Raw genomic sequence first — 63,159 nt, 5'->3', positions numbered from 1 at the left:
ATACAAACTGTTTGGCCTATAGTTCAGGCTTATTACTAACTAGCTCTTGTGTAGTAAGGAAGGCTGCTTGTTTCCCGATTGCTCAGTCCCAAAATAATCACACAGAAACTACATTATTTAAATCACTTCTTGGCCCATTACCTCTAGCTTCTTATTGGCTAACTCTTATATTTTAATTTAACCCATTTCTATTAATCTGTGTATCACCATGAGGCTGTGGCTTACCGGGCAAAGTTTCCAGCATCTGTTCTCTGGGGCGCTTTCTGGCTTCTCTCTGAGTCTGCCTCCTTTCTCCCAGCATTCAGTTTAGTTCCCCCCCACGCCTACCTAAATTCTGCCCTATCAACAGGTCAAGGTAGTTTCTTTATTCACCAATGGTATTCACAGCATACAGAGGGGAATCCCACATCACTCTTGCATTAAAATTAGCCCATTTCTATTCATCTATGTATTGCCACTTGGCCTTGGCTTTTACCTATCTGCTGGCATCTTGTGTCTATGGTAGCTGGTTTGAGTCTCTTCTGACCCCACACTCTCTCTCCCCCCAATTCAGTTTGGCTTTCCCGCCTTGCTATATTCTGCCTTGCTATAGGTCAAAGCAGCGTTTATTATCAACCAATAAGAGCAACATATACTTACAGCATAAAGAAGGGTTATCCCACACCAGGGAACAATCAGATCATATACCTAAAACCTCCCAACTATGCCAAGGGGGTGAGTACTGCACCAAGTCTTTACCAGAAAGATCAGTTTATCAATTACAGTCCAAAGGAAATCACAGTTGTCCCCACCTGCACTAAGGGCCTCCTTCCATACCAGCCATGCATGTGGGGTGTGACTTTTTCCTCATATTCTTTCCTTCCCACCTGATAATTCTGGTTCTCTTATCTGCTCATGTGATTGCCAAACACAGATACTTGGCAAATGTTCATGCATAAATAGTGCAACAGCAGTAAGAGGAGGAGTAAAATACATAGTAAAATGCATGCATCTGTTTGCATATCTTAAAACATTACTATAAGAATATACATGAAAGGGCTGGAGAAATGGTTAAGAGCATTGCCTGCTCTTCCAAAGGTCCTGAGTTCAATTCCCAGCAACCTCACGATGGCTCACAACCATCTGTAATGAGGTCTGGTGCCCTCTTCTTGCCTGCAGGCATACACACAGACAGAATATTGTATACATAATAAATAAATATTAAAAAAAAGAATATACATGAAAGCAATCAGTTTGGGGCGAGAAGGAAACTGAATGCCTAGTGGACTAGGCTAAGAGAAAACATTTCACCATATACCTTTTTCCCCCCTTTGGTTTTTCAGAACAGGGTTTCTCTGCATAGCCCTGGTTGTCCTGGAACTCAATATGTAAAACCAGGCTGGCCTTTGACTCATAGAAATCCACCTGCCTCTTCCTTTCAAGTGCTGGGATTAAAGGAGTGCGCCACCACCACCCAGCTACCATATACCTTTTTATACCTTAAAGCTGGTGTGTATGTGTATTCATGTATGTTATGCATATGTGGGGGGAATATGGAGGGTATATGTGAGTATGTGTATACATGCATGTGGAGGCGAAAAGTTGACATAAGTGTTGTCCTCAGCCATTCTCCACCTTATCTTTTGAAACAGGGTCTCTCATTGAATGTGGAGCTCATGGATTTCACTATGTTGCCTGGTCAGTAAGCTCCAGTGATCTGCCTACATGCGCTGGCTCAGCACCAGGTTTGCAGATAGGAACCACTGCACCTGACTTTTACAGGTACCAGAAGTCCAAACTCAGGTATCCATGCTTACACAGCAGGTTCTTCTAAACCGAGCCATCTCTCAGGCCTCATCAATGTTTCTTGAATATATGTCAGTACACAACTATAAAAAGAAAAGCAGGAGAAAGCCCATGTTTTGTTATTGCATTTGGTGCATGCTATACTCCGAACCTGGCCATTGTTTCCTATAGTTGCCAGCTCTCAATGTGTGTGTTGCCTGGCTATGGTCATTTCCTCCACTAGATGCCCTGCTTTGGCATTGGAAAACATCCAGTATGATGTCTTTCTGAAAGGAAAGGCTTAGAACATGCTTGTTGGAGATTACTGGCAGATGAAAAGAAGAAGGACTGTTGATGGTAGTAGTACCCAGTGCTAGAAAAGCTTTGGTGAAATTGGCACACCCATGCTTAATGTAACTAAGGGAAATCTAAATTTGCAGAGCCATTTTGCAAAGCAACATTGCAATATATAATGAGACAAACAGAATATTTCTACTGTTCAGCCTAGTGGTTTACCTTTTGTAGATTTTAGTCTAAGAAAATAGTTTCAAGGAAGAAAGATGCCACTAATGCCTATAAACACCATTCAAGGTAAAAAAAAAAAAATAATGACCAGTTCAGTTGTGGTACTCTAACCTAGCAGAAAGCCGTAGTAGAATTCAAAACTAGCAACACTGAAGGTGTTTATGACTTGTTAAAAAATTTAATGCTATTAACGTTGTACAGAGGCAAGATACTGGAAAGTAACTTTTGGTTTATTTTTCTTCCTGTACAACTGTGATGCTTAGCTTTACTGTCCACTTGACACAATTGAGAATCACTGGGAAAGGGAGTCTCAATGCAGAATTTTCTAGATTGTGTTAGACTGTGGGTGATAGCTGTGGGGATTTTCCTGACTGGGTTAACTGTGGTGGGAAGCCCCACCCTGAACTCGGGCAGCACCATCGTGGGCTGGGTCCTGGACAGTGTGAAGAGGACAGGACCAGCTGAGCGTGACGCAGGCGTCCATTCCCTCTCTGCTCTTGACTTGGCTGGGAAGGGACAGGCTGCTTCCAGTTCCTGACTTTGCTACTACAGTGGCTGCCGCCTAGAATTGGAGCTGAGACAAACCCTTTGTCTCCTAAGTAGCCTTTGTCAGAATATTTATCACAGCGGGAAAGGAAACTAGAACAGGAGTGCGTGTTCCTTGCAGTTTGGAGATCTAGTAGGAGGCAGCCATTGCTCTCTTGGAGTCGTAATGGTGGACCCGAGGGCAGAGATGCCAAATTCTCCTTTTGCTGAATTCAACTTCACATGTAAGACAAACTATCTGGAAGGGCAAAACAGCTCAGGAGTAAGCACGTTGATCCACAGAGAACAGAGTCAGAGAGGCCAGCCCATCCCCAGACAAGGAACTGAGAGAATCTTGTTAGGCTCTGAAATGGGAAGGGGAAACCCTGCTTCCTGAGTCAGCTTCTCAGGGAACTCAAGTAGCAGGTGACGATTTACCAATATAATGTACATGACCTAGGGTTCACCTATGATTGACCAAATTTATGCTTTCTGCTGCTACATGAGTGAGTCACGTAAATCCAGGTTGAGTTATAGAAAAACTAAGAAAATTAAATACACGTGGCTTGAAAATGTTCCTCTGCCCGCATATAAAATGTAAATACGAAACAAAAGGTAGATTAACAGGGCTATTGATATGTCTTTTAATTATGTCTGGAAGTTGTGTTTAGATTTTAGTCAAACTGAGAGACTGTTGTTATTGGTTGTTTTTTTTACTCCTTTTACTCTTTGCTCTTTTGGCACTTTTGGGGGACCCCACCACCCAGCTCCCAAATAAATCACACACAGAGTCTTATTCTTTCTTATAAATGCCCGCTTTAACTTGCTTTTTTCTAGCCATTTTTTTTTTTGTTTGTTTTTTTTTGGTTTTTGGTTTTCGGTTTTTCGAGACAGGGTTTCTCTATGGTTTTGGAGCCTGTCCTGGAACTAGCTCTTGTAGACCAGGCTGCTAGCCATTTTTCTTTATCTTAACCAACTACTTTTTGCCTTTGGGCTTTTTCCTTTTCTTCTGTCTCTTCCTTTCACTCTTCCTCCTCCTCTTCTTGCTGTCTCTCTCCTTCCTCCCATATGTTTCCTCCTATTTATTCTCTCCGCCTGCCAGCCCCACGTATCCTTTCTCCTGCTTTGCTTTTGGTCGTTCAGTTCCTTATTAGATCATCAGGGGTTCTAGACAGGAAAAGTAACACAGCTTTACAGAGTTAAAAAAAAATGCAAAATAAAAGAATGCAACATATCTTTGCATCACTAAAACAAGTGCTCCAGAGCATAAACAAATGTAATACACCTTAAGATAATATTCTACAACGGGAGACTGATACTTGATGTTGGACAGATTGCCTGCTGACCTATTAGCAAACCTCTCGGTTCCCAAGGTTTTATTTTTGCATTGGCCTTGGTCAAGTTCTGTATCTAGGAAAAAAATCAGTATAGTATGTGTGTGTTCACGTGACTGTGTATGCAACATGTGTGTTTAGTGTGCATGCACATGTATATGTATGCATGCATGTGAAAGCCAGAGGTAGATATTGGGCATCTTCCACGGTTGTTCTCCACCAAATGAATTAATGAACTAGTTAATTAATTTTGCAACGGAATCTCCCAGTGAGCCTGAAGCTTGCTGATTCAGCTACCCTGTCTGGTGAGGGAGCCCAAGGGATCCTCCTATCTCTGTTTCACCAGTGCTGGGACTAAATGTGTGCTGCCCAAGATTGGTTATTAGGGGTCAAACTCAGGTCACCAGGCTTGCATGGCACCCACTTTACCAACTAACTTAACTCCCCAGCTCATGAGATCATTGCACCTTGTAGATTAATTTTGGGAGTTCTACCTGAAAATTACCAATAAGTGGGTTTCTGACTTTAGGTAGATCACTCTCCTTCTCTGGGAAATAAAGAAGTAAGTGCAGGGGCTGGAGGTATGGCTTGATGGAAGTATGCTTGTCAGGCAAGTGTGAAGCCTCTCATTCAATCCCCAAAGCCAAACCAAACCAAACCAAAAGAGAAAACAAGAAGTAAGTAGAATAATCTCTTAAATCACTTCTAATTCCTTGGTTCTGTGAGTCTGGGTTTTAGATAGATAATAAATCAATAAACAATAATCAGATAAATAGATGATAAACAGATTGTTCAAAGGTATATGATAGATAGTAGGTAGGTAGGCAAATGAATGATAGAAGATGAACGGGTAGAATAGATATTGATTTTATATATATGTATATATGTGTATACATATAGGTATATATACATATAGGTATTTATGTATACCTATATATGTATATACCTATATGTATACACACATATATATGTATATACCTATATGTATATACACACACACATATATATATTAGAAGATAGATGAGTGTATGCACACACACGAACAAGATCCAGAAGGGTTCAGGCCCCAAGACTGGCTCTGTGCTTTCCCTGTCTGAGAGGAAAGGCTTGTCCTGTATCACATCACTCGCATTAATAAATCAGAAGACACATAGAATGCCTATTGTGCACAAGCATTTCTAATTCTCTCAGTGTATTATTTCACTCAGTGATGGCCATCTGAGCGGTGGCACTGTTCTCGTTTTACAGTTGAGGGAGAGAAAATTGAGAAAGGGTCGACATCACTGTTACAGGGAGAAGAACCTGGATGTGAAGCCAGGTCTGCCTCACTACAGGAGTCTGGTTCCTTACTCTTGGTCTCTGGTAGAGGCCCAGAATAAAAGGTTGTCAGAGTCTAGACTATAGACCCAGTATGTCAAACAGGCACTGGCTCCAGGATGTAGCACAGATCCCACAGGAACGCTCTCAATTCTGACCGTTTACACTTTCCCTCTAGGTGGTGGTTTACCTCCATCTGCCAGGAGTGGACCAGTACCGGTCCTGTTCTGCTATCTTTAAAGACTTTTTAGAAGATTTGTTTATTTTTATTTTGTGTATATGAGTTTATCTGTGTGTATGTCTATGCACTAGGTGAGTCTCTGGTGCCCACAGAGGCCAGAAGAGGTCATCAGAGTCCCTGGAACTGGAGTTACATGAGCCATCGTGTGGGTTCTGGGAACCCAACCCAGGTCCTCTGCAAAAGCATCAAGTGTTGGTAACTGCTGAGCTATCTCTTCTGCCTCCATTCCCTGCTGTGTTCATCCATGCTCCATGCTCTAGAGAACTTGACTTTTCCTGCTCAGTGCCAAAGTTTCAGGGCAGCATAAAGCCAGATAAGCTTTGTCAACACATCTAGCAAGACTTGGCAAGGCCAGACCTTCTTGGCCAATAGACATGCAATGAGATACTTTCAGATCCGGCCTCTCACTCACATGTTCAGACGTGTTCAGATGAAGGGCGCACAAAGGTTTTTTTTTTTTGTTGTTGTTGTTGTTGTTGTTGTTCTTTTTTTTGTGGGGGGGTTGTTTGTTTTTTGTTTTTTGAGACAGGGTTTCTCTGTGTAGTCCTGGGTGTCCTGGAACTCACTCTGTAGACCAGGCTGGCCTCACCTAGATCCTCCTGTCTCTGCCTCCTGAGTACTGGTACTACAGGTGTGGGCCACCATACCTGGTACTTCTCAGGGTTCTTCTTCTTTTTTTTTTTTTAGATTTTATTTATTTATTATGTATACAACATTCTGCCTCCATGTATGCCTGCAGGCCAGAAATGGGCACCAAATCTCATTACAGATGGTTGTGAGCCACCATGTGGTTGCTGGGAATTGAACTCCGGTCTTCTGGAAGAACAGTCAATGCTCTTAACCACTGAGCCATCTCTCCAGCCCACTTCTCAGGGTTCTTGACCTGTGCAGTGAAAAAGACAACGCTGAAACAAAAGGGAGGCGTGGCTATGGGACCCCTCCCCTGAACAGCCAATTCTAGACTGCACAAAAGGGAGGCGTGGCTATGGGACCCCTCCCCTGAACAGCCAATTCTAGACTGCACAAAAGGGAGGCGTGGCTATGGGACCCCTCCCCTGAACAGCCAGTTCTAGACTGCACAAGACATTTTTATATTTTTGGCAAGTGGGCGAAAGCCACACAGGCCATAGGAAACTGCAGGGAGAAGTCTCCTGTGAGCGGTTTCCCAGGGGAAACTGCCAAGACCGCCTCCCGAACCTCCTACCCTCTCTTCTAAGATCCAGATAAGTTCTGGCAAGGCCCTTTGCTCTGTAGCTGTGTGGGTGCCAGCGATGTTGCCAAGATGTTGTACTAAAGACAATGCCCTACAGCTTCATCAGAATTGGAGGTGTGTTTACATGCCTAAGAGGAAGAGGAGCTTGAGACAGGGTCTCCCTCTGCAGCAGGCTTTTCTGGTCTAGCACTCACGGTATAAACCAGGCCAGCCTCCATCTCAGGTCAGTCCTCCCGCCTAGTTTCACAAGTGATGAGCTACAGGTGCAAGCCACCACACCCTGATGCTAAACACACCCTCTACCACTGAGCTACATTCCTAGCCAACTGAGGGTTTTCTTGTTCCTCTTAACCAGGGTCTAGAAGAGAGAAAATAAATTGAAAACTAAAAACTCAGAGTTAACTCTTCCTTACTAAGTCGCCCAGACAGTCTTGAACTTACACTCCTCCTGCCTCGACTTCCTGAGCACTGGGATTGCAGCCTGTTTTACCAGGCCTGTCTTCTAATTCATTGAGGATGCAAACTGCACAAAAGTCGGGAACTTTGTCCTTTCCCCCCACTCTTTGTGGGCCCACATTTTAGAATAGTGTCAGCACATAGGAGAGAGTCCATGAGTGTAAAGCAAACACAAGCTTGCTCACAGTATTTCCGTAATGAATTGGGTGTGTGATTGATGTCTTAACACCTGCTCTCAGGTCAGAAGCTTCCTAAGGCATTCGTAGAGAAAAACCACTGTCCTTTCTTTCAGGAAACTCAATGTCAAAAACTCGAGTGGAGACTCATTTAACCTTACAATGTGCATGACATGGTGCCTGTGGATCATTGGTGCCATTACAGTAATCCCAGTGCCACACAACTCCCACACACAATAGTAACGGAGACGGGGGAGGGGCTTAGCTTCTCCGCTGACCTCATCTCCTCCTCCTACTTTCCCAGCTAGCCTTACACTACTCGCCCCTCTTAGCTAATGTGTAGCGTAGATTAGGAAAGAAATTATGGGTCAAGGAATCGGCCTCCAACTATAACAGCCACCCTTGAGCCTTATTTCTCCATTTCTAATGTATCAGTGTCATAGACATTGCCCTCTTTCATTGCAACTAAGTGACATGCTGTTGTGCTTGTTTTACAGAGTGTACCCTGGCCTAACAAAGACTGGGTGGCCTACTGAAGATCTTTTACACTGAAGACAAATTTCTCTATCTAAAGTCAAGTTTCTTTCCATCATTACCGTGTAATGCTGCTATCGCCAAAGCCATGGCCTCTGTCATCTCAAAAAAGGCAGGAATTTTTGCCTTTTTGGCTTCCTGCTTTAATGCAAGGGGGTGGGGACAGAGACAGACAGAAAGAGAGCGCGCTACGTAAATGTTGGATGACAGCCTGAGGGAGCTGGTGTTCTTCCAAAACCTTGTGGGTCCTAGAGATTAAACTCGGGCTCCAGTCTTAGTGGCAAGGGCCTGTCTCTGCTGAACCATCTCACCGGCCCGTGAACAGGGAGTTTATCTATTTTAAGTAGGCATTGTAGACACATTGACGGTGTGGTGGAGTGAATACTTATTGATTCCTCTCAGAACTTTTAACAAATCTACTTGGCGCGCCTCCTCCGGCAGCTTGGCGGCGCTGTGGGGCACGGTCGTACGCAGTGGCGAGAGACTTCCTTCTTGGTCCGGCCGCTAGCCTTTCCCTGTCGGAGGGCGGGGCTCCAGGAACCGGAAGTGCCGAGGCCTCTGCCGCCGTCTCGATCGCCGCCGCCTTTAAGTCTCTTCGTCCGCTGCCTAGGTGCCGCCGGTGCCGCCGCCGAGGAAGCTGCTGTGGCCCGGACGGGAGCGGAGGCGGCGCGGCATGAAGCGGCGTAGGCCCGCTCCATAGCGCGTCGGGACGGTCCGGGCGGGCCCGGGGGAAGGTGCAGTATCCGCCCGCTCTCCCTCCCCTGCGCCCGCGAGGCCGCGGTACTCCGGTCGGCCGCCCTCAGGCCACTCCCGTGGGGCAGAGCGGGTGGCTGGGCCCCGCTGGCCGGAAGAGGAAGCACAGACTCGGATGGCGAGGTCGCCAACGTTCGCTAGCCGCCCCTGAACGCTGGCTGCTGCCCGCTCGGACTCGCACGTCCGTTATCTTGATAGAGCCTGGCTCGGGTTGGGATGCCGGGGAAGGTCCGGGCTTACGGAGGAGGAAACGGAAGTCTGCAAAGGCGAAGGGGTTCGCCTGAGGTCCGCCAGTGGCGGATGGGATTCACCTTCGGACTCGCTGCTTTTCCCCAGCCGGTGTTCCTTCCTCTCTCCTGCTTCACTCTAGATTCATTCCTCCGCGCTCACTCTCTCGCTGCCATTCTGTTCCACCCATCCATTCGCAGTAGGGTTCTTGCCCTTCCTGTCCAGCTTGCTCATCCTCTTTAAGCCTTAGTATTCAGACTGTCGTTCTTGCCACATTCCCTACCACACCTCTTCTCCTTCCTCATTCATAGCTTTCAAGTGAGGTGTGCAGAGTTTAGATGACTGATGAGCCCTTACCATAAAAACTATAGGATGCCGCATCAGTGGACCACACCCCAAGAATCTCAAAGCCCTTTTTAACCCAACATATCATTCTCAGAGTGAGGGGCTTTGCGCTTTGAGAAGGTGTCTTGAATCTTAGCCTGTTGCTGCTGTCCAGGTTTTTTTTGCCCTCCTTTGGCCACATAGCTTTTCTCACCTTTCCATCTCCTGTGTGGAATAGGGACCTCGGAGTCTAAACTGGTAACAAATACGATGTGATCACATACACACAAATTTTTTTCTAAGCTAGATTATCAACCGTCTTAGTGATTGTCCAGAAAAGCTCCCCATCTCACTTATTCTCAGTAATATGTCAAGAAAAAGAAGGCAGAAATGGAATGCACTAATAATGAATAGGGCATCCTTTACCTTGCCAAGAATTCTAGCTGGGTATGGTGGTGTGCATACCTGTAACCCCAGTATTTGGGAGACTGAGGCAAGAAGGTCTTGAGTTCAAGGCCAGCTTTGGCTACAGAGTGACCCTGTCTGCAAACAGACAAATGAACACAATTTAGATGATTAAATTCAAGTTCCTTCTTTCAAAAAAAAAGCGCATAATGCACATTTTTATTGTATTGAATTTATTTTCTCACCAACTCAATATGAAATCATGTAAAAGAAACATAGGTGCATAGAAATAAATTATATCTTTGTGTGTGTGTGCTCATGTGCGCTCGCGGCTCTACACACACGTCTTGGGGATCAAGTGGAAGTCGGAGGATACCTTTTGAGAGTCAGTTCTCCCCAACTACCCTTTGTTGAGTCACTTTCAATTGCTGCATACTCCAGTCTAGCTGACCCTCCAACTTTGGCCCATTCCATCTATGCCTTCCTTGGTGCATTAGGGATGCTGGATTTACAGATATGCCAACACTTTTTTGGCTTTAAGGGATCCTTAGGCTTCTGCTGCAAGTGCTTTTTACTCTTTAAATCAGTTTCCTGGCCCTAGAAATAAATTGCATCTGCCACTCTCAAGGTGTTACAACTGGGACCTCACATCTATTTTATTTCCAATTGTGTATGTGTGAGGGTATGTACCTGTGAGGACAGGTTCTGTAGAGACCACCAGTGTTGGAGTCCCCCTTAGAACTTGTCTGAGCAGCGGGAAGTGGATGCAGGGAACCATACTTGGAGTCTCTGCAATAGCATTACTTGCTCTTAACCCCTGAGTCATCTCTAATCCACTTTTGCAATTTTTTCAAGCCCTTCTAAAATTTTCCCTTTAATGTATCTGGGTGTCAAGATTTACATAATTGTTAGGACTTAACTCCTCAATTTGAGCCATACATTTCTGGAAAAAGTAATTTTAGGACTGGGCTTATTAGCAAAGGCCTGTAATTTCAGCACTCAGGAGGCAGAAGCAGGAAGACTGAGAATCCAAACCTGCCTGGGATTTGCAAAACCTATCCAAAAAGAAAAAGAAAAAAATCTCTCTCTCTCTCTCTCTCTCTCTCTCTCTCTCTCTCTCCTCTTTCTACCTATCCACACACAAACACAGTTTTGATGATCCAAAATAATTCAGGCATTACCTATTAAACTAAAAGGAAGTCTATCGGTTAATATTTTGGGGTTTTTAGGCTTGTTTTTTCGCCATATATGGTCCATTTTAATGACCAACAATCTCTTATCTGGTAAACAGGATTGGATGGTGAGAAAAGGAAAGATTCCTGTGAGAAGAGATCAGGATGAACGGAGAGCTCTGTGCTTAAAGAGCCAGGTGAAAATGATCTCTTTGAAAGTAGAGATCTGAGCAGATGAAAATACAATCAGGTAGGCACCAGGGAAGGTCCACAGGTGAAGAGGTTGGTGGGACAGTGAAATGTATGCACTGAGCTGGGAATGAATAGGACCCTGTTTGAGAATGTATTTGTATATAGAATGTCAGGGAATTATGGAAATTAGTTACACATTTGTGTAAATTGCACGCTATCTGTTGTAGAAAGGGCAGAATAAATATTTAGTGTGAACAGAGTGGCAGAATGTCATTTGAACCATACAATGTGTATATGTCTGGAAACAAATAGCACAGTCCATTCAGAAAGTCTCAGTTTTTAAATAGAAACTGATGGGAGTTTTTACGAAGAAGGATTCTAAAGTTGGTAATGACTCCAGCTGAGCAGTAAGGCTCTGGAAGTCTGTTCTGAGCGGCTCTCTTCTGTTCCTCAGCCTTGTACTTGAAAGGGATGGAGTGGAGATGGGATTTCACACGTGAGAGAACTGAGTCAGGTTAGTATAGAGTCTTCTAATTTTAGTCCCTTGCTCCATCAGAAAACTAGGTCCTTCGACACACTTGATTGAAAATAGGCCTCTCCTAGCTTTCAGGTGGGCCAGCAGCCACCACTTGCACAGTGGTGCTCAGTTCTCTGCCGGATTTTAGTTAGTGGAAGCTCGGATGCCAATGATGGCAGTGATACAATCAGTATTTGGACTTCTCTAGGTTGTCAGTGTCAAGTTAGAAGTAACAGTATTGTGCACTGTAACAAGGAAAATGATACCCTGTTCCCTGTGCACAGTTCAGCACTTTCGCATACCAGTAAAGCAAATTAGGTGGACTGACTCACAGCCCACACCTTCCAGTAACTTGTTAGATTGCAGATAACTGAGCATGAATTAATGTTAACCTGCAAAGCTGAGCTTTAAAAAAAGACATCATCTTAAATACATAGCCATGTATTGATTATTGGAGAAGTAGTTAATGATTACGTGAAATGTGGTTACATAAGTAGTTTGTTTTCTTTTGTGGAACTGGAATTGAAGCCACCACTAAGCTACATCTCTACATGGTTCTATCATAGCTTTTTGTTGTGGTTATTTTTCTCTAATACTTTGCTCATGTTAGTTGAAATATCAGGAAAAAATCAAGGGGGAAAGTATATCTTCTGGGTTTGTACAGTAAGTACAATAAGTTCTCAAAGCTATTAAGTAATTATGGTGTTAAAGTGGTAAATTGAGTTCAGACTTATAAAATGCTGATGTGAACACCATATGCTTTCTTCATTAACTACTTTAACTAACTAAAGCCATTTAAAGATAGTACTTTTTTTTGAACAGTATAGAAGTTACATAATGAGAAAAACTAGTCTTGTAGTTATCAGTAAAACACTGAGTACCACTGGTACTTGATAGTGTCTAGAGAAGAGCAGGAGGTTGTAAGTGTTTAGTTGTTTGGAGCCCTTCTCTGCAAGAGAAAACAATGTATCTTTTTAGGTTACTGCCCTAGTTATAAATTCAATGTTTGTAACAATGTTGTTACTATTCTAATTTATTACGTTTTAGAAACAGTGATCAGCATTTGATAGAAGTGTTACTTTTTAAAATGCAAAAACACTTACCTACCTTGGCACATAGCTTCAGTATTGACATGCTTTGGGGTGGAATGTAGCAGCCAACTTGGCACATGGCCTGCTTCCTTCCAGTGTGGGAAAGGAAAAGGAATTTTGGCAAGAGATACCTCAAAGGAGAGCCTTTTATAAAAGTTCCGGGAGGGATTTATAGTCACTATGAAATTGACATGACCTGAATTTTTTTTTTTAAAAAAAAATCTTTTTGGAACTGAGCACAGGTGGGGGTGGAGGACACCACTATTGCTTTTCTTATTGGGTTTCATTGCAGCTGTGTTGTAAGGCCTGTCATTGATTGGTTGGTTTGTTTATTTATTTGGTTTTTTGGCCCTATCATTGTGATATGATAATATATGAACAGCTTCTTGTGCCTTGTTTATCCAGGAAAATGCAACATGGCAGCAGCAATGGAAACAGAACAGCTGGGTGTTGAGATATTTGAGACTGCAGAGTGTGAGGAGGGAATTATTGAATCACAGGATCGACCTAAACTGGAGCCATTTTATGTCGAACGATATTCTTGGAGTCAGCTAAAAAAGCTGCTTGCTGATACCAGAAAATATCATGGCTACATGATGGCTAAGGCCCCACACGATTTTATGTTTGTAAAGAGGACGGATCCAGACAGCCCTCACTCAGACAGGGTCTATTATCTTGGTGAGTGTGAAATTGCACTTTGGGAGAGGAGAAGTTTTCTTTTTCTTTCTTTCTTTTTTTTTTTCAAAACTACTTTTAATACTTTGGGGTGTGCCCCCTGAGGGGAAGGAAGCACAAAAGGAACCCGCTGTAGACTCAGGGCAAAGGGAATGCCATCGGGCCTGTAAGCACTACAGGAAGAAACTCTAGCATGGTGGGACTGGCTCCAGGCACACAGGCTCCTGCTTCAGTCTCTTCTTGTGCATTGACATAACAGATGTGCACTACCACATCCAGTAGGAACCCATTGGGGGGGGGGGGTGGTTGAGACAGGATTTCTCTGTAGCTTTGGAGCCTGTCCTGGAACTAGCTCTTGTAGACCAGGCTGGCCCCGAACTCACAGAGATCCGCCTGCCTCTGCCTCCTGAGTGCTGGGATTAAAAAGAAGAAATTTTCTAATCTAAAGTCATACTGAAATCTCATCCTGTAATTTACTGACACTAACAACAAAATAAGATAACGAATTATCTTAATTCTTATATTGTTTTATATGCTTTAATAAGTTTTGTCTTTAGCCAGATGGTGGCGGTGCACACCTTTAATCCCAGCACTCACAAGGCAGAGGCAGGAGGATCTCTGTGAGTTTGAGGCCAGCCTGGTCTTCAAGAGCTAGTTCCAGGACAGGCTCCAAAGTTATAGAGAAACCCTGTCTAGAAAAAAATCAAAACAGAAAAAAAAAAAAAAGGTTTTGTCTTTGGATGAACTAAGATCTCACTATCAAGGCTGGAGAGAGGACTCGGTTATCTGAGTTAGGTAATGTTAGGAGTATATCCTGCTCTTCTGTAGAACCCAGGTTCAGGTCATAGTACCCACATCATTAGGTGTCTCATGCCCTCCTGTAACTCAGCTCCAGGATCTCACTGAGCTCCTACACACGTACATATTTATGTATACGTGCATGCATGAGTGTGCATGTACATGCTCATACACATACAAATAAAAGTCACAGCCGGGCGGTGGTGGCGCACGCCTTTAATCCCAGCACTTGGGAGGCAGAGGCAGGTGGATCTCTGTGAGTTCGAGACCAGCCTGGTCTACGAGAGCTAGTTCCAGGACAGGCTCCAAAACCACAGAGAAACCCTGTCTCGAAAAACCAAAAAAAAAAAAGAAAAAAAAAGTCATAAAAGAAAGCTTTAATATCACGGCATTTTTCTCTGTCATCTGAGGAGTTTTTTTTTTTTTCTTAAATATTTATTTATTATGTATACAATATTCTGTCTGTGTGTATGCCTGCAGGCCAGAAGAGGGCACCAGACCTCATTACAGATGGTTGTGAGCCATCATGTGGTTGCTGGGAATTGAACTCAGGACCTTTGGAAGAGCAGGCAATGCTCTTAACCTCTGAGCCATCTCTCCAGCCCTGGGGAATTGTTTTTATGTTTACTTCTTGCTTGGTGTTCCGAGACTGTCCATCTGCCCAGACTGACCTCTAACTCACAATCCTGCCGATTGTAGACATGTGCTCTGATACCATAGAATCTTTGGGGAGCTTGTTGTTCTTTTCCTTACTTAGTTTTTTTGAGACAAGGTTTCAGTTAGCCCAGGCTGGCCTCAAACTCCAGATTCTCCTGTCTCTATCTCCTGAACTCTGAGATTACAGGTGTTTGGCTACCATGCCCAGCTTGAAACAATTTTTGTTTTTTAAATAATTTATTTTTATTTTATGTGCATTGGTATTTTGCCTGCATGTGTATATCTGTGTGAGGGTGTCAGATCTTGGAGTTACAGACAGTTGTTAGCTGCCATATGGGTTCTGGGAATTGAACCCAAGTCCTCTGGAAGAGCAGTCAGTGCTCTGAAATGCTAAGCCTTCTCTTATAGCTATGAAACATTGTTTTTATTGAAAAAAATTTCTAAGGCATAAGGCATATGCACATCCTACTTAATAACATCATTTTGGTTCCTGTGGAATGGAAAATGTTGAAATATGTAGAAGACATTATATATTTATGACTATTGTTGTAATAAGGACAGTATTACAAAATAGTAATTTTTTTTTTTTTTAGTAATATGTTTTTTTTTTCCCTTATAGCCATGTCTGGTGAGAACAGAGAAAATACACTATTTTATTCTGAAATCCCTAAAACCATCAACAGAGCAGCAGTCTTAATGCTTTCTTGGAAGCCTCTTTTGGACCTTTTTCAGGTTGGAACAAATATTCTTGTTTCTATGATTTGGTATATATTTTCTCATTTATTTCAGGACAAAAATTCATCTAGGGCTTTATATTTTAAGTAGATGTGAATTAAAAGGAACTAAAATATTTTTTATTGTTACATGTATAACCTTAAAATCAACCAATTCCCTATATCTAAAACCATAGGACATTACAATTCAAGTTTTTGGTGTTTTGTTTCATTTATTTTAAATATTTTAGATTTCTTTAAGTTTGCATGGATGAATGTTTGCCTGCATGTCTGTGCACCATGTACATCACTGGTGGCAGAAGAGGGCATTGGACCCCTTGGAACTGGAATTATAGATTGTTGTGAGTCATCTATGTGGGTGCTGGGAATCAAACTCAGGTCCCTTGAAGAACAACAAATATTCTTAAACACTGAGCCATCTCTCCAGCCCTATTTTGTTTGTATATTTGAGACAAGGTTTCACTTTGTATCTCTGACTGGCCTTGAAGCTCACTATGTAAACCAGGCTGGCCTTGAACTTCTGGCAGTCCTCTTGCCTCCGTCTTCTGAAACTTGGTACATTCCTGTAATTCCAGTACTTGGGAAATATGGAGGTAGAAAAGCCAGAAGATGAGAAGTTTGAGGTTAGCCAGAACCCCACCACACATGCTCACAACAGTCTATTCTCTTTTGACTTGCCTAGAGTATGCTCAGCTGCTATGTTCAGTCCCTACCTAGGTAGCTGGGTTAGATCCCTGCTCTACAACTAACTGTATGCAAAACTACCTAATTATGATTAGATTATAGAGGGCCTTGACTATTAAGATGATGGATTTTATTCTTGTTTTCTAATGTCTGCAATAGTGATTAAATGGGTCTTTACAAAATTTCAGGAGAGTTTCTGAAATTAATCTACTTATTGGCAACTTCTGAGTCACTCAGGGCACAGACTAAGCCCTGGAGAGATGCTAGAGTTTCAGTGAGTTGCAAAGGCCAGTTCTTGGGATACTGGAGTGGGTGACTTTCCTTTTGTCTTAGGCAACACTAGACTATGGGATGTATTCTCGAGAGGAAGAGCTACTCAGAGAAAGAAAGCGCATCGGAACCGTGGGAATTGCAGCTTACGATTATCACCCAGGAAGCGGAACATTCCTGTTTCAAGCTGGTAGTGGAATTTACCATATCAAAGATGGAGGCCCACATGGATTTACAGTAAGTGGCAGTTATTGTTAAATGTTTTGGGGTCCTAGAGAGAATTTGTACCCAAATCAGAAAGGAAATGAATGAACAAACCAAAAGAGTCAGTTTACCCACCAGCTAAGAAATTAATATTAGTTTTTAATTTTAGGAGTTGATAGTTTGGGACCAGTGAGAATGACTGGACAGTTAGAAACACCAGCTGTTTTTCCAGAGGACTCAAGTTCAATTCCCAGCATCCACGTGGTGGATCATAGTCCCAGATCTAACACCCTCTTCTGGCTTCCATGAACACCAGGCATGCAAGCAGTACGGACATGCATGTAGGCAAAATGCCGATACACATTAAATAAAAATAAAATCTTAAAACAAACAAATGAAAAACAGATGGGCACTGGAAAAATGGCAGTTCAGTTCCCAGCATCTACATCAGGCAACGCCCAGCTGCCTATAACTCCAGCTCTAGGGGATTCCCTGGCTTCTTCAGGTACCTGCACTCACATATGCATAAACATAGAGAGACACACATAATTAAAATTAAAATAGCTGGGCAGTGGTGTTGCATGCCTTCAATCCCAGCAGTCAGGAGGTAGAGGAAGGCAGATCTCTGTGAGTTCAAGGCTGGCCAGGTCTACAAAGTGAACTCCAGGACAGCCAAAGCTGTTACACAGAGAAATCCTGTCTCCAATAACCAAAAAAAAAGATAAAAATAAAAATTTTATAAAGGTTAGTTTTTTCTAATGATCTAAAGATACATTTTTTAAAAATTTACTTTATTTTCAGTATATGTGTCCTGGGGAGGGGTGTGTGAGTGCAGGTGCTCTCCTAGGCTAGAGGTAGAGATCCTGGAGCTGGAGTTGGAGGCAGTTGTGTGCTGTCTGCCATGCATGCTGGGAATTAAACAAGCTTTCTCAGCGAGAGCAGTATATGCTCTTCAGCCCCAAGGTAGAAATTTTAAAATGCTCAAAATCTTTTTTGTGTTGAGAGATACAGAAAATGGCATTAATTTTCATTTTATATAAGTGCTAAGGGAGATCTTGAAAGGTATTATCAAGGTGTTTTCTCTTTTTGGTTTCCCTGAAAAGTTAATTATTTTAATAGATGAATTTATGTTTGGTTTTATTCAACGTAATTCCTTTTTTTTTTTTTTTTTTTTGGTTTTTCGAGACGGGGTTTCTCTGTGGTTTTGGAGCCTGTCCTGGAACTAGCTCTTGTAGACCAGGCTGGTCTCGAACTCACAGAGATCCACCTGCCTCTGCCTCACGAGTGCTGGGATTAAAGGCGTGCGCCACCACCGCCCGGCTATTCAACGTAATTCTTTATGAACTATTGAAGCTATGCTTTTGGTAGAATTATGTTGGTCTTAGCTATCATTTCACTACAGTTTTTGGAAGGGCTGGAGAGAAGACTCAGCGGTTAAGAGCACTGGATGTTCTTCCAGAGAGCCCAGGTTCAATTCCCAGAACCCACATGACAGCTCACAGTGGCCTTCAACCCTAATTCCAGGTGAAATAATGCCCATTTCTGGCCTTATCAGGCACCAGTCGCATGTGGTACACAGACATGCATGCAGGCAACACACCCATATACATAACATGAAAATAAAACTTTTTAAAAAGTTAAGATTCTCCATTTATTTAGTATGTATGTGTGTATACATGCACGCCACATGGTGTATATGTAGGTCAGAGGACAAATTGCTGTACTCTGTTCTCTTATTGCACCTGTAGGACCCAGGGTCTGATCTCAGGTTGTTGGTCTGAGCAACAGGAGCCTTTACCTGCTGAGCCATCTTACCATGCCTCATTTTACATTTTTTTATAAGCAGATTTATTTTTATCGGTAAAATTAATTTTTAAATGTTTAATAATATGTTCGAAATTGTGTTTGAGACTATTCAACAAGCCAGGCATATGGCAGATGCCCTTACTTCCAGCACTCAGGAAGCAGAAGCAAGTGGATCTCTGTCTGGTCTACTTAATGAGTTCCAGACTAGCTAAAGGCTATAGTGACACCCCGTCTCAAAAAAATGTTTGGGGCCTAGAGAGATGGCTCAGTGGTTAAGAGCACTGACTGCTCTTCCAGAGGTCCTGAGTTCAATTCCCAGCAACCACATGGTGGCTCACAACCATCTGTAATGAGGTCTGGTGCCCTCTTCTGGCCTGCAGGCATACACACAGACAAAACATTTTATACATAATAAATAAATAAATATTTAAAAAAAAGATTTATATGTATATAGTGTTCTATCTGCATGTATGTCTGCAGACCTCTGAGCCATCTCTCCAGCCCCCTTATATGAATCTTTAAAAAAAAAAAAAGGTCCAAGCGTGGTGGTGGTGGTGGAAGAACACACCTTTAATCCAAACGCTTAGGAAGCAGAGGCAAGTGAATCTCTATGAGTTTGAGGCCAGCCTTGTCAACAGAGTGAGTTTCAGGACAGCCAAGACTACACAGAGAAACCCTATCTCGGGGGAAAAAAATTAAAAAAAAACACACATTCAACAGATAATAACCTTTAAACAGGCTGAGCAGCAGACTTCATAAAATACTCTTACACTGTCTTGGTGTGTAATGCAGTATTTATTCTCTATTACTCTAAGCTTTTCCATTCATCGTTTCAAAAAGAGCCATGAATAAGTTAAACCAATTGAAAGTATATATTTTTTTTCTGGGATGTAGCTCTTTTGGACATTTTAGTTAGAAAGGCCATCGATCTTATAGGAAAAAAACTGGAAAACAAACTTGTATTTGTCAACCTGATAACTTACCTTAAAATGTTGTTGGCTTTTCTAGCAACAACCTTTACAGCCCAATCTAGTGGAAACTAGTTGTCCCAATATACGAATGGATCCAAAACTATGCCCTGCTGACCCAGACTGGATAGCGTTCATTCACAGCAACGATATCTGGATCTCGAACCTTGTAACCAGGGAAGAACGGAGGATCACCTATGTGCACAATGGTGAGTCAGAGCTTTGCAGCCTGGATTTGCTGATTTGTGTGTGGAAAGCTGGTTTTGATTTTACTTCCATTGGAAATTAATGCAAACCAGGTGATTTTTATTTTTTAAGTTCAGATGTTTAAAAATTGGAAGGTATGGAGAAGGACAGAGAATACATGGTCCACACCCCTTAGATAATGCCACTCTCTTCTCAGCACTTTTTAAGTACCGCAATGCATCTCGTTCTTCTAGCCTGCCCCCTTTCTCATTAAGTGAAATTTTAATTAAGAAAATTGGACTTGTTTGGCAGACACAGACAGAAAAACCAGTTCCACATTATTAGATATTGCCTGAAAAACGGTCTCCCCATTTTGGAGAGCCTATTTAGCCACTGTTTTATAGTGAAAAAAAAAATGGAATGTGGAAGAACCATGTGCATTGTGGAAATATTTAAGTAGGCTTTATGGATTGACAAACGTAGTCTGAGGCATTAGGAATACAAGTTCAAAGATGTCTCAAAAAACAACAGCCACACATAGTGATGCCTCTAATTCCAGCTCCTGGGAGGCAGAAACAGGCAGATCTCTGAGTTTGAGGCCAGCCTGGTGTACAAAGGGAGTTCCAGGACAGCTAGAACTACACAGAGTTTTGAAACCCTGTCTCAAAAACAACAAAACTAAAAAATTTCAAAAGGTAGAAGTTGAATTTGTCATAGATTGATTGCTGGACTGAGTTCACAAAGAGGAAGTGATGTATGAGAATGAAGGCCTTCCTGTAGCTTCCCAGCATTTTCTCCATCCTCACCGTCTCTGCATTGCTGGGTCATTTGCTATACTTCTCATTCATATATTATGTGCAGTTAGGCCCGTGATAGCTGTGTTTGTAATGGACACATACATTTTGTGATATTATTATTGGTCATTCCCTAAGCAATGCAGTGAAATAACTGATTATGTTGTCTACAGTGATCTTATTAAAGTCTGCATGAGGATGCACTTGGGTTCTGTGGAAACACTATAGTGTTTTATAGAAAAAGACTTAAGCATTTGCAACTTGTGGTATTTGAACAAGATCTTAAGGGAACCAACCTTTAAGTGGTTCTAAAGGAGAACTGTGGCAAGGGTACAGATTGAATAAGGTGATGCTGACCATCAAGCAACTAAATAAACAATCAGCAATACAGAGTAGGTCAAATGAGGACTACTATAAAGCACCAAGAGAAGCAGTATTTGGGGAAGACTTTCCAGAGATCATTGTAACTGACCTTAAGTGATGTCTGTATGTTAGCAAAGTATTCCAGAAAGCGAACTGTGTGAGAAAAGTCTTATTCTGAAAGGTGCTGTGGCCTTTGGGAGGAGCTGGGAGCACTCAATTGTCCAGTACTGGTGGGGATCAATGGAGGAGTCTTTAGCAGATGATCCAGGTTGTTCTGGTTGTACTGTCATAAAGGGTTTGGGTGCTACGGGCCATGACACCAGAGCTTGGCAGCTGTCATCACTGAAGTCACAAGTTTTGAAAATTTAAGCCCTTTCTCATCCTGTCAACAAACACTGATCACTATACACCACTTACTGTATTTGAGACTGAGACTAAAAGCTCTCACAAAAACTGTCAGAAAATAAGGCATTTTAAAGTCTTTTTTTTTTTTTTTAAATTCAGGCTTTCTTTTTCTCTTTGTTAGCCCTGGTTGTCTCAGACAGAACTCACTACATAGACCAGGCTGACCTTGAACTCTAGAGATCTGTCTGCTTCTGCCTTCCAAGTTTGCTATTGTTAAAGCTGTGCACCATATGCCTGGCTTTCTTTTATAAAATTGTTTTCCTCAGAAAGTAGAAAAAGATAAGATCTCCTGAGTAAATTGAAAGCATGGGAATCTTGGGAGAGGATTGAAGGGGTGGGTGGGGGGGAGCAGGGAGGGGAGCAGAGAAAAATGTAGAGCTCAATAAAAGTCAATAAAAAATTAAAAAAAAAAACAACTGTTTTCCTCAGAGAATTTGTGAAGATTGGTAGAATTTAAAGTAGAAAGTACTGGAATTCTGGAGGATATTATAGTTTTTACTTTTTTCTTTACTATTCATGTAGATATGTGGTATATTTGTTATTTCTATTATTAGTGTAATGGTTAAGAGAATATAGAATGAAACAGAACCAGGCCCTCTGAGTTAATGCTGACCTCATCAAATTAATTAATATATCTCTTGGTTTCTACATATGTAAAAATGTGAATCAGCTGAGTATAATCACAGGATTTCCAGGAGGCCTTAACAAGTTAATTTTTGTGCAGTGTTTAGAATTATGACTGAAGCATAGTAAAGGCTGAGAATTGTCTGCTTTGATAGAAAGAGATGGAGGGAGGGAACGTGGTCAACAGTGTGCTAATCACAGTAGGGTGGGATGAAAGCCCATCTGAGAAAATGAATTTGGTCTGTCAGGTGCATATGTGTTTATTCTCTGCTCAATATGACAGAGGAATTTAAAAGTACTGGTTCCTGCCCTCAGTTACCCTCTACTGGAAAGACAAGGTGATACCAGTTATCCAGTTAGTAAGTAGCTTGTAATAAGTAGCAGAAATACAAACAACAGTGGTACCTGTCCTCACATTTAAAGAAGAACAGAATAGATAGAAAGTGGGAGTGTAGTTTAAAGCAATTGAAGGATGCTAGAAACCCATCATTGATCCTGGCTCTTTTACTAATTCCTTGTTTCTGAAAGCTCTGAACACATTGTTGTCATTATCTTGGATCTGAAACTCATTTGGTAGTAAAATCTGACCTGAACTGGCTTGAGAGTATTTATAACATTTGCCCTGCCTGCTCAACGTGCTTTCCCTTTAGTTTGCTGCTGGAATGTTGGGGTATTAGATTACAGCTTATCTGTGTGCTGCTGCTGTTGTTACACAACACATCATAGATGTGCACTGTAGGAAGAGTCTCTGAATTCCAAATACCTGACTCGGGTTTTGAATAAGGGAGTATTGGATCTTGTTGTACATTCATTTCACATAATGTAGAATACAGATGATCAAAAATGGCAAATTAAAAAAAATGGCAAATTAAAGCCAGGCGTAATAGCACATTCCTTTAATTGCAGCACTTGGGAGGCAGAGACAGGCAGATCAAGCCAGCCTGATTTACAGAGTGAGTTCAGGGGCAACCAGGCCTACAAAGAGAAACCCAGTCCAGAAAATAAATAAATAAGTATGAAGAAAGAAAGAAAGAAAGAAAGAAAGAAAACAAAATTAAGTCTTACCTGTGCTGGACACGGTAGTATATGCCTATAATCCAAGCACATAGGAGGCTAAAGTAGAATTACGTGCAGTTCAAGACTAGCCTGGGCAGCATAGCAAGACCCTGTCTTTAAAACAGAAAATAAAATCATAATAATATATCACTGCCCACCAATTAAACAAACAAAAGTGAGAAGATTAAGAACACCAACTATTGGTAAGAGTGTAGAATAATAAAAATGCATTCCCACACAGTTAAATACACTCCACTAACTAGCCATTCCACTCCAAGATACTTGCTCAAAAAAAATGAAAGCACATATCCATTGAAATTACTGTGCAAGAATAAATATTCACATCATCTTTATTCACAGTCACCAAAAGCAGCCCACATGTCAGCAGAAGAATGGATGAAAGAGCCACAACATCACCCACACCTTTAATCCCAGCACTCAGGAGGCAGAGGCACCCAGTCTCTAAGATGAAGGCTAGCTTGGTCTACATAGTAAGTCCTAGGGCCAGCCATGGCCTATCACATAGAAAGACCCTGTCTGTCTTAGTTACTCTTCTATAGCTGTGATGAAATGCCATGACCAAGGCAGCTTAGGAAAGGAAGCATTTAATTGGGAACTTGCTTATAGTTACAGAGCGTTAGTCTGTGTTTAGTATGACAGGAAGTGTGGGGGCAAGCAGGCAGAGAGAGACTGGGCCTGGCTCACCCCCAGTGACATACTCCTCCAATAAGACCACACCTCCTAATGCTTCCAAAACATTCCATTAACTGGGGACCAAGCATTCAAGCATATGAGACTATGGGGACCATTCTTATTCAAACCACCCCACTGTCTTAAAAAAAAAAAAAAGGCCGGGCTGGAGAGATAGCTCAGTGGTTAAGAGCATTGCCTGTTCTTCCAAATGTCCTGAGTTCAATTCCCGGCAACCACATGGTGGCTCACAACCATCTGTAATGAGGTCTGGTGCCCTCTTCTGGTCTGCAGACATACACACAGACAGAATATTGTATACATAACAAATAAATAAATATTTTTTTTTTAAAAAAAGACCATTGTATCAATGGATTATTACTTAACAAACAGGAACTAAGTACTGACAAATGTCAAAACACTGGTGATTTTTAAAAACAAGTCACATTCAAATTATACTGTAAACATTTTGCCATGATACCAATTTTTACATAATGATGGCTTTGTGATTTGTTTGTTTAGGTAGTTATTGGTGCTGAGAGTACTAGAGCCAAGCAAATGCTGACGTGTCATAATGGAGCGAATCAATTTGCCCAAGGTCATACAATAGGTAAATGGCGAGGCTCAGACTTCCGTCTGGCTCCACAGTTGACCACTATAATCAGTTACTTTTTTTGTTTTGTTTTGTTTTATTGTTTTGTTTTTTTGATTTTTTAGTTTTGGTTTTTCAAGACAGGGTCTGTCTGTGTAATAGCTCTGGCTATCCTGGAACTCGATTCATAGACCAGGCTAGCCTCTAACTCACAGAGGTCTGCCTGCCTCCACCTCCTGAGTGCTGGGATTGAAGGCATGCACCACCACCGCCTGGCCAGTTTTCTCTCTTTAGAAGTGATGGAATCATTTTGCTTTGTCCTATTGTAAAAGAAAAAAAAAGTTTGGAGGATAATTTTGCCTGTTTTGTTTGTCCAGAGCTAGCCAACATGGAAGAGGATCCCAGATCAGCTGGAGTTGCTACCTTTGTTCTTCAAGAAGAATTTGATAGATATTCTGGCTACTGGTGGTGTCCACAAGCTCAAAGAAGTAAGCAAGTTTAAAGTAGTTTGTTACAGGTCACTCTAAGGATTAAAGGTTTTGACTGTCGATTGGCTGAGTGTACAGAGCATAAAGCTGGGACAATACATGAAAAAGTGATGAAGATTAGACCTTACTAGTAACTATTTAGAAAATATAGGCCTTATCCCCCTCATGGACTCTAGTAGAGAGTTATACTCTGCCTCAGTACCTCAGGTACTGCTTGCCAGTTTTTCAGCTAGAAAGCTGGTCTGTAAGGTCAAGCAGCATTATGACAGGATCTACACTAATGACTTGCTGTTAAACACATGTGATTGAAGCTGGGCAGTGGTGGCGCACGCCTTTAATCCTAGCACTTGGGAGGCGGCAGAGCAGGCAGATCTCTGTGTTCAAGGCCAGACTGGTCTACCAGAGCTAACTCCAGTACAGCTAGGGCTGTTATATAGAGAAGCCCTGTCTTGAAAAACCAAAAAATAAAGGCGGGGAGAGGATTGAGTAGCATTTATGTGAGCAGATGAGAGTATGTGTGAATGAGTATGAGGGGCTTAAAACAGTGGCCCACTGCCTAACCACAGTCCAGTGGAAATTCACTTACAGTCATATGTGGCCTAATATAAAGTGGACTTAGGTTATAGACAAAATTGGAAACCTACATGTATATAAGTGTGCCATGTGTGTGCACATGCACAGAAGGTATCCAATCCTAGGAAGTGGAATCACAGTTGGTTGTGAGCTGCTACATGAGTGCTGGGGACCCAGCTGAGTCCTCTGGAAGAGCAGCAGGTGTTCTTAAGTGCCGGTTAGGACTCATTAATAGATCTTATGGCATCCCTATTGGTTTACAGCTAGCAAGCTGAAAATTTCTTTTGTGTTTTCAGGATATAGTCACTCTGTAATCCTGGTTGTCCTGGAACTAGCTCCGTAGACGATGCTGGCCTTGAATTTACAGAGATCTGCCTGCCTCTGCCTTCCAAGTGCTGGGATTAAAGGCGTGCGCCACCACCGCCCACTTGGCACCTGAACATTTCTTTAGAGGACAATGAAAAATATGTATTTTAATCCATGTCTTAGATTTGGACTTTTATTTTATAATGCAGACATTTCCCATAATTGTACAACTAACTCAGCATTTTATAGGAAATATTAGGTTTTATCATGCCAAAATTCTTCAAAATGTTTTCCCTGTTTGTATAGGTGTATGTATGTGTGTATACACACACACACATATCTTTTATTCCCCTCCCAAAAGGGTAAACTTTAAGCCCTAGTAAAAGGGACTTGGAAGTCATCCTGCGGTTGTAAAGATAAGAAAGTTTTCATGTGTAAAACATAGCACAGGGTCCAGCAAGCTGGCTCAGCAGGTAAAGGCACTTGCCGCTGCCCAGTAACCTGATTTTGTTCCATGGGACCCACATGGTATAAGGAGGGAACTGACTCTCAAAACTTGTCCTCTGGGGACTGGAGAGATGCCTCAGCAATTAAGAGCACTGACTGCTCTTCTAGAGGACCCAGGTTCAATTCCCATTCAGCTAACAACTGTCTATAACTGTAAGATCTGACACCCTCACACAGGTAAACATGCAGGCAAATATACCAATGCACATGAAATATAAATAAATGTTAAAAAAAAAAGAAGAAAATAAACTTGTCCTCTGACTTCCACATGCATCCCTCCTTAAGGAATTATTTAATTAAATTTTTTTTTTTTTTTTTTTTTTTTTGGTTTTTCGAGACAGGGTTTCTCTGTGGCTTTGGAGCCTGTCCTGGAACTAGCTCTGTAGACCAGGCTGGTCTCGAACTCACAGAGATCTGCCTGCCTCTGCCTTATAACATTTTTTAGAAGATGCTAAAGAATTTAGTTGTGTTGAATAATTTATGTCACATCTTGTCCTGTATAACTGTGGAAAAATTATATTTTAAAATGAAATGTCCAAATCTCAGATATGATTTTTAAATAAATATTTTTCATGTTCCATTAATGAAATATTCAGTCTTTTTTTTTAATTATTTATTTATTTATTATGTGTATAGCATTCCTTCCACGTGTGCCTGCAAGCCAGAAGGGGGCGCCAGGTCTCATTATAGATGGCTGTAAGCCACCATGTGGTTGCTGGGAATTGAACTCAGGACCTCTGGAAGAGCAGTCAGTGCTCTTAACCTCTGAGCCATCTCTCCAGCCGAAATATTAAGTCTTAAAAAACTAAAAAAAGAAAAAAGAAGTTATCAGACTTTTAGTTGTAAATCACTAATAAGACTTACATACACACACACATACACATACGAGTGAATAAATATAGTTAAAATTTTTTTGTTTTGAGACAGCTCAGTGGTGAAGTACTAGCCTATCATGTTCAAGGACCTGAGTTCAACCTCTAGCACCAGTAATTCATAATGGTGCTCTATCTTATGCATGAATTATTTCCTTCAGTTCAAAACCTAGTTTTAGAGGGAATAGTGAATGATGAGTATTCTGTAATAATTATTCTAAATTTCCAATACCTAAATTCCTTTTAAGCTCCTAGTGGTGGTAAAATTCTTAGAATTCTCTATGAAGAAAACGATGAATCCGAGGTGGAAATTATTCATGTTACATCTCCCATGTTGGAAACAAGAAGGGCAGATTCATTTCGTTATCCTAAAACAGGTACTGCATTCCACTATTGTTATTTATTCATTTCCTCCTCTAGGTGTGGTGGCTCATGCCTGTAGTCCCAGTCAGTGCTTGGAAGTCTATGGCAGTAGGAGGGTTGTTAGGAGTTCCAGGCCAGCCTAGGATGCAAGATGAGATCTTGTCTCTAAAAACAAAAACCATGGAGAGAGTAGGGATACAAGGAACATACCTAAACATAATTAAGGAGATATACAGCAAGTCAACAGCCAACATCAAACTAAATAGAGAGAAATGAAATCAGAAACAAGACAAGGTTGTCCACTTTCTCCATACCTATTCAATATAGTTTTTGAGGTCCTAGCTAGAGCAATAAGACACCAAAGGGAGATCAAGGGGACAAATTAGAAAAGAAGAAGTCAAACTCTCACTGTTGCTGATGATATGATAGTTTATATAAATGATCCCAAAAATTCTACCAAGGAACTTCTACAACTCATAAACACTTTCAGCAATGATACAAGATTAACTCAAAAAAATCAGTAACCCTCCTGTACAGAGATGATAAAAGGGCTGAGGAAGAAATCAGAGAATTAACACCCTTCACAATAGCCACAAATAGCATAAAATATCTCAGAGTAACTCTAACCAAACAAGTAGAAGACTTGTATGACAAGAACTTTAAATCTTTGAAGAAAGAAATTGAAGAAGACACCAGAAAGTGGAAAGACCTCCCATGCTCTTGGGTAGGTAGAATTAATATAGTAAAATTAACAATCTTACCGAAAGCAATCTACAGATTCAACACAATGCCCAGCAAAATCCCAGCAAAATTCTTCAAAGACCTTGAAAGAACGGTTCCCAACTTCATTTGGAAAAGCAGAAACCCAGGATAGCCAAAACAATCCTGGGCAATAAAAGAATTTCTGGAGGCATCACAATCCCTGACTTCAAACTCTACTACAGAAAGAGCTACAGTACTGAAAATAGCCTGGTACTGGCTTAAGAACAGACAGGAGGACCAATGGAACTGAATAGAATACCCGGATATCAATCCACACATCTTCGAACACCTGATATTTGATAAGGAAGCAAAAAATATCAAATGGAAAAAAGAAAGCATATTTTACAATTGGTGCTGGCATAACTGGTTATCAACATGTAGAAAAATGAAAATAGACCCATATCTATCACCATGCACAAAGCTCAAGTCCAAATGGATCAAGACCTCAACATAAAGCCAGCCACACTGAACCTTATAGAAGAGAAAGTAGGAAGTACACTTGAACGCATTGGCACAGGGAACCATTCCTAAATATAACCCCAGCAGTACAGACACTGAGAGAAATAATTAATAAATGGGACCTCCTGAAACTGAAAAGCTTCTGTAAAGCAAAGGACATGGTCAACAAAACGACAGCCTACAGAATGGGAAAAGATCTTAACTAACCTCACATTAGACAGAGGTCTGATCTCCAAAATATACAAAGAACTCAAGAAATTGGTCACCAAAAGAACACATAATCCAGTTTGAAGAAATGGAGTATAGACCTAAACAGAGAACTTTTCAACAGAGGAATCTAAAATGGCTGAAAGACACTTATGGAAATGTTCAACATCCTTAATCATTAGAGAAATGCAAATCAAAACAACTCTGAGATTCCATCTAACACCTGTAAGAATGGCCATGATCAAAAACACTGATGACAACTTATGCTGGAGAGATTGTGGGGAAAAGGGAACATGTCTGCGTTGCTGGTAGGAATGCAAGCTGGTACAACCCCTTTGGATGTCAGTGTGGTGATTTCTCAGAAAATTAGGAAACAACCTTCCTCAAGACCCAATAATACCACTTTTAGGTATATATCCAAAGAATGCTCAATCGTGCCATAAGGACATGTGCTCAACTATGTTCATAGCAGCTTTGTTTGTCATAGCCAGAACCTAGAAACAACCTAAATGTCCCTCAATCGAAGAATGGATTAAAAAAAAAAATGTACATTTGCACAGTGGAGTACTACACGGCAGAAAAAAATAACGACGGTTTGAATTTTGCAAGAAAATGGATGGAACTAGAAAACATTATTTTGAGTGAGGTAACCCAGACTCAGAAAGACAATTATCACATGTACTCACTCATAGGTGGTTTTTAAACATAAAGAAAGCCTACAAACCACAATCCCAGAGAATTTAGACCACAATGAGGACACTAAGAGAGACTTACATAGATAAAATCTATATGGGAAGTAGAAAGTATAAAAAGACAAAATCTTCTGAGTAAATTGGGAGCATGGGGACTTTGTGGGAGGATTGAAGGAGGGAGGGGAGCAGAGAAAAATGTAGAGCTCAATAAATATGGAAAATTTTTTTCATAATCAAAAAACGAATCCACAGTCATTCAAATGTATAGTCAGTTTGATCATTAACAGCCTTCATAAAGATTGTTTGCTTATTAAATATAGCTTCTGGTCTTTCATTGTGTTTGGAAATGGGTAAGCCCACAGTACAAGGAAATCAGGAGGAAGGTATGCTTCCCTGTCAAGGACTTTTAAGTGATTTTGTTCTTAATGAGATTTTGTTCATTTTGTGTTTGCAACACTTCAGTTAACTTTTGTAAGTAAGTAGTAGACAACTTGCCTTTGTTTTCCTACTGACTCTTTCTAGTTTTAGCCTCTTTCCTGTTAGCTATTCGTACGAATTTGAAATAGGTTCTCCTTTGCACAATGAAGCCCTGACTATATACAATATTCCTAATTTAACTAAAATCTGAAGGACAGTGATCTGAAGAAGTTGGTTGGAGTAATTCTGCACATTATTCATTTATGTTTCTTTCTAAAGGCACAGCAAACCCAAAGGTCACTTTCAAGATGTCAGAGATCCTTGTTGATGCTGAAGGAGGGGTAAGTGTGAGGCACTGAGCATTCCATGCTTTGGCTTCTGGTGTAGGAGGCTCTTTGGTGCACTTTTTGTCAACTTGTTGAGCTTGTTGAGACATTTGTGGTTCGTGATTTATTGGTTGACCTAATTTTCTTCCTTGAAAGCACTCATATTAGGCCTGCGGGGAGGGTTATGTAAGAACCACATTAAATCCCCAGAAACCACATTTCAAAAGCTGTCTGTTAGGCCGGGTGGTGGTGGCACACACCTTTAATCCCAATACTTGGGAGGCAGAGGTAGGTGGATTTCTGTGAGTTTGAAGCCAGCCTGGTCTATAGAGCAACTTCCAGGATAGCTAGGGCTACACAGAGGGACCCTGTCTCAAAAAGAAAAAAAAAAAAACTGGCAAACCGGGCGGTGGTGGCGCACGCCTTTAATCCCAGCACTTGGGAGGCAGAGGCAGGCGGATCTCTGTGAGTTCGAGGCCAGCCTGGTCTACAAGAGCTAGTTCCAGGACAGGCTCCAAAACCACAGAGAAACCCTGTCTCGAAAAACCAAAAAAAAAAAAAAAACCAAAAAACTGGCCTTTGTAGTATGTGCTTATAATGTCAGCACTGGGATGGACACAGAGAGATCACTGGAGCTCTCCAGCCAGCCAGCTTAGCCTGCTTATTGAACTCCAGACCAGTGAGAGACTGTGTCTCAAGAAATAAATTCTGAGGAGTAACACAAGTCATCTGGCCTCTGCACATATGCATGCACCACACAAACATGTTTTTGCTCCTTGCAGGTAGTTTTTGCTCTTTGCCTTTATTAATTGTTCAATCAACGTAAAGCAGTGTTTACCTTCTGTGTTGGGTATACATCACATTTATGGTGGATTGAATAACTCATATTTCTCTTGTACTGTTGCTTTCCATTTGGACATGCTCACAAGATTAGTTAAAATGCAGATTATGGAGACTGGAGAGATGGCTTCTCAGTTAAGAAGAGCATTTTCTTGTGGAAGACCCGAATTCCATTCTTGGCACCCAGATCAGGAAACTTCCTACCATCTATAACTCCATCTTCAGAGGATCTGATATCCTCTTCTGATTTCCATAGGTACTTGCATTCAAGTACACATACATACATATAGATACACACATACACATACCTAAAAAAAAAATCTTTTTTTCTGGGGAGGGTGGTTTTTTGACAGGCTTTCTCTATGTAGCCCTGACTGCCATGGAACTCACTCTGTTGTCCAGGCTGGCCTCAAACTCACAGAAATCAGCCTGCCAGTGCCTCCCAACTGAACTGTTGGATTTAAGTTATAGGCCACTATGCCTGGTTTTAGACTTTTTTAAAAAACATAGCTTTAAGCCGGGCGGTGGTGGCGCACGCCTGTAATCCCAGCACTTGGGAGGCAGAGACAGGTGGATCTCTGTGAGTTCAAGGCCAGCCTGGTCTACCAAGGGAGTTCCAGGACAGGCTCCAAAGCTACAGAGAAACCCTGTCTCGAAAAACCAAAAAAAAAAAAAAAAAAAAAAAACATAGCTTTACCGAGATACCATTTGCATACAGTGCAGTTCATTCAAGTTTAAAATTCAATGACTTTTTGTATAATCACAGAGTCGGGCAGCCAGAGTCCATTTTAGAGCCTTATTATTACTGCAGAGAGGAACACCCCACCCCTTAGCTATAATCCCCCAGTTCTAGGCAACCACTAAGAATGCATGAATGAAATCACAGAATATATTGTCTGGCTTCTTTGCTTAATGCTTTCAAGGTTCGTCTGCATCATGGATTAGTACGTGTGTGTGTGTGTGTGTGTGTGTGTGTGTGTGCCCTCATGTGTTGCTAGAGAGCTCTAACTAAGGGCCCCAGTCTTGCTACCTTTCTGCTACTGAGCTGTATGTCCAGCCCATGTGCTTCATTCTTGTTATTTTTATGTATGTGCTGGGGTGGGAGCAGTAAATGCATAGGTGTGAGAGCCAAAAGTCAGTGTCAAGTGTTTTTCTTGATCAATCTCCACTTTATTTTAATTTTATCTTTATGGGTATTTTGCTTGTATATTTGTATACCACATATATGCCTGGTGGCTAGAAAAAGGCATTTAGATCCTCTGGAGCTACAATGATGAGTGCCACATGAATGCTGGAGATTGAACTGGTCCTCTGGAGGAGCAGCCAGTGCTCTTAACTACTGAGCCATTTTTCCAGCCTCGATTTTACTTTTTGAGACAGAGTCTCTCACTGCACCTGAAACTCACTGATTGGCTAGACTGGCCAGCCAACAAGCTACAAGGTTCCTCCTGTTTCTGCCTCCCCAGTGCTGAAACAACACAGTGCTGCTATGCCTGCTGTTTATGTGAGTACTGGAGATCCAAACTCAAGTCTTCTTGCTTGTCAGGCACATACTTTACCAACTGAGCCATCTCCCCAGCCTCCATTATTTCTTTTTGCTGTTGAATATTATTTCTTTCTGTGGTATACCACATTTTATTTACCTATTCATCAGTTGATGGGTATTTGGGTTTGTTTTGTTTTTGTTGTTGTTGTTTTTTTTTTTTTTTTTTTTTGTTTTTCGAGATAGGGTTTCTTTGTGGCTTTGGAGCCTGTCCTGGAACTAGCTCTGTAGACCAGGCTGGCCTCGAACTCACAGAGATCCGCCTGCCTCTGCCTCCCAAGTGCTGGAATTAAAGGCGTGCGCCACCACCGCCTGGCTATTTGGGGTTTTTTTTCTCTTAAAAGGTTATGATTTTGACAGCTTTCCCAGTACTTTCTAATCCCAGTACTTGGGAAGTAGAAGCACACAGATCTCTGTGAGTTCAAGGCCAACCTCGTCTACAAAGCAAATTCCAGGACAGCTAGAGCTGTTGCTGCATAGAGAAACCCAGCCTCTACAAGGGAGGGAGGGAAGGAGGGAGGGAGGGAGGGAGGGAGGGGAAGGGAAGGGAAGGAAGAAGGAAGGAAGGAAGGTGTCATGAAGCCAAACAGTGACACATGCCTGTTATCCCCGCAATGTCTATATGCAAGAGTCTGAGGCAGGAATTTCACAAGTTTGAGGCCATCTTGGGCTTTATAGTAGGAGTGTGTCTTTTGAGAGAGAGTGAAAAGGAAGGGTTGGAGAGAGACAGCTGGAATATGCATATGCATGTGTGCAAGTGTTTGTAATGGGTTTTTTGTTTGTTTGTTTCTCTGGGGTATACCTGGAACAGTGGTTGGGTCATGTGATAATGCTCTATTAGTCTTTTGTGGAGCTGCAGGCTGCTTTAAGAATTATATTCCCACCAGCATTGTATGAGGTTCCCAGTCTATTCACATCATCCTAACCCTTGTTTTTATCTGTGTTGTCACACCCCTCCATTTAGAAGCCATAGTGCATTTCCCTGTGGCTAATGTTTCCTGTTTATCTTTAAAGAGCTACCTATTCAGATCCCCTTTTGTGGGGAAGAGAGTTCAAGACAGGGTTTCTTTGTGGAGCCCTGACTGTTCTGGAACTCACTCTGTAGACCAAGCTGGCATTGAACTCACAGAGAGCTGTCTGCCTCTGCCTCCTGAGTGCTTAGATTAAAGGTGTGCGCCACCACTACCCTGCTATTGCCTTTTTTTTTATTTTGTTGATTTTTTATTTTTTTTTATTTTTTTATTTTTATTTTTTTTTTGAGACAGGGTCTCTCTGTGTAACAGTCCTTGCTGTTCTGGAACTTGCTTTATAGACCAGGCTGGCCTCAAATTTAAAGAGCTCTCCCACCTCTGCTTCCCAAGTACTATATTAAAGGCATGTGCCATCACCGCCCTGCTCCATTTTTTTAATTGCTTATTTTTTTTTTGAGTTGTGCTTGCTAAACTTTTAAAGGAAAAAGCTATTTGCCTATCAAGTTCATTTCTTTCACATATTACACAGCTGTATTTTAGACTAAGATTTGGCGACTTAAGGACTGTTACTTCTCCTAGATTCTAGATCTAAAGTGAGCAAAACTTGAGCCTGTCATTTATTATCAAAGGCTTTGTTAATATAAACCCTAAAGAAGACTTTGAGATCATGTCAGTGCCTGTCCTAGAATTTTCCTGGGTCTAGAAAGCAACAGGAAACTGTTGTTTGATTGCTGGCTTTCCTGTCCCTTTGTACCCTTTTAAGTACCCATGTCTGGAAAGATGGTGCTATAAGTAGACTAGTGAGCGTGTTATTTTCTTTGTCTTCTATAACTATTTCCTTTTCTTCTTACTAGATTATAGATGTCATAGATAAAGAACTGGTTCAGCCTTTTGAGATTCTGTTTGAAGGAGTTGAATATATTGCCAGAGCTGGATGGACTCCAGAGGGAAAATAGTGCGTATGTTCAATTGTCACTTTCTTATAACGAATTTAGGATCCAGAGCTTTAGAATGTCTGTGGTGTGGGCTTTGCCTTCCCAAGTAAATTGGCACTCCATTATTCCCGCTCAGGCCTTTTCCTTGAACTCCGTGAACATACAGATCTGTAATCCCATAAGTATAAGTGTACTGTATTGTGATTATAGGAATAATTGTTGAATGTAGTGTCTCATGCCTTTAAATGCTAGCTTTCAGCAAGCAGAGGCAGACAGATCTCTGTGAGTTTAAGGCCAACCTGATCTCCATGCTGAGTTCCAGGCCAGCCAAGGGACACATAGTGAAACCCTGTCTTTAAAAAGAAAAATAAGCCGGGTGGTGGTGGCACAACACCTTCAATCCCAGCACTTGGGAGGCAGAAGCAGGTGGTTCTCTGAGTTCAAGGCCAGCCTGGTCCCCAGAGTGAGTTCCTGGACAGCCAAGGCTACACAGTGAACCCTGTCTAGAAAAACTAAAATAAATATATAAAATAAAATTGATAGGTACCAAGGGAGAGAACAGGTGGTTATTCATTTTCTGAAAGCTTGCTTCATTCCTTACTTCTTCTCATTCTTTGAACAGTGCCTGGTCCATCCTACTAAATCGTTCCCAGACTCACCTACAGATAGTTCTGATCTCTCCTGAGTTATTCATCCCAGTAGAAGATGATGCCATGGACAGACAGAGACTCATAGAGTCAGTTCCTGACTCTGTGACACCACTGATCATCTATGAAGAAACAACAGATATCTGGATAAATGTATGCAATTTTCTTTCTTGAACTTGGCTGTATATTTTCTCAGGATACTCAGGCGGATGTCATTCTAGAGCAAGCTAACAAAATACATCCTTAAATTCAAAGGAACCGTGGATATTTCACGTTGGAATGATGGTTCCAGAATGGAGTAGATAGCACTGAAGTGATAGCTCACTAGTAACTGCAGATGTGGTTCCGTATACCCCGCTAGAGAGTCCACAGCCTCCGCTCCAGCCTCTACTTCTGTTAAGACTTTCAAGAGTTGTGTCTAGAAACTGCCTTTTAACTTAGCAAACTATACCAAATATGCTAGTTTTTAATTGAGTTTTGCATTTTCCAATTTAGCATAAAAATTAGATATAAAATAAAAACATTTCTCTGTCTCTCTGTAGTTGAAAGTAGGCTTCCTGTAATTCACCTTCAACTGTTAGAATACTTCTCTTTGGAAAACAAAAGTAAAGCATGTTTTTCCTCCTCCTTTGTGTGTAAGATTTGTACTGTCACATAAGCTTGTGTGCTTCAGTTCCAGGCTGGATAGCAGCAGTCATGGCCATATTGCTTTTTACTTTCTTCCATTTGGAAACGTTTACTTCTCAGTGTGTGAAATCTTTGCCTAAAGTAAAATAAATGTAAGAGGCCCAGGCAAAGCCTACTATTGTCAATGTTCCATATCCTAAGCACTAACCACTGTCTATATTTCAAATAATTCTTCCTTCTCATTTGGTTACCTATGTGGTATGTTTACCAATACATATAATAAACTAAGCTGTTCATTTTGCAGATCCACGATATCTTTCATGTTTTTCCTCAAACTCATGAAGATGAAATAGAGTTTATTTTTGCCTCTGAATGCAAAACAGGTTTCCGTCACTTATATAAAATCACATCCATTTTAAAGGAGAGCAAATATAAACGATCCAGCGGTGGACTGCCTGTCTCAAGTAAGAAGTCTTACTTAATTATGTATTTAATGGTTTATTTTTTATTTGCTTTACATAATTTATCTCAAAGCACACGTGTATAGATAGAGGATAGCTTGTGAGATTCTCTTCTGTTCTTCCACTGTGTGAGTTCCAAGGATCAAACTCAGGACATCAGACCTGATATCAGGGACCTTTACCCATTCTGCCTTTTTTTAGTGGAGGCATGGTCTCACTATGTAGTTCTTTCTTTTTTTTTTTAATATTTATTTATTTATTTATTATGTATACAGTATTCTGTACTGTGTGTATGCCTGCAGGCCAGAAGAGGGCACCAGACCCCATTATAGATGGTTGTGAGCCACCATGTGGTTGCTGGGAATTGAACTCAGGACCTTTGGAAGAAGAGGCAATGCTCTTAACTTCTGAGCCATCTCTCCAGCCCCCTCACTATGTAGTTCTGACTGGCCTAGAACTCATGCAAACCAAGCTATCCTCAGATTCACAGAGATCTGCCTGCCTTGCTAGAATTGAAAGCTTGTGCCACCACACTAGGTTTTGAAAACTTTACAAAATAAAGTTTGTATAGAGATAGCTCAGTGGTTAAGAACACTGTTCCTCTTGCAGAGAACCCACCTTCTGTTCCCAGTACCTACGTGGCAGTCACAACCACTCCTAACTCCAGTTCCAGGGGATCCAATGCTTCCTTCTGTCTTCCAGGGACATCAGACATACAATAAAAGTAAATAGATAAATCTTAGGAGAAAAAACACTGTATAAACAAATATGACATATACTATAGTGGAATATAGTCTTAAAAGATTTATTTATGTATATGAGTACTCTATTTTATGCCAGAAGAAGACATCAGATCCTACTATTGATGGTTGTGAGCCACTATGTGGTTGCTAGGAATTGGACTCAGGCCCTCTGGAAGAGCAACCAGTTCTCTTAATTACTGAACCATCGCTCCAGCCCTTCTTGTTGGAAACCTGGGTTGCTTCCATTCTTTTGGTGGAATGACACTACTCTGACTATGTATGTTCCTCTGTTGACTTTTCCATTCTTTCCATTCCAGAAATGCAATGCTTGAGTCATATATTCTATTTAATTTTTCATGTTTAGCAAACCATTGATAAGGGCTACACTTTTTTTATATTTCTAATTGCAAAATGCAAGGGTTTTCATTTCTCTCTGTTTTTGTTTGTTTATATTTGGAGGATAGGTTTATTTATTTTATTTCTATATGTATGAATTTTTGCCTGCATGTGTGCCTGTGCATCACATGCATGCCTGGTGCCTGTAGAGGTCAGAAGAGGGGGTTAGAACTAGAGTTATAGATGCTTGGGAGCCACCATATAGGTTCTGGGAGCCAAACCCAGGTCCTCTGCAAGAACAAGTGTTCTTAACTGCTGAGCTGTCTCTCTAGCCCCTGGATTATTTTTTTGTTTTTGATTTTTAAAGACAGAGTTTCTGTAGTTCAGGCTTCCTTCCAATTCTCCACAATCCTGTATCAGTTCCCATGTGCTGAGATTACAGGTGTGTACCACTACACCCAGCACAAGTTTTAGTTCTTTATATCCTTGACAGTACGTGTTATTTCCTGTTTTCTTGCTTTTGTAAGTTTATGTTTTATTGTTCCTATTTATTTATTTATTATTTGTTTTGGTTTTCTGAAGACAGGGTCTTCATATGTAGCTTTGGCTGTCCTAGAACTCACTATGTAGACCAGGCTTGCCTTTCACTCACTGAGATCTGCTTGTCTCTGCCTTCCAAGTGCTGTAATTAAAGGTGTATGTCACTGCACCCAGCTGTGGGTTTTTTTTAAATAGCCACCCTAATAGATATAAAGTTGCATCTTCTATTTGTGTTCTTTTTTTTTCTCAAACTCATATATACCATATTAGAGATTGAACCTAAGACTTTGTCTTAGTTTGAGCTAGTTACATCCCCAGCTCTTGTGAGTTTTTATTTTGAAATGTGAATAGATAACTGAGTAGCTGACATCACACACGTGCCACCAAGCCCCGCTTGAAGAAGCATCACATTGTGTTTTGACACAGATTTTTCTAATGATGAGGAGTATTATTACTTTCCATATACATATTGGCCATTTGTATATCTTGTTGAAAGAAATACCTATTCAAGTCCTTTGGATTTTTCAGTTTTTCTGAAAGGCTTTTTAATTACTGGGATTTGAAGAGCAGTGAGCTACATCTTGAAATCAACCAAGTAAACACTAATTATGACTATGAACTTTTCTTTAAAGATAGAGGTCTTATAAAACAGAATTTCTTTCCATGAGCTTCAGCTTAATTTAGCCCTGAACTTAAAACTGTTTTACTAGTTCCTTTGCTGCTCAGGAGTAAGTTCACTCATAGATGAAGAAAGAACAAAGAACTAAGAAAGAACAAAGAACTAAAATAATACTTTGAAACAATAAGGTATCTTTTGTTTGTTTGTTTGCTTTTCGAGACAGGGTTTCTCTGTAGTTTTCGAGCCTGTCCTGGAACTTGCTCTCGTAGACCAGGCTGGCCTTTAACTCACAGAAATCCACCTGTCTCTGCTCCACGAGTGCTGGGATTATAGGTGTGCGCCACCACCGCCTGGCCACAATAAGGTATCTTAAATCTGTTATTACTCCATTAACATCAGCCTCAGAAGGAGGGCTCTGTCCTGCTTGGCCCTATTTTTTTCTTTCTCTTTCTTTCTTTTTTTTTTTTTTTTTTATAATTGCTCCATCTCAGGGATTTCTTTTTTTTCACTTTGTAATTATGTTTGTTTTTTTCTTTCTCCTTATCCTCCCCTTCATAGCTTTAATGTGAAACTCTTTTTGTTCGTTTGTTTGGTTTATTTTGTTTGCTTCCTTTTTCAAGATAAGGTTTCTCTGGTTAGCCCTAACTGTTCTTGAACCCGGCTGGCTTCAAACTCACAGAGGTCCACCTGCCTCTGCCTCCCGAGTGCTGGGATTAAAGGCGTGCACCACCAAGCCTAGGTGGATATTTTATCTGTAATTTTTAGTAACCATTTGAAATAACTCAATACCATTTAATATAATATTATCAATTATTGTCTTTAACTAGTTCCAAAACATTTACATTACCTCATACCTAATATTGATTTTTTTTTTTTTTTTTTTTTTTTTTTTGGTTTTTCGAGACAGGGTTTCTCTGTAGCTTTGGAGCCTGTCCTGGAACTCCCTTTGTAGACCAGGCTGGCCTCGAACTCACAGAGATCCGCCTGCCTCTGCCTCCCGAGTGCTGGGATTATAGGCGTGCGCCACCACCGCCCGGCTCTAACATTGATGTTTTTACTTTTGTTTTATTGCAGCTTTTTGTAAAAGACAGTTTGCAAAACTTTTCTACATTGTTTCATTTGCTTATGGTTTGGATAAAGTACTGAATTTTGGTTGTATTTATCTACAGGTGATTTCAAGTGTCCTATCAAAGAAGAAATAGCAATTACCAGTGGTGAATGGGAAGTTCTTGGCCGGCACGGATCTAATGTATGTTTCTTTATTCTACTGATATGTTTGGTTAGCCTCTGCCTTGTGCATACACTACAGAAAAAATGAATAATACAGTGTATGTATGTATGTATGTATGTATGACTCCAGTATTTTACAATATTAAGTTAGGGCATAGAAGGATACAAGTTGTTACGAAGGAAAAATCTTAGTTCAATCAGAATGTAGTGATACACACCTTAACTTCCAGCATTTGGGAGGCAGAGGCAGGTTGAGGCCAGCCTGGTCTACCTAGCAAGTTTCAGGCTACTCAAGGCTATATCGTAAGACCCTGTCTTTTAAGAAAATTAAAATAAATTTTTAAAAATCTTATTTTAAATCATAAAATTCACCTATTTTATTACTTTAAAATAAGATGCATTCCAGTTACAAAAGACTGCCATTTTCTAGGCCGGGTGGTAGTGGTGCACACCTTTAATCCCAGCACTTGGGAGGCGGAGGCAGGCTGATCTCTCTGAGTTCAAGGCCAGCCTGGTCTACAAGACCAGGACACCTGCCATTTTCAATTATCATATTATTTTTGTGTATTGTGTGTTTTGCCTGCATGTATGTCTGTGCACTATATGCATGCCTGGTGCCTGTGGAAGCCAGAAAACGGTGTCAGATCCCCTACAACTGGCATTGTGGACAGTTGTGAGCCCCGTATGACTGCTGAGAACTGAAACCAAGTCTTATGGGAGAACAGCCAGTACCCTTAGCCATTGAGCCATTGCTCCAGCCTAAGATCACCATTTTCAAATAATCTTACTGCTCTTTAGTAAGGAAGTAGTTTGTTTGCTTAGGACTTTGAAAATTTGTGAGTTAGCGTATAACCTGAAATTTATGTTTTAGGCATGATAGGCTGTTGATGTTTTTACATCGGAAATTATATTTAGCATTCTTTTTTTTTAAGACTTATTTATTAATTATGTATACAGGGTTCTTCCTGCATGTATGCCTTCTCTCATTACAGATGGTTGTGAGCCACCATGTGGTTGCTGGGAATTGAACTCAGGACTTCTGGAAGAGCAGTCAGTGCTCTTAACCTCTGAGCCATCTCTCCAGCCCATTAGCCTTCTTGAAGTAGAAATTTTCTTTCATTTACCTGTTTTTATCTTGTCTCACAGATTTAAGCTTTTTGAGCCTAGGTTAACAGGGAAGAGCATGGCTTTCCGTCAGTACTATGGACTGGACTCCACCTGAAATGCTGGGCGAGTGCTCTAGTGTTAAGCCATAGACCAGCTACTTTTCTATTTTATTTTGTGACTGGCTCTTTCTTCCTAAGTTGCCCAGGTTGGCTTTCAGCTTCACTCTGTAGCAGGCAGGCCTTGAACAGAAGACCTTCACTAGCCTCTCACTAGTGCCTTTCCTTTGTTTGCATTTGGTTTTGTCTGATCTCTAGACATCCCTCTCCCCCTTTCTGGCTCAGACAATTCAGTGGCTATATTTTTAAAAAATGAAATAGAGGGACTGGAGAGATGGCTCAGGGGTTAAGAGCACTGGCTATTCTTCCAAAAGACCTGGGTTCAATTCCCAGCACCCACATGGCAGCTCACAACTGTCTGTAACTCCAGCTCCAGAGGACCTGAGGTCACCTTCACACAGACACACAAGCAGGCAATACACCAATGTATATAAATATAAATAAATCTTTTAAAAAAAATGAAATAGAGAACAAGGAGCTGAGGAGATGCTCAGTCTGGGAAGTGACTGCTGTGTAAGCACAGGACCTAAGCTTGGCCCTCCCTTACCTGCCAGCACCACCTCTAACTGCCTGACATACACATACACAGAGAGCATACATGCTTACACTTGTGAACACTCACATGGACACATGCATACTTCACAAACAACACATACAAGAAGATTCTGGTCCCACTTTTTTTTTTTTTTTTTTTTTTGTAAAATCCTCAGACTAGTGTGGATAAGACACTTCCACCATTATGTGCTACCTCAGCACAGGCCCAGAGTACCTACAGCCTGGATCGTTAAAACTAAGCATTAAAATAAAGTCTTGCTGTAGGCGACCTTGTAAGTCTGAGCTCATTAGGGCCTTAAATAGCCATCTGGTTATATATCCAAATACTGTTTGATTTGTTTGTTTGTTTTACCTCTGGCTGGGCCTGAGGTGCTCCTGCTAAATACCTGAGAAAAGAAATCTCATTGTGGAATTCTAGGTTGTAATAACAAAAACCACATTCAGGGTAAGTTTCCTTAGCCATTGAGATGTCTCAGCAGGTAAAGACCTCCAAGTCTCACAGCCCAAGTTGCATATTTAGAACCCACACAGTAGGAGAGATGTGGCTTCCTCATGTGGTCATTTATTTGCCACATGCATGTTGTGGCACACTTGCATACACAGATACAGGCCGACATAGACACAAAACAAAACAAATTTTTTGTAATTCCTTGAATTGTAGTTGTTGGAGTTAAGAGCTACTAGATACTGGCATAAATCCCAAAATCACATAAGCAGAAGGTCCCTTACTTGGGCAACCTAAATGACTCTCCTGTTCGCCCCTGTGGGCATGAGTTTTTCGAGTCATGCTAATTTTTGTGGTATGTTTGTTTCTCTCAAATTCTTCCTCTATTTTTCTGTATATTTGCTTTGTTTTTTTGTATTTGTGTTGCCTTTGTCACCTCAGCTTTTACAAGTCACTCTGTTGCCCTCAGACTTCACAGCAGCAGCTGAGTACAGCTTTCAGGCTTGAGCTCGTGCAACTCTTCCTCAGTGTGGTCCCAGATCAGGGATGGAACAAGCCAATTGCTTAGAACTATGCCAGAAATTCAGGTTCAGCTAGACCCAGTCCTCCTCAGAAACTGGTGGTAGGACCCAGCAATCTGTCCAGCATCCCTGGAGACTTTAATCCTATTGAATATAAGTACTTACACAGCACAAAGAAAAGAGGCTTACAGATGGGAGTGAAGACAGTGTAGAAATGCCTGATTCTCCGCTGCTTCTGCAGGAAAACCAGCTGGCTTTCTGGAGAGATAGCACATACCTATGGGGATTCCTGAAGGTTTGTTTTCCAGAGCAATTGTGTTAAATTAGGAATGGATGAATCTACTGTAAAAAGTTAACAGTGAAAGGTGTGTGTGTGAGAGATATTTATAATACTTTTAGAACCTTTATCTTCATAAAACATTTTGAATTCTAGTAAATTTTCAGTAGACTAGTAAATTATTTTTAAAGTAACAATGAAAGAAAACAATTTATTTAGATTACTGTAATGAGTGAGTTCAGTTCTAGATAGTAAGATCTTATCTAGGACTGGGGACACTGGATTGCATCCAGTATCAGTGCTTAAAATAAATCTTATCCTTGCTTATTTATAAACTACACTGTTGCTGAAGCTGGTTGATTCCAGTTATTTTTCAATCTGATAGATAAAAATGCTTTTGCAAATTTGTACAAAAGATCTAAAAAAGTACCAAGCTAACATTGCACTGGCTGCAGGAGAGAAATAAAGTTAATCTCTTCCAAATAGGCAAATGAGGTGCGATGTAGGATCTTTTTCCCTGAGGAATTACTATAAGAAAATAATTCTCTTACTTTAAGGAAAGTGCACAATGCAGTCTGATCAGGACACTATCCCAATCGTGTGTAATTTGGCCTTTTACCTTTTGGACAAGATCAACTTTTAGCCATAAACAAAACCAATCTCATTGTTATCAGTAGCAAAATAAAGACCAAACAAGCCCAAGTCAGGGGCATCAGGTGATTGTGTATGAGGGGAACTCTGTGTGTTGCTGGCCTTGTCAACACTGCACTAGTGCTGATTTGTGCTGTGATTTGGCAGATCTGGGTTGATGAAGTCAGAAAGCTGGTGTACTTTGAAGGCACCAAAGACTCTCCTTTGGAACATCACCTGTATGTGACCAGTTACACAAACCCTGGCGAAGTGGTGAGGCTGACTGATCGAGGCTACTCACATTCCTGCTGCCTCAGTCAGGTACTGTGTCCCAGTTGGGAGGGATCCTGTCATAGAAATTGTCATACAAATTCCCTTTGAGTAATGTGAAAATTGGTGACATTGGCCCACAGAAGCCTTGTCTAGGAAAAGCACTGTGTGTTTGTGTTGTGTGACGTTTTACTCTTTTGGCTTTGAGGGGGCTTACCACCCAGCTCCCAAGTAAATCACATACAGAGACTTTATTCTTACTTATGAATGCTTGGCCTTAGCTTGGCTTGTTTCTTGCCAGCTTTTCTTAAATTATCCTGACCACCTTTTGCCTCTGGTCTTTTTCATTTTCTTACTTCTGTATATCTTACTTTCACTCTTATTCCGTTGCTGGCTAGGTGGTTGCCCCTGACCTCCTCTTCCTCATTGCTTGCCCTCTTCCTCATTTCTCCTTCTATTTATACTCTATGCCTGCTAGTCCCACCTGTCCTTGCTCCTGCCTCGCTATTGGCCGGCCATTCAGCTCTTTATTAGACCATCAGATGTTTTAGACAGGCATAGAATCAGAGCTTCACAGAGTTAAACAAATGCAGCATAAACAAAAGTCACACGCGTTAAAATAATATTCCCCAACATGTTTGCCTGAGTTGTCAAACTCCCATTGCTGTAGCACTGGTGTGTATGATCATGGTAGCCTTCCTTGCCTTTCCCATGGAAAGCTGTTGTTGTCTCTCTTTTCTCTAGCATTGTGACTTCTTTATAAGTAAGTACAGCAACCAGAAGAACCCGCACTGCGTTTCCCTCTACAAACTCTCAAGTCCTGAAGATGACCCAGTTCGTAAAACAAAGGAATTTTGGGCCACCATTTTGGATTCAGCAGGTATCCCTTACCCCTGAACCTAGGCTTAACTAAGATTGGTAGCAGAGTGCACTGTGCTGGGGTCTTGTGTCCATGTCTCTTGGGCTGTCTTCCAATTGCTCAGCCCTGCCTATCCCTGAGCTGCTGAGCTTCAGGTGAACCTCATTTCCCGTTCTGTAAATTGCTGAATGAGCTGGGTTTCCTCTTCTCTAAGCAGGAACATGTCTAGAAAACCTTTTTAAAAAGCAGATTGAGGGGGCTGGAGAGATGGCTCAGAGGTTAAGAGCATTGCCTGCTCTTCTAAGGGTCCTGAGTTCAATTCCCAGCAACCACATGGTGGCTCACAACCATCTGTAAAGGGGTCTGGTGCCCTCTTCTGGCCTGCAGGCATACATACAGACAGAATATTGTCTACATAATAAATAAATAAATATTTTTTAAAAATAGCAGATTGAGATAATATATTCTGAACTTAGTAAGACACTTTGAGCAGCGAGGTTGACCCTTTAGGGAATAACTAGTTGGTTGCTTTCTCTAAGTTCCGAAGTCTTTGCAGTAGCCATCTTAGTAGTGGCCAGCACACTTGCTCACTGTGTGAGCAAAGAGGACTGCTGTCCCAGACTCTCATTTTGTAGCCCAGGCTTGACCTTTCTATGGAACCCAAACTATCCTTGAACTCAACAGTCCTCCTACCTTGGCCTCTCAAATGCTAGTGTTTCAGGCATGAGCTACCATGTGGTCTTTTTTTAACTCTTGCTTTCTGTATTAGTTACTTTGTAAATTGCTCTGACAAAATCCCTGACAAGAGCATCTTATGCCAAAGGTTCCTTATCTCAGGCAGAAGCAGGATCTCTGTGAGTTCAAGGTCAACCTGGTCTACAGAGTGAGTTTCAGGACAGGTTCCAAAGTAACACAGAGAAACCATGTCTTGGAAAACCAAAGAAAAGGTTCGTTTTGTCTTACAATATAAAGTAGAGCCTGAAATGAAGTGGTGGCAGGAGCTCCAGGAGATTCACATTGTGTCCAGGCAAAAAGGAAAGAGACAGGGTCTGCTGCTCAACTCCCTTTCTCCTTTGCACTCTGTTAGGGACCCCAGCCTAAAAATGCCACCCACATTTACAGTCAGTCTTCCTCAACTAACCTAATCTAGAAACCCCTCACAGACACGCCCAGGGGTTCGGTTTTTCAGCTGACAAGATCACCTATCACTATCTTTTTGAAAATTTTATTTATGTGAGTTTTGTGTGTGTGCGTGTATGCGCACATGCGCTTGTGCATGCCACATGTATGTAGGTATATATGCCACATGTATGTCATAGAGACTAGAGAGGGCTTTGGATCCCTTGGAGCTAGAGTTACAAGCAATTGTGGTACCTGGTATGGATGCTGAGAACTAAACTTGAGTCCTCTAAAAGAGCAGCAAGTGCTTTTATCCGTTAAACCCCCTTTCCAGCCCCTACAATTTCTTTCTTCCTTCTTCCTTTCCCTCCCTTCCTTCCTTCCTTCCTTCCTTCTCTTTTTATAGTTTATTTACTTCTATTCATTTGCATTGATATTTTGCCTGCATGTATGTCTGTGTGTGGTTGTTAGATCTTGGAGTTAGGGACAGCTATGAGCTGCAGTGTGGTTGTTGGGAATTGAACCCAAGTCCTCTGGAAGAACAGTTAGTGCTTTTAACTACCAAGCCATCTCTCCAGCCCCTGCCCTACAATTTCTTAAATATAAAGAATAAATTTTTTTAAGTGTCTTTTAACTCACTTTGTCTTCAAATCTACTTCTATGTTAAATGTTTTCACTCCTTACACTTGACTAAGAGATCAAAGCATTAATTTGGGTTTGGGGAGATGGCTTAGTGGATAAGAGTGCTTGTTGTCCTACTATGAAGTCCTAAGTTCAGATCATGAGCACCCACATAAAAGCCAGGTAGAATTGTGAGCCTGTAACTCACTCAAAGCTGGAGAGGACAGAGATGGATCCCAGGGGCTTGATGTCCAGTCAGCCTCGCAGAAGTGCAAGCTTCTGATGCAGGGAGTGTTTCGAGGCCATAAGGTAGAGGGAGGACACTGATGTCTTTCTTTTGCTGTCACGTAAGTGTGCACAGGCGTAGATAGGATCTTGAACGCTTGCACCTTCACACACACACATCATATTGCAGCACACACACTAACAATAATAATAATAAACTAGATGTGGTAGTGCACCCCTTTAATCTTAATCTTAGCACCCAGGAGACCAAGGCGGGTGGATCTCTGTGAGGTCAAGGCCAACTTGATCTACAACTCAAGTTCCGGGACAGCCAGGGCTATGTAGAGATACCCTGTTTCAAAAATAGATAGATAGATAGATAGATAGATAGATAGATAGATAGATAGGAAGGATGGATTTTTTTAAAAATTTAAACTATTGTAGACCAAAGCATTTGTGCATATTTTAAAGTCAGGGAGCACAATTGCCAATATGGTAATAACCTCTCATGGGGACTTCACTGTGCACAGGCATTGAGGGGAGGTGGTGGCGCACGCCTTTAATCCCAGCACTTGGCAGGAAGAGGCAGGCAGATCTCTGTGAGTTCAAGGCCAGCCTGGTCTACAGAGGGAGTTCCAGGAGAGCCAGGGCTACACAGAGAAACTCTGTCTCGAAAAACCAAAAAGAAAAAAAAGGAAACAAGTGTGTGTTGAGCACCTGCTATAAGCAGACTAAATTGACTAAGTTAAACATAGGATTTTTGTTCCCTATCACCCCCCCCCCCCCGACTTTTTGAAAAGTTGCTGATCAGGTAGGTGTGTGCTTTAACTACCAATAAGTGAAGACTGAACCAAGCACTGGATATTTGTTTAGTTCTGCATATAAACACCTCCTAGGCTCCAAAGGTTACTCAAAATTCAGTGTCTGAATCTGAAAAAGACAATGGATGTTCATTCATTTTGTTTTAAAAATACCTGTTAGATAAGCAATAAACTGATAACCTGAGAGAGGGATAGTAATTGTTGGGAGGAGAGTTGAGTTTAGATACTTGCTTCTTTGACTTCAGATTGCAGGCGCCTCTGAGAACTTCTTTACAGGCTCTGTTGCTACCCACAGGTCCTCTCCCTGACTATACCCCTCCAGAAATTTTTTCTTTTGAAAGTACTACTGGATTTACACTGTATGGGATGTTGTATAAGCCTCATGACCTACAACCTGGGAAGAAATACCCCACTGTACTCTTCATATATGGTGGTCCTCAGGTGAGTATAGAAACTCTCTGTGTGTGTGTGTTTTAGGTGATTTTTATTTTATATTTATGAATATTTTTATCTACATATATGTCTGTGCACCATGTTCATGCCTCTGATGTCTGCAGCGAAATCTCTGGTAACTTACATTTGTATTCATTCATTTCCAAAATAGTAGTTAGCAATAGGTCCTATCTTAAACACATTGAAAAGAAATTAAACCTGTTAAGCCTCCTTCCCAGGCAGAAGGAACAATAAACAAGGTCGTGGAGGAAGAACCCCTTGATATTGTTGGTGTAGGAGGGGCTTAGCTCACAGTGGGAGGAGAGAGGTAGACTCAGATCTGGCACAGCAGGATTTTTACTCACTGAACCATTTCTTTTTTTTTTTAAATATTTATTTATTATGTATACAGCATTCCTTCCATGTATGTCTGCAAGCCAGAAGAGGGCACCAGACCCCATTACAGATGGTTGTGAGCCACCATATGGTTGGTAGGAATTGAACTCAGGACCTTTGGAAGAACAGTCAGTGCTCTTAACCTCTGAGCCATCTCTCCAGCCCCCTGAACCATTTCTTTATCCCCTTTTCCTTCCTTCCTTCCTTCCTTCCTTCCTTTCTTTTTTTATTTTTTTGAGATAGGGTCTCAATGTGTGACTCTGGCGGACCTGGAACTTGATCTCAATGTGTAGCTCTGGCTGGCCTGGAACTTGATTTATAGACCAGGATAGCCTCGAACTCACAGAGATCTGCCTGCCTCTATCTCCCAAGTGCTGGGATTAAAGGCGTGTGCCACCACTACCTGTCCCTAAACTCTTTTCATTATCTTTAGCAGGAGGATATGTCAAACAGAGATTAAAATATAATATAAACTGGGCCTGATGGTGCATACCCGTAATCCCAGCTTTGGGGGAGATAGGGGACAGAGGCAGGAGGATTGAAAGTTCCAAAACCGGACTCACCTACTAAGTGAATTCAAGTCCAGCCATGACAGCTTAGTGATACTCTCTCTTAAAAAGTAAAAAGGGACCTGAGGATGCAGCTCAGTGGTAATTGCCTATCATGTGCAGGGCCCTAGGTTCAACCCCCACATTTGCCAAATACACACACAGACACATACACCAGTAACCTAGCCATTGTTCAGTGCATGCGCTCTCTTTCATAACACTAGCAGTGCAGTAGTTGTTTATATAACATTACCCCAAACACAGGAGTAATGTACCATGTCATGCCAGCTGTGCTGGCATTAGGTGACAGGAGCGTCTCGGCTCCGTCACGATCCCATGGGACTGCCATTTTATGAGTGCCCTGAGCTGATTGAAACATGAACATACTGCATGTGATTGAACTGTCTTTTCATTAGATAAAACTCCATTTCTAATAAAACACCAAGATGCATTTATGTTCTTGGTCAGTTTGAAGTGTAATCTCTAGGGTAATAAAGTAATTTAAAAATGATAGTTTCACACTAATTTGTCTAACAGGAAAAAGGTAACTGTGCTTATCGCAGTGTTTATTAAAGACTACATCTTGTCAGGCAGTGGTGGTGCACGCCTTTAATCCCAGCACTGGAGAGGCAGAGACAGATGGATCTCTATGAGTTCGAGGCCAGCTTGGTCACCAGAGATAGTTCCAGGACATCCAGAGCTGTTACACAGAGAAACCCTGTCTCAATAGATAGATAGATAGATAGATAGATAGATAGATAGATAGATAGATAGATAATAAGCTACATATTTCCACTGTCACTCAGCAGCAACTCCAGAAGAGACAGGTAGGGAGGGAAGATGTTTTTAATTGTCCTTTTCACTGTTACTTGAATGGCAAAACTCTTCAGAGTATATAATTCAGCAACTTTCTCCTTGGGGTAGATTAACTCTCTTCCCTTACTTAAAACTTAAGTATCAGGCTGGAGATATGGTTCAGCAGTTAAGAGCACTGATTGCTCTTCCGGAGGACCCGGGTTCAATTCCCAGCACCCACATGGCAGCTCACAACTGTCTGAAAATGCAATTCCACAAGATCTGACACCTTCACACCAATGCACATAAAATAAGTTATGTAAATCATTAAAGAAATTTTTTAAAACTTAAGTGTCTGCGCTAGAGTGAAGTCTGGTATTTGCTGTGAAGGTTTGAGAGTGAAACTAAGCGTGGAACAGCATAGACATGCAAAGACTTGAGTAAACTTCAAATTGTATCACTTCACACTACATTTTAAAGGCAAGATAATAGTAAGTACATTCAGCCTTCTGACTTCTGCAGTCTTTCTGTCTCACGGTTTATATGCTGCTACATAAGATCACTGAAGCTGTTTCTTCTCCAGGTGCAGCTGGTGAACAATCGATTTAAAGGAGTCAAGTATTTCCGCCTGAACACCCTGGCCTCCCTAGGTTATGTGGTTGTGGTGATAGACAACAGAGGATCCTGTCACCGAGGGCTTAAATTTGAAGGCGCCTTTAAATATAAAATGGTGTGTGAGCATAGAACACCTTCTTCTCCAGATGTTTTCATTTTCTTACACTTTATTCGAGTTGGGGGAGGACCTGAGTGACAGAGTGAGGAAGAATGTGTTAGAATTGAGCAGTGGGATGAAAGGTTTGCCTTACAGTAGGCTCACTCCTGTCTACCTGTCTGCCTCCCAGGAGCTGAGGTAGAGCCACTTCTGTTAGAATGCCCTGTCCAGTCTGGACTTTGACCTTGGCCATAGGCAGTCCCATATATATACTCCTCAGGAATGCCTGAGGTTTGTTCTGTCCTCTGTGAAGAGGGAAACAACTGGGTAGTTTCCTCCTTGTGACAAGCCTCTTTCTCTCTGCAGGAAGCTTTAAGTGCTACCTTTTAGAGATGCCCCCGGTCCTTTCTGCGGCTGTGGGAAATGATGACAGTCCGATGTTCCTTTTGCACAGTAAGGCAGTCCCTGTGGCTGCCAGTGTGTTGGACATGCTGAGTAAGAAATGGGATGGTCTCCCACAGCCAGTTCTTTGACCTTATGTTGTATTCTCATGTAAGTTTTTTTTTTTTTTTTTTTTTTTGATTTACTTTTTGGTTTGGCTCAGTGAGGTGAGACTGCGCTGGCAGGCCCAGTGACACCTTGGGTGGTACTGGTAGGAATGAGGACGTCTAGAGCTTTGCTAGAAGTGTGCTGGGAGAAAGGAAGGTCAGGCTTCAGGGGTAATGCCCTTTGCTTTACTTCACTAAGTGCTAAAAGGAGAAGTAAATTTCATCAATCTCTTAAAGGGGCTGAATTTTTGTCTTTGGATAGAGGAAGGCTTGTTACAAGGAAGTTGCTGGCCTCTTAGCAGACAACAGAACAAATGGAGTGGGAGACACCCTGCAGCTAGGGACAGCATGGGCAGGAAAGAACTCCATGACTATGGAAACTAAACTCTTCACAGGGCAGCAGGTTCTTAACTATAAATGCTTTTTTTTTTTTAATTTCTTGAGGGAAAATAGAATATCAGTTGTTAATAAACTCTAATCTGAGAAAGGAAACCCTCCAGGAGTTTTTAGTTAAAAACATAGAGCAGGTTTAAAGAGTTCTCTAAGACTGGTGTGCATCAGAGCCAGTGAGCTGTTTCCCCGTGTTTGACAGGGTCAAATAGAAATTGATGATCAAGTGGAAGGACTCCAGTACCTAGCGTCTCAGTATGACTTCATTGACTTGGATCGTGTGGGCATTCACGGCTGGTCCTATGGAGGCTACCTCTCCTTGATGGCACTGATGCAGAGATCAGATATCTTCAGGGTATGTGGCTACTATTGTATTTGTTTTTGTAATTGGCCAGAATTCTCTGTTAATTGAAGGCACATTAAAATCATTTTTCTGAAGGGTCAGGTGTTGTCAGTATTGTAGAATGTTGGGTTTATGTGTTTTACAACATGGGAAATGTATCTTTAGTGTTAACACAGATTTAAAACAATTGTCAGGCCGGGTGATGGTGGCTCACGCCTTTAATCCCAGCACTCGGGAGGCAGAGGCAGGCGGATCTCTGTGAGTTCGAGACCAGCCTGGTCTACAGAGCTAGTTCCAGGACAGGCTCCAAAGCCACAGAGAAACCCTGTCTCGAAAAAACAACAACAACAAAAAAACAATTGTCAGCTTGATCACCAGTTTATAACTACTTATTTATGCCAAAGATTGATAGTTATGATTAGTAAAGCACACATATACTTTCTGGATTGCAATTGCTTGTTTAATTACTAAACTACGTCTTTGCCCGATACTTTGGTATATTCCTAACAGCTAGCACTGCTTAGCACGAGTAAATCCTCAATAGATCTGTGTTCAGTACAGGACCCTGGGCTGGTCTCCAGCACTTAAAAAAAAAAAAAGAATGTTGACTGAACTGAATTTTATTTATTTGACAGTGAGGTTTGTACCTAGGGCCTCTTGCATGCTGAGGCACATGCTCTACCACCAAGCTACAGACCCAGATCACTGAGTGAACTGAACCTTTACATGCTTATAATTCTTGGAATTCTTAGAACATTATATTATTATAAAAAATTATACATTAGGGGCTGGAGAGATGGCTCAGAGGTTAAGATCACTGGCTGCACTTTCAAAGGTCCCGAGTTCAATTCCCAGCAACCACATGGTGGCTCACAACCATCTGTAATGAGATATGGTGCCCTCTTCTGGCCTGAAGGGACATATGCAGGCAGAGCACTGTATACTTAATAAAGTAAAATATAAAAAAATACATTATAAAGAATATATATAAAGATGATAGTTACTAAGAAAACAGGGATGAATGGATAAATGAGATGTCTCTGCAGGTAAACCTGCCACTAAGCCTGACAACCTGAGTTTGATCCCCAGGACTCAAGAAGTGGAAAGAGAGAACCTCCTAAAAGTTGTCCTCTGACCTCTACAGCCATGACATCCCTCATGTGCACCCACATAAATTTACACATACTTGTGCACATACAAATAAATAAAGCTATAATTTATTTAATGTTCAAAAAAGGAAGAAAGGGTCTAGTGAGGTGGCTCAGCAGGTAAACTACCTGCACCAAGCCTAATGAACTGAGTTCAGTGCCCCGACACAGTGGAAGAACAAACTCTGACTTCATATACATGACCACACACTCAGACAACTAAATAGCTAAGTGTAAACAAGAAAAAAGGTAATGAAAATTTGAATTAGGAGCAGTACGTTTTTTTTTTTTCCCCGTTGTCAAGGTAGGGTTTCTCTGTGTAATAGCCCTGGTTGTCCTGGAACTCACTTTGTAAACCAGGCGGCCTTAAACTCACAGAGATCCACCTGCTTCTGCTTCTGCCTCCCCAGTGCTGGGACTAATGGTGTGCACCATGCCCTGCTTAAGAGTAGTAATTTTTTGTTTTGTTTGTTTGTTTTTCAAGGCAGAGTTTCTCTGTGTAATAGCCCTGGTTGTCTTGGAACTAGCTCTTATAGACCAGGCTGGCCTCGAACTCACAGAGATCTGCCTGCCTCTGCCTCCCGAGTGCTGGGATTAAAGGCGTGCGCCACCACCACCTGGCTAAAAGTAGTAATTTTTATATCAGTAATATGATTTTATTTTACAAAGAGCAATTTTTTATCATTTGTTTTGGGGGTTTGTGTGTGCTCTCAAGCTGGCTTTTCTGGTGTGGCTGAAGATGGTCTTGAACTTCTGATCCTCCTGTCTCTACCTTCTGTGTGCTGGACTTATAGGTGTGCACCTCCATGCCCTGTTTATGAGAAGTAATCTTTAGAAACAAAATAGCGAGACATGGTAGCACACACTTTTAGTCCTAGGACCTGGGACAGAGAAATAGGATTGCCAGCTTGGGTCCTGCCTGGGATACATAAAGAAACACTATCTTTTAAAAAAAATAAATTTAATTAGAATATCTAAATATAAAACTATATAGGAGCCTTAAATGAGGCAATTGTTTTAAACTCTAAATTGAAAAAAAAAGAAGGAAAGGCTCAAAGGAAGGGGAAAACATGAAACAGTAGGTGCTTTTTTAAAAATGAAGTTGGCAGTTGTCACACCTATTTCCAGTGGGGATAGTTTTCACAGAGGTCCTCTTACTTTTGTTCAGTATCTGCTTTGAATAAAGAGACTCAGTTTATATTTCAGCTGTCCCAGATTTAGGGGTTAGTGTTGGTTGTGCCTGTGGCACATGAAGCTTACTGACTCACAGAGTATCAGATTTGTGACCTTGGCACCTGATTTCAGGTTTCTGCGTGTCCTGAAATGTGTGTCCAGTAGTTAGGACTAAAGCCTTGCAAAGATAATTTTAGCTTATACATTTGCCGTTGTAAGTTCTGTCTGCTAGCACTCTTTTCTGGGACACAGCTGACGTCTGTGTTGTCATATGCAGGTTGCTATTGCTGGGGCCCCAGTCACTCTGTGGATCTTCTATGATACAGGATACACGGAACGTTATATGGGTCACCCTGACCAGAATGAACAGGGTTATTACTTAGGATCTGTGGCCATGCAAGCGGAGAAGTTCCCCTCAGAGTAAGTTCATGGTTTAAAATGAAGGTTGGCGATTTTAAATGGTGTTTTAAAAGCTTTAAGAATGATGATAAAAACTAAATACTGAAAATTAAACTAAGACTAATATTTTAAAAATACTAAAAAGTTCCTTTTTCCACCTCCTCAGTACTGGGGATTGAGCCCAAACCATTGTGTAGACAAATGTTCTATCACTAACTGCTAAACTGCTTGAGTGGGATGGATGTCACTCAGAACCAGATTAAAAGCTATTTCAGATACTGTACTGGGAGAAGAATTTTTATGTATTTATGGTTATTTATTTATCTTTATAAATAGTATTTGAGGCAGTTACTTACACTGAAGGAAATTAAGTTCATAATTGTGTCAAAGTAGAAGGAAGTCTGTCAGCAACAGGGTCTTCACACAAAGGTGTTCTAGGAACATGCAGTACATATTCATAAGAAACTAAAGATGCTTTTCATTACATGTGGCATCTGATTGCTGTAATACAGAGTTAATGTTGAAAACAATGAGTCCTCAACCTGACAGTACAGTAGCATTAACTGTCGTCAGTTTAAAGGAGCTAAGTGGTCAGCCCTAATGCTCTTCTTCTGTCTTGACTAATCTTCCAATATTTTTTTCCTCCAGACCAAATCGCTTACTCCTCTTACACGGATTCTTGGATGAGAATGTTCATTTTGCACACACCAGTATATTGCTGAGTTTTTTAGTGAGGGCTGGAAAACCGTATGACTTACAGGTGGGTTGTTCACATTTTCAAATTCATTGTGGTGGTGAACAGTGAAAGATTACCCTGGAATCTAACAAAATGAGGACTGAGGCTAAGTTTATAGCTATGTTTGCACTCTGCCCAAGAACACTACAGTAATAAGCATAGTTACCAGACTTTAGTTGATAAAAATTAAGATTCTCCTGAAGGCTGACTGAAACATGGGCCTGTCCAGTTAAATGGCTTATTTGTCTGTGTTTGTTCAGCCTGTAGGCCTGGAAATGGCTGCTGAACCAACCCTCTCACTGCCTTTCTTTGCTTCCGTTTTCCCATTTCATGGGTGAGAAAATATTACATGACCTCGTTGTTACAAGAGGGTTTCAAAGACTTGATTGTGGGCCTGGAGAGATGACACATCAGGTGACTCACAGCTGCCTGTAACTGCAGCTCCAGGAGATCTGACACCTTCTACTGGTCTCCATGAACTCTTGTGTACAAATGCTGCATATACATACACTTAGACACACACACACACATGCACATAAAAGATAAATTTTTTTAAGCTATGATTTCGAGATCATTTAGTGTTCATTTTTTTACATTGTCATGTGAATAAAAACTAATGGGTTACCCTCCTTCATAGCTCCTTTGTGCAAAATAAATAAACGAATAAAGATTTTTGAGTGGCCAGGCGATGGTGGCCTAACCTTTAATCCCAGCGCTTGGGAGGCAGAGGCAGGCAGATCTCTATGAGTTTGAGGCCAACCTGGTCTACATAGTTAGTTCCAGGTCACCTAAAGCTGTTAAACACATTTTTTTATTAAATTAAAATTATTTTTTGAGAAGGTTTTAGGAGAATCTGCTTTTAGACAGGTATAGTGTCTATGAGCCCATGTCCTGGAAGGTAGAGTCAGGAGGTTCAGGAACACAGTACTACATAGCAAGTTAGAGGCTAGGCTACATGAAATCTCCCCAGAACAAATGTGTTTTTATGTGTGTGTGTGTGTGTGTGCACGCGCACACACGCGCATGCCACTTGATTCCTCTTGTTCTTTAAGATTGTATGTTCGTGAGAAATTATAACCTTTCCTTTTCTTTTGATGTTTCAGTTGACATTTCTGCCCTGTTAAACTGTGACACATTTGTCTATAGTAGCAGTTTTCAAGCATTTTGATCTCAGAAGTCCTTTACATAGCGCAAAGCCTTGTTTTTGTAGGTTATGTCTGCAGTGGTGGTGAGCATGGTGACACATGCAGGCAGAACCTCATAGAGAATTAAAACAGAGACAAATATCTATTTTAAAGGAACAATAATAAATTACTATATGTTAACACAAATTGCATTTATCTTGGGGGGAAAATAATTCCAAAACAACTCACAGAGAAAAATGCTGTTATTTTATTTTTGTTACTACATTTCTGCATTGAGTCTAATGTGTTGCGTTGTTATGACTAAAGTATATGAAAAGAGGCTGAACAGATGGTTCAGTGGTTTAGGAAGGACCTTAGTTTTCTTCCCAGAATCCATGTGAGACAGCTCGCACGTGCCTGTTACTCCAGCTGCAAGGGATCTGACACCTTCTGGCCTCCATGGGGCTCCACACATGTGGTACATACACACACGCACACAGAGAGAGAGATTTTAAATTTAAGTATATGAAGAAAATTGGGCCTCACTAAGTATGTGTTAAGAAGTAGGAGGAATGAGTTAGCCCTCCAGCTAGCTTTTGTGGAAAACTAAACCCATATTTATGACATTTCCATGCTCTGTCGCATTAAAATCTATTATTCCTTGGACTGAAGACATGACTCAGGGTTTAGAGCACTTGTTTTCCAGAGGACCTGAGTTCTGTTCTCAGCATCTACTGATGGCCCACAACCACCTGTAACTCCAGTTCTAGGGCAGCAGTTCTCAACATTCCTGCATATCAGATATTTACATTACAATTTATAACCGTAGCAAAACTACAGTTATGAAGTAGCAACGAAAATAATTTTATGGTTTGGATCACCACAACATGAGGAACTGTATATCAAAGGACCGCAGCATTAGGAAGGGTGAGAACCAGTGTCCTAAGGGGTCTTATGCTGCCTGCCCTCTGATCTCAAACACCAGGTATATGCATGGTGCACATACATACACAGACAAACATTCATACACAAAAAATAAATCTGAAAAAAATGTAATCCATTGATACCTGACCTAGTACATCAAATGGATCTTTTTACCCTCGAATTGATACCTGGAAAATACAGATATTAACTCTTTATTGTATCATGTTTTTGTTTTCATTGGTTTTGGGATTATTAAGTTGGTTGGGTTTTTTTGCAATATGATCTCACCCTGTTTCCCCGCTTGACCTGGAACTCATTATGTAGACACCAATGACCTTGAGTTTACTAATATCCACCTGCTTCTGCCTAGAAGCTAGTGCTAGAAATCTAGGGATAAGCCCCACGCCCGTATTTTTATAGTCCTACACTATAGTAGTGTGCAGCTGAGGTGGAGTTTAAACAGCAGGTAGCGTAAGGGTTACAAAGATGTCTACCCCAGGGTTCTAGTTTATAAAATTCTGGTTTTTATACCACTTAAATGAAAGTGGCGTGTTTCTTTTTTTCTGCATCTGTGTGATAGAGACAACTATAGCTCCCAGGATAATGCCTTATCTCACACCCCGCTAAGATTCCTCCACTTAAGTTCAGTGAATGGGCACATTCAAAGCCAGTGGTGTCTACAGACTTTTTTTCCCTTTTTTTTTTGGTTTTTGTTTTTTCCAAACAGCCTTAGCAGTCCTAGAACTAGCTTTGTAGACCAGCCTGGCCTTGAACTCTGCCTCCCGAGTGCTGGAATTAAAGGCATGCACCACCAACACCTAGCTATCTACAGATTTTTTTAACGTAGTTTTTTGTTTGTTTGTTTTTGAGACAAGATTTCACTATGTAGGGTCAGGCTGGCCTTAGTTTCATGATCCTCCTGCATCCACCTCTCATATGCTGGGTTGAAGATAGTTTAGACCTTGTGTGGCATTTGAAACCTGCAGACCACACTCAGGCAGTGAACCACTGAAGAATCCTCCTGAAGCCTTATGGGTAGGTGCATAAAGGCTGTTAAGAAGAGCCGTGGCATAATATGTATTGATATAAAACCTCAGAGAGACTGTGTTCCATATTGATGATCCAACTAGAAATCTCTGGAAAGCATCCTAGCACATGAGCGCTAGAGACAGGAATATCTGGAGTTTGTGGTTGGTTATCCCTGACTACATGATGAGCTTTAGTTCAGCCTGGGCTACATGAGATCCAGTCTCAAAAAGCAGTATATAAATTACTGTGTCTAGAAAGTTTTGGAAAGAGGAGTATCACTAAACTTTGTCTTCTTGCCTCTGCTCTTTGTTGTGAAGATCTACCCTCAGGAGAGGCACAGCATCAGAGTCCCTGAGTCTGGAGAACATTATGAACTGCACCTGTTGCACTACCTTCAGGAGAACCTCGGATCACGCATTGCTGCTCTGAAAGTGATATAAAGTGACTGTAGAACGCGGGTGTGCACTGTCACACCTCACGAGGAGGGTCAGTCAGTGGAAAAGCCAGACTGATGATCCAACTTTGGTACCCACAACGTAAGATCTACTTCTAAAAGTAAATTTGGTGCCATGCAGAAATCTGCAGTTAATGGATAGTAATCTAACACCTTACCCATCCACACAGAACGAATGACGTATTTCCAAGAGAGTCTTCAGCAGTACCACGAGGATACTGAAAGAAGCAAGGCGTCAGAGCCACATATTCACACTAGCCTATTTTCACTTTTACTAGCAGTGTAAGCCTCTTGGACTTAATTAGTGGATTTCACAGTATACTTCTGGGTTTGTTAAAATACGATAGTAGTGATTGGTTTGATTCAGTTCCAGGATCTGACTAGTTATGGATCGATAGCACTTCTGTCTAATTGAATAGCTTATGCTTCGTCACTCGGGTGTATCCAGCATGTCATGAACTAATTACTATTAAGCTTATGACTTTCCCAATCATTAATGATTTTTCAAGGATAACTTAGTGGCCTCCTAAAGATACTTACTTGGGCTCTGACAAGTTTTTAACCAATTTAAACAGCATCTAGTATAAATAATTCTCCTTTTTCTTTGATGATACGATGGAGTGGGGTTTCCTTTTACATAAAGGCAATGTAGCATGAGTTTACACAAGTCTCAAGATGTTGACAATTACAGACAAAAAATTTTAATCAAATTATTTGAGAGCTTGAAAATTAGCAGGCAAGTTTTTCTCCTTTAAGGAACAGAAAATGTATGTATTCATTTGTATTCTTAGAATGTAATGGTGCCCATTTTCATTTGGCCTTTCCTTTACTAAACTGTTCCAGAGTTTTCAGGAGGTAGAAAGATTACAGGGAGTGGGGAGACCCTGGTGCAGGGAGTGACGGGGAAAGGAGGCAGCCAGGCTCTGCTTAAGAACTGAGTAAAATAGTTCAGCAGAAATATTCACTAGAAAACCTGGGTAAATGTAAGCTCCCTGCGTGTCTGGGAACCAAAACTAGGAAGTCAGGCTTTGCCAGCGCAGCTACAGGGTCAGCATTCGGAGGAGTACTTTTATAATTCCAACTGTTATTTTTCCTTTCAACTTGAGAAACCTTATAGATCTAAACCTTAACTTTTGTTTGTTTTTTCATTTTTCAAGACAGAGTTTGTCTTTGTAGCCCTGGCTGTCCTGGAACTCATTCTGTAGACTAGGCTGGTCTCGAATTCTGAAACCCACCTGCCTCTGCCTCTGAGTGCTGGGATTAAAGGAATGCACCACCACAACCCAGCTAACTTTTTTATCTGAATGTAATTTAGATATCACTAGTTTAAAATAAAAAGTTTCCAGACCACTTCTTTGCTGTAAGCTAATCCCTGACAAACTATGGCGCTCTCAGTGTTGAAAGCCTATCAGCAGTTTTTTACTTGGCCATGACATCCTCCTGGCTTAGCCTTCCTGCTTAACTGAAGGGAACACATTAAGGTTTTTAAGGTTGGTGTCTGCTCTTTAGGGCCTTCCAGTATTGGATGAGTCCCATTGGAGCCAGGCTCCTGTGGGTTTGACCCTTTTTTAATCACAAACTCCAGTGTTTAGGAAGTTACAGTGATTTAAAAGTCACTTCAGAAAACTTGCTGTGTTTCCTTCTCCCTGCCACAGCAGGTCCCTTCCCAAGAGCAGTTGGCATTAGTGAGGGTGGTAGCAGTCATGGGTGATCAGAGGTGGGGGGAAGGGAGGGTGATATCTGCTGGCTGTGTATTTATGCTGTATGATAGAGTCCACAGTTTTTCTTATTGTCTTATCTATTTTGACTTTAATGCTTATGACGTTTTCTCGTGCCAAAATTTGTTTATATTTTTCAAAGTTAAATTAAACTGATTTGGGTAACTTTCCTTCCCTAACAAAGTATTTCCCTCATCACCTAAGTATCTGTCTTGGCTGTTGAGGGTGGTATTCGCTGGACCAGCTAGCCTCAAGTGCTGCTTCTTACATTCTAAAGAGGAGTGACATAAAGTAGCTCTCAGTCGTCCTTTTGAAATCTCTCACCCTTAAGTTTGCTTTACAATGAGACATCTCTTATTTTATGCAAACAAACCTTCGAGAATTCCACCTATCCTAGCTTCTTCTTGCATTTATAACCATGTCATTTAAACGTTATTCTACTTCTCTGAGAGGAAAGTGCTTTGCTCACTTGCACAAAAGTGGCTTGGCTGGGTTTGCTTGTCTACAGCGGTGTTACATCAGTTAGTGGAGCAATCGGAAGCCACGCTAAAACTGTCTGTCCTCTGACTGTGGATGTCAACGAGAAAGGCAAGAGTCCGTGAAACTAGAAGTTTGATGGGAGCCAGAGAGCACTCACTGCACATCTAAGTGGAGTTTCCCAGGCTTGTATGGAGTGAGTGCCTGCAGTGCACTGGAGCAGCAGGTAGTGCCCCTCAGCAGTTAGAGCAGCAGGCCGGGAAGGTTCATCCAGGACCCTGAGCTCACAGAGGCACGAGCTCCCTCAGTTTGGGAAGAGACTAAGAGCGTGCACTTCTAACAAAACAGGCTTCCCGGTGCTTCTGGTCGGGTCACTGTAGACGGCTTTAAGGAACTGTTCTGTAAGGAACAAAATTGGAGTCAGAGAAAAGGTGACTTTTACATCGGATGATTGTTAAGAACCCAAAACAGGCCCCAGGTGGTGGTGGTACACACCTTTAATCTCAGTTCTCAGGAGGCAGAGGCAGGCAGATCTTTGTGAGTTCAAGGCCAGCCTGATCTGCAGAGTGAGTTTCGGGACTGTTAAACAGAGAAACCCTGTCTCAGGGGAAAAGAAAAAAAAAATGAACTCAAAACAGTAGTCAAGAAAACTGTCATCTGTGATAATTGTGGACCTCTTCTTGGAGAAGCAGGAACAAGTAACTCTTTATTTGGGAGATAATGGCTTTTCCCATTTCTGACTCTCACAAAACCTCACACAGGAAGGTACAGTCATGACACACGTCTGACCCTTTAAAGCCGTGAGCCATGGAGGGAGGTGTGTGTGCTTTTGTTCAGGTGTTTTCTGCCTTTACCACATGGTTCTCTCTGCAGGTGAGATGACTCCAGTCAGAGCTTGCATTGTTACAGAATCATAAATTTTCCCACTGGAACAAATCTTTAACATAGCCCAGTGTTCTTGTTTGCTAGAGGAAAAGACTGTTCACCTGAGACCCCACAGTCGGCTAATACACAGGAGCAGCCTCCGTCTGCGCCTGCCTCGTGGTAGTTATGTAATATTTAAGAAAGGCAGGGCTTTTTAAAAAGTATTTATTAATATATTCCTCTGAAACACTTTAAAGGGAACCACATAAAAAATGGTTCATTTAATCTGTTTTAATGCTAGGCATGCTTATTAAAGCAGAACTTCTGATGAGTGTAACATTCTGAAGTTAACTGAAATCGTTATACTAAATGTCTTCGTTGGTGTCCTGGGAGATAAGGACACAGAGTGCTTGCTCAGGCCCAGGAGCCCATCTTGAGCTACTTGATGTTAGACAAGAGCCTCAGCCTGGTCTAAACTATGTAATGTGAGAGTGTCCTCTCCCAGCAGATGAGAGGGAACTGGAAACATCCCCAGCTGCGCCCTTCCCAGCCCTGCCCCTCCTCTCCAGTCGGCCCTGCTGACTGCTTGTGCAAGGAAGGTGCTGAGCTCTCGGCAGCTGTTCCAGAACTCCCTTGCCGACACAGGGACTTTGTCTATATGTTTGGTTTTAAGTAACCCTAATACAAATTTATGTTGTTTTCAGCAAAGTTGAAATGGGGGGAATCTTTAATTTTAGCGCATAAAGTGCCTGCTGTCTCAGCGCTGACGTGTACATGATCTGCATGTCTCTCTCCAGTAAGCATATGGGTCTCCTCATTTCCAGCCCCAGGGCTTTTAATCGTGTGATGTGAAGCATTAGTTTCGCTACGTTTTATCCCAGGTTCTTGGTTGCAATAAAGATGCTGCTAAAATTACCTGACTTCAGTACTCCTTCCCTGTCTGTCCAGCCTTTGCTTCGGTGACTCACACCTGTGGAGTGGCTGCTACACAGGTCACGTACCTGCAGTGAAGAGAGAAATTGGGGCTAAGGGGCAGGATTATGTGGGAGTTGCAGTGCAAATACCGACCATCTGCACTGAGTGGGAAGTGTGTGAGCGCTGCTCAGTCCCTGTCTGAGGTTCCCAGATGCCAACCAGGGCAGAGGGTGCTTAGAGCCAGGAACTGACAAATACCTTCTGGACAACTGGGGGCTTCTGGAATATACCTCTGACAGATACCCCCTGGACAACTGGGGGCTTCTGGGATATACCACTGACAGATACCCCCTGGACAACTGGGGGCTTCTGGGATATACCACTGACAGATCCCCCCCTGGACAACTAGGTGCTTCGGAACATACCAGTGGAAACTAATAGGGGTATCTTCAGGTTCTAGGTGTCTTAAGAGTTTAGTGTAATGCTTTAATTTTTAAATTACACTTATTTGTGCCATGGTATGAGTGTGGAGGTCAGAGGACCCACAAAATGGGTCCCAGGGACTGATCTCAGGTTATCACGTGTGGCAGCAAGCTCCTTTACCTGTTGAGCCATCTACCCGGCCCTCTGTAGTGTTTTTTCCTTGGACAATTCTGGAGGTTTTGCCATCCTTATTTTCCCACTGTACAAAAGCAGGGCCTCTGGCACCCTAAGCAAGTCCTCAGCCTCTG

General features: G+C 41.5%; 1 protein-coding gene across 5 annotated transcripts; it reads left to right on the top strand.

The window, feature by feature from the left end:
- The first annotated feature begins 8,616 nt into the window (after nt 1-8,616).
- On the top strand, nt 8,617-62,428 carry Dpp8 (dipeptidyl peptidase 8). 5 transcript variants are annotated; one of them, XM_041679356.1, is made up of 21 exons: nt 8,617-8,819; nt 11,087-11,217; nt 13,173-13,445; nt 15,517-15,629; nt 16,649-16,822; nt 19,604-19,772; nt 24,651-24,761; nt 27,268-27,396; nt 30,199-30,260; nt 34,454-34,554; nt 35,157-35,334; nt 36,113-36,272; nt 39,677-39,756; nt 43,557-43,709; nt 44,403-44,538; nt 47,599-47,744; nt 50,058-50,204; nt 51,327-51,479; nt 54,066-54,208; nt 54,836-54,947; nt 58,318-62,428. In XM_041679356.1, the coding sequence occupies exons 2-21, from the start codon at nt 11,202-11,204 to the stop codon at nt 58,438-58,440; spliced, it is 2,679 nt and encodes an 892-aa protein (XP_041535290.1). In that variant the 5' UTR covers nt 8,617-8,819; nt 11,087-11,201; the 3' UTR covers nt 58,441-62,428. The 5 variants fall into 5 exon arrangements, with proteins under 5 accessions (XP_041535290.1, XP_041535291.1, XP_041535292.1 ...); XM_041679357.1 differs by having other exon boundaries at nt 8,617-9,019; XM_041679358.1 differs by lacking the exon at nt 8,617-8,819 and adding an exon at nt 9,048-9,066.
- The last annotated feature ends 731 nt before the right edge of the window (nt 62,429-63,159 follow it).

This window comes from Microtus oregoni, unplaced genomic scaffold (genome assembly GCF_018167655.1).
Source record: "Microtus oregoni isolate MIOR12 unplaced genomic scaffold, Mior012 000032F_ref0000030, whole genome shotgun sequence".
Taxonomy (NCBI): Eukaryota; Metazoa; Chordata; class Mammalia; order Rodentia; family Cricetidae; genus Microtus; species Microtus oregoni.
This window is presented reverse-complemented; position numbering and strand designations above follow the sequence as displayed.

What these genes read in the sequence shown, in the direction of transcription:
- Dpp8 (XM_041679355.1), top strand. Translation starts at nt 11,631, where the DNA reads ATGGAGTGGAGATGGGATTTCACACGTGAGAGAACTGAGTCAG. An exon ending in ACGTGAGAGAACTGAGTCAG is followed by an intron (nt 11,674 to 13,172) that starts GTTAGTATAGAG and finishes TTGTTTATCCAG; the next exon opens with GAAAATGCAACATGGCAGCA. An exon ending in CAACAGATATCTGGATAAAT is followed by an intron (nt 35,335 to 36,112) that starts GTATGCAATTTT and finishes TTCATTTTGCAG; the next exon opens with ATCCACGATATCTTTCATGT.